The sequence below is a fragment of the Dreissena polymorpha genome, chromosome 13 (genome assembly GCF_020536995.1).
Source record: "Dreissena polymorpha isolate Duluth1 chromosome 13, UMN_Dpol_1.0, whole genome shotgun sequence".
NCBI classification, from domain to species: domain Eukaryota; kingdom Metazoa; phylum Mollusca; class Bivalvia; order Myida; family Dreissenidae; genus Dreissena; species Dreissena polymorpha.
This window is the reverse complement of record NC_068367.1, coordinates 29,968,825-30,040,913: the sequence shown is the minus strand read 5'-3', so window position 1 is coordinate 30,040,913 and position 72,089 is coordinate 29,968,825. Positions and strand designations below refer to the sequence as shown.

General features: G+C 36.1%; 2 protein-coding genes across 3 annotated transcripts; one reads left to right on the top strand and one right to left on the bottom strand.

Annotated features, from left to right (window-relative positions):
- Positions 1-13,703: 13,703 nt before the first annotated feature.
- LOC127855081 (aminoacyl tRNA synthase complex-interacting multifunctional protein 1-like) lies at positions 13,704-24,981 on the bottom strand. Its single transcript, XM_052390437.1, has 7 exons — positions 24,832-24,981; positions 22,963-23,068; positions 22,450-22,563; positions 21,016-21,192; positions 18,292-18,503; positions 14,872-15,040; positions 13,704-14,110 (listed from the first exon to the last, which is right to left on the bottom strand). The coding sequence occupies exons 2-7, from the start codon at positions 23,063-23,065 to the stop codon at positions 13,944-13,946; spliced, it is 942 nt and encodes a 313-aa protein (XP_052246397.1). The 5' UTR covers positions 23,066-23,068; positions 24,832-24,981; the 3' UTR covers positions 13,704-13,943.
- Positions 24,930-63,746, top strand: LOC127855066 (motile sperm domain-containing protein 2-like). 2 transcript variants are annotated; one of them, XM_052390404.1, is made up of 16 exons: positions 24,930-25,002; positions 34,870-34,924; positions 38,217-38,375; positions 39,470-39,556; positions 45,001-45,155; positions 48,638-48,698; positions 51,230-51,268; positions 52,475-52,599; positions 53,700-53,786; positions 55,328-55,408; positions 57,580-57,695; positions 58,238-58,337; positions 60,938-61,034; positions 61,350-61,473; positions 62,082-62,181; positions 63,055-63,746. In XM_052390404.1, exons 1-16 carry the CDS (start codon positions 24,979-24,981, stop codon positions 63,253-63,255), a joined length of 1,611 nt encoding a protein of 536 aa, XP_052246364.1. In that variant the 5' UTR covers positions 24,930-24,978; the 3' UTR covers positions 63,256-63,746. The 2 variants fall into 2 exon arrangements, with proteins under 2 accessions (XP_052246364.1, XP_052246365.1); XM_052390405.1 differs by lacking the exon at positions 55,328-55,408.
- The last annotated feature ends 8,343 nt before the right edge of the window (positions 63,747-72,089 follow it).

Sequence of the window (72,089 nt, the reverse complement as noted above, 5' to 3'; positions counted from 1 at the left end):
CGCGTTGCTTTGACATGAATTGGGAAATTTGTGTTGCTGTTTCTTTATTTAAATATTCTAAGAACAATATGTTTTTCAATATTATATTTACGTTGGTTCGACTTATGGAGCAGGATAGGACAATAAACTAATTTGTAAACTTTATATTAAAAATGTTTTTAATTTCGTTTTTGGCATCTTCATTGGGAATTTGAGTGTGGAATTATTTATACATTTTGGGATTTGGAATTGGGCAATATTTCGGACCCAAATTTGGCAAAGAAAGACACACTGTCTTTATAATATGCACACTTAACACTATCAAATTACAGGTAGTTTAGACGTAAATAGTATAGATATGTCGAAAAAGATGGAGTTATCAAAGATTTTCCCCGCGTCATCTGAATGACATTCCCTAGTTTGTGACAGTCACGCGTGGTTGCACGATTGAGAAATGAATGCAATAGTTTTGAAGGATTCAGTATGTATATATACATTGTGTCTGCCTTATACCTCAGTCACAAATAGACACCGATCACCGTCCGATCAGCGGCCGACGTATTTTTCCGCTCATCGGGCTGGCGACCGGCCGATGATCGCACGGAAACCGGGCAAATTTGTAGCATCGGGCGGCGTCCGGATTAATTGACATGACGCCTTATCAGTGATCGCTCCGCCCACTTAATCACGTGGCTCAGCGGGAAGAAAACCTAGACAAGCTAACACCAAAATGGCTTCTTTGCCTATAGACTGCATATAGATTTACGCGATATTCCGGATGATTTTATGGACTTGTTTAATACCATATTACACTTGTAAAGGGGTTGAAGCCATTTAGTTATTCTGCAAATGCAAAAAATATACCATTAAAGAGAACATCAGCTATTTATAACGGGTAAATCGGTACATTAAACGCGCTCTCAATCGCTTGCGCGCTTACCGAAATCGAACCCGTTATTACGTGTAATGGTGGTATTTGCAATAAATTAACACTTCACCGGTATTTACCCGTGTTATTAACAAAATTATTACCGAAACATTCCCCCCTACCCGTGTATTTGACACGAAATAGCGCTTTATAACTGGGAATTCGGTGAAGTTTTACGCGCTTTCTGACGCCGGGTGGGTACCTCATCCTCGCATGTTATTGCGTTTAAAAGTGATATTAATCATATTAAACATTGCTTATTGGACATTTATCAATCATTATAATTTAAAGCGCAAAAACAACACAGTAAGTTTGGACATTGTCTGATATAAAATTAGCGTAGTACGAAATTGAATACGGTCAGGATATTATAAATTAATAAGGCTACCAATATCAGACTCTCGCGCAGGTACCGACTTCCCCGAAGTTACCGCATTTATTGGTTAACTAATATCTGTAATAATAACTCTTTTACAATAGCATTTATCGATACGTCTTTATTAAAATAATAACAAAATGGTTTTCACTTTTTTCTGACACACACAGAAACGCGATTTTTAACGGGGATTTCGTAAAGTTACACGAATAGGGTACCAAAATTCTCAATTATTTTACATGCACACGTGACATTATACATACTTAATAATGCTTAGTTATTGCTTATATGACATTTCAAGTTTGTGAAATAAATTAATGTTCTATAAAGGGGATCTCGGTAATTCTTGAAGCTTCCACTCGCTCTTGTCAAAACCGCATTGCCGCGTTCGAAATGGTATAAATTTAATTCATCTAACTTATCTTTCTGGATACCAAAGGTCAGAGTTGCATTAACCCTTTTTACACCGTTTTTTCCATATTTCATTTCCGTTTTTTAATCCGAACAAAATAAACGGAACTCGTTTAAAAAATTTGAGATCTAGGCATTCGAGCTCCTAATGTGGATTAAAAGCGTTTATTGGTGACACCACATGAGTGCAAATGTGTAGATACCGTTAATAAGATAATATATCACATCTCACCTTCAAATAACATGTATGATGTCAATTAAGTGCATTACTATCAGAGTAATAAAACACAGCATGAATTAGGCTTCATGCTGGGTTTTATTTCTCTTTAAGTAATGCAGATTAACCTCGCTTCTGACCTAGTAACTGATAAAACTATTTTAAAAAAAAGTGAAATATTTCGTGATAATCAGATTGATAACATAAACTATTTAAATCTGCTAGTATATCCGATAAAAATATATTATAATTGTCTTTGACAGTGTTGACGTTCAGTTGTTCGTGGTGACGACCGCATGTATTTATAAATCTCTTTCACTTCTCAAGATCTCTTTTCGGCTTTGGAAACGATATAAACTAAATGTCACCAACTAATCTTTCAGGATATCGAATGTCCGAGTTACATTATCCCCATTGACACCGATTAACCATTTTTAATCGTTTTTAAAAGAGGAAAACAAAAGAAACTAGTTGGAATAAAAGTGAGCCTAAACATGTAGCTTGTCTAGAAAATGGCGGACAGGTCGTTGCTAACGAGTGCGCCCGATTAATCGATCGCTGATTGGTGGATCAATTCTAGTGGGCGGAGCGATCATAGATTAGGCGTCATGTCAATTTTAAGTCTCACTTAAAAATTTACCCGACGTCGGTCCCGGGAAGGAATCGAGTGTGCGTGCGATCATCGGCCGGCGCCAGCCGATGAGCGAAAAAAAACGTCGGCCGCTGATCGGGCGGTGATCGGTGTCTATTTGTGACTGAGGTTTTATACTTTGTCACTCATCGGACGGCGGACGGCTCCGACGTGTCCAGTCTTCCCGATGCCTTGAGATCGGACACATCGGCCGGCGACCGGATTATTTGTGACTGAGGCATTAGTTGTATTGTGTACTGTAATCATATTAAGATGTTTTTGCCTACCCTAGTTGTATTGCCCACTGTAAACATATTAAGATGCTTTAATTCGTATAATACTAATTACAGAATTTTTTAATAGTCGTCTTAAATCATTGAGCTGGAAGAACGATTGTATTCAAGCTGTTATACCATCCTCCAGCCAGAGGCATATAGTACGTGTCATTCCTTGTGTATATATAATCAGTACGGACATGTTTTTTATGATATTTTATTGTCAGCTTAATCATATAACATTGGTCCAAACATATTTCAATACAAACAAACCATCAAAGAGATCGGGGGCGGGGGCTCATTTGCTTTAGTTAGGAGCGGAAAGGTGGTGAGTCGGGGGTGGAGTCAAAATCTATTTTAATGATACTGCTGCATGTGAATCATCTTCAATCGGCCAACCAAGTTCAACTTTGACTCTAAGAACTCTAGATCCACGCCTTAAATAATTTACCCTATTTTCCGGACGAGTTCGAAATCGGGTCATAAGTAGTCAAATCTAGGTCACCAGGGTAAATTGTAGGAAACTGTAGATGTAGCGTTGATATCAGATATCGGTGCCCTTTCATCCAATCGGGAACCCTCGGACAATTCCGCCATAACGGCGACGGTGTGGTGTAGCCCACTGTCCGAAGCGTTCAGATTGCCCTTTACAGTATAGATCTACAAATATCCTGGATTGCGCAATTGGCATTCTTTGTTTAAAACTAGTTCACTTCAGAAAACGAAAACAAAAATGTGTGTGAGTACTCTAAGCCTATAATAACTATAGGTTGTAGTTTTATACTTTGTCAAAATTAGATTTAAAACATCGATGTACCTTATTTATAACATGTTAAAATCAATTATGATACCTTGACCAAGTTTAGTCATGTCATCTGAGTCGTCTTAACTCTTTCGTATTTAAGAATATGACGAGTGAATTGTTAACGTACACCACAAAATAGCGCGTATGTGCACAGTCTCATCTTATCTTCGCCTGTAGTCCCAGCTGGGACATAGGCCGCCAACCAGCTTCCTCCAGGCGTCTCGGTTCTGGGCGAGTCTCTCAAGCTGCCCCCATGTTTGACCCATCTGCTTAGCATCTGCATCCAGGTCACGGCGCCAGGTGTTTCTAGGCCGCCCTCTCTTCCTTTTCCCTTGGGGGTTCCATGTGAGGGATTGCTTTGTCGTATTGGATGCAGGCTTGCGAAGGGTGTGGCCTATCCATCTCCAACGTCTCTGAAGGATGTCTTCTTCAACTGGCTGCTGGTTTGTTCTTCTCCATAATTCTACGTTGGAGATCTTGTCTGGCCAGCGGATCTTGAGGATCTTCCTGAGGCAGGTGTTGATGAAGACCTGTATTTTCTTTATGGTGGTGACAGTGGTTCTCCAGGTCTCTGCTCTATAGAGGAGTAGCGGCTTCACAATGGTATTTAAAAGCCTAATCTTGGTGGTGATGCCAATTACGCTGGATCCCCAGATGTTCTTCAGCTGATGGAAGGCTGTTCGTGCTTTACCGATGCGGGTTATGACATCTGCATCCGTTCCTCCCTGGTTGTCCAGAATGCTGCCGAGATAGGTGAAGCTGTCGACCTCCTCCAGCGCCTCGCCTTGGACCTTGATGGGTGTGTTGTTTGATGCGTTGGTCCTGAACACCTTGCTCTTCGCTTTGTTGATGGTAAGGCCCAGTCTAGCTGAGTTGTCCGCTACCATGTTTGTCTTTTCATGCATATGTTGTTGGGTGTGGGAGAGAAGAGCCAAATCATCGGCAAAGGTAAGATCTGTTCTCAGAGTGTCCACTGAATTCCATTCCGCTTCTGCTCCGTTGATGTCTTCATTAACCAGTCTATGACCAGCAGGAACAGGAAAGGTGAGAGTAAACAACCTTGCCTCACACCAGTTCTCACTTCAAAGGCATCCGCGAGCTGTCTGGCTGTCTGCCGTGAACAATTCTGCAGGTCATTCCCTCATAAGACTTCCTTATGATGTTGGTGATCTTTTCTGGCACTCCGTAGTGTCTCAGAAGTCTCCAGAGGGACTCCTGGTCAACGCTGTCGAACGCCTTTTCATAGTCAATAAAGTTGACATACAACGGCGAATTCCACTCTAGGGATTGTTCCAGAAGGATGCGCAGGGTTGCGATCTGATCCGTGCACGATCTCTCCTTTCGGAAGCCTGCTTGTTGGTCACGGAGATGCGGGTCTACTGCGTCTTTCATTCGGTTCAGTAGGATGCGATTAAACACCTTTCCTGGGATGGATAACAGCGTGATTCCTCGGTAGTTAGAGCTGAAACTGAGGTCGCCTTTCTTGGGAAGCTTGATGAGGTAACCCTCTTTCCACTCTGTTGGGATTTCTTCTTCTTACCATATCTTGCTGAAGAGCTGGTGTAGAAGGTCCACACTGGTCTCCACGTCAGCCTTAAGCGCTTCTGCCGGTATGCTGTCAGGTCCTGCAGATTTGCCGTTCTTCAATTGTTTGATGGCGCTGCTGATCTCTTCCTTTGTGTGAGTGCAGCATTTGATTGGCAGATCGCTTGTAGCTGGCAGAATCTCCGGTGGGTTCACAGGGGCAGGCCTGTTGAGTAGCTCATGGAAATGCTCAATATACCTGTTCTTCTGCCCTTCATCATCTGGTATTACTCCTCCATTTTTGTCCCTTACTGGCCTCTCTGGCTTGGCAAACTTTCCTGCTAATCTCTTGGTGATGGAGTACAGATCTTTAGTTCTGTTCTGATAGACTTCCTCTTCCGCCTCTGTTGCAAGCGTCTCTAGGTAGTTCCTCTTGTCTTCTCTGATACTTCGCTTGACGCTCCTATTTGCTTCGGTGTACTCTTCTTGTGCTTTCACTTTTGCGGCGCGTGTTCTGCTGTTGTTTACACTTGCCTTTTTTCTCGTCTTTCCTCAACTTTCTGAAGCGTCTCTGCTGTCATCCACTCCTTGTGGGTGTAAGACTTGTGGCCCAGTACTTCTTGGCATGTTGAAGTCACTGCTTCTTTCACGTTCTGCCACTTCTGCTCTATCGTCCCTTCTTCAAGCAACTCCTCTATGACCTGGAACTTGTTGCAGAGAGTGACCTTGAACTCTTCTTGCTTCCAGGTGTCTTTCAGAGTGGCAGTGTTGTACCGTTGGCGTTGGTTGGGCCCCCCTGGCCCTATAAGAAACATTATCCATTCATTTGATATAATGTTCACTAGAGATATATACCAACAGTTTTCTTACATCTTTAACCTGAACATGGGTTGATTAATGTATTAGCGGTATAATAGGCTTAGATTATTGAACTTGTAAACTGCAAATTCTCCTTTTTATGCGGTACATGTCTAAAATATGTTGTTGTTGTTTTCTAAAGGCACAAATCCTTACAATGTTGACTCGATAATAAATCAATGCAAAACAAAAACGCACCCTCTCACTAACTGCATACCGATTTATACATAATTCATTATACACTGTAAACAAATTACTATACTCTTTAACCTTATTCTAGTTCAGCAAATAAATCCATATAATTCCTGGTCGTTAAACCCAGTGTACTGCTTAGTACACTAATAACAGCGCTCGTATATAAATGATGACTGGTGTACAAATCTTAAACCGTATTTTTGCGAAAAGTACCCGCTTTAACTCGTACACCCTTCTTGATTGTCTGTAAACTGAAACTTGATTGACTGTTAACTGAAACTTCTGCACTTAGCTCATTAACACTATAGTACGTGAAACGATAGGCGCCACATACAAAATCATCGTGAATCCCAGTATTGAAATTCAGAATTTCTAACAAAAGGCTGCTTTCAACAGGAAACGTCAGCTGGGCATGTATACGTATACCATTTTCTGTATAATTGGCGCGGATCTCTCTGTCGAGTCAACACACTATTTCGTCATTAAATGATCCTAATTTATTATAATTACATGGACAAAAATCTAAATAAAAAAACAGAAGACTATAGGCCCTAAGACGCTCACTTGAGACCCTATGGAATTAAGCTAGTCGGAAAAGGTCGTGTTAAAAATAATAAAAGTATTTTATGAAAGATTATTATTTAATTTGATTGGCCTCAGTCCGCTCTCCTCCATAATACGTTGGCAAATGTCTTTATGCCAATTGACTTTTATTTTTCTTCGTACGTAGCCTCGGAAAAATATCCCATGATCGTCAAACAGATTCATTACGGAAGTTCGAATGTGTCACTTGGAGTTTTATTATTTGGGCTTTAGCACGATCAATATTTTCCGTCTCGGATTTTATTGTTTAAGTATAACTTTAACAAAATGCTAAACCGCTGAACCTTAGTTCGTTTTAAACGATAATTTATTGTGTGTGTGTGTGTGTGTGTGTTTTTCTTTAAAAAAAAAATCCTTTTACGTCATACACCGCTCGACTTCCTGCATCTTCTATGCACATCTATTGTTAATGTCGCGTCTTCAATCGATGTTGTTAGCGACACGAATATAAATGTGGTGTGTGTATAGTGAGAGAAGCGTGCATTTGCATTGTGTTTATAATTTCCGCAACTTCTATATCCAGGTGCCCGTACGCAGTTTTCATTTCACAAAAATGACAGACGACTGTGCGTACCTGGCCGTATGAATTGTAAAAATAACACCATTTGTTCACTTACCAGTTAGTGGTATTATACAAGACAAAAACCAGCTTTTTGTATTTTAAAATACAAGCATAAGCATATTATATACATTTGTAGTAACATTTAATTTGTACTGTATAAATGAAGTTTCATAGTGTAACAAACGACAAATACCAGAGCATTTTTTTGGAAAAACGGGGCTTCATGCTTGTGCATAAAGTGTTCCTCATAAGCATGTGCTGTCCGCACAGGCTAATCAGGGACGACACTTTCAGTCTAGAGTGGATTTTCGTTTAAATGCTTCCGTTATATAAAAAAAAATGCGGCGTCTCATCTGGGTCTGTGCTGTTTGCTTAAAGGAATTTCTGTAAGAAATATTCTAAATATAGAAATCAGTATTATAGACATCCCTAATTTTGGAAATAAATTTATCCAATTTAGAAGGATGGGAGAGTCCACTAGGCATAAATGGGTTAAGACAGACGTATTCGGAAACTCACAATAGTGATCTTACAATATTATTAAAGTAATCATTTACAAATAAGTCTTTTGATGACCGTCTATGTTACGCAAAGAAAATCTCTATTAGAATATTTTATAATTGCCTACGATTTCCATATTTTGCCAATACGTGTACGATTTTTTTTTTTTGGGGGGGGGGGGGGGAGGGTAAGAGTCTAAAAATAAACTGGATTATTAATAAGAAGCGACTTTCTTTAAACGCATAGTTTCTTAAAAGAGGAAGATTCGTCCCTGATCAGCCTGTGCGGACGACACTTTACACACATGCATTAAACCCCCTTTTCATAGAGCACGGCCCAAATAAATTATGATGAAACTAGCCATCTATATATAAAAATTACTTAAAACTGTTTATTGTCGCCTTCAAGAATTATAGAGCTCCAAATATTTCATATATAAACATAAAAAGGAAATAAATTGGTTGAGAAGTTTGGGCGGAATGTATTACCATGAATAAATTGTTTAATGAATCTTATAACATGTGAATTATTGTTCCTTGTTTTTCTTCATATGACCTGTCCAATCGTGTTTTTTCTCAACAAACTGAAACATTTTATTGCAATATTATCTATTTCCTGTTATCTCAAGACCAAAATGCGCAGATAGCAAATGCAGCATATTGCATAGATATAGAAGGGTATGTTCTTACAAGTTATGAAAGCTGATTCATTTCTTTAGTCCATTTATGCCTAGCGTCTTGAAAAAGTGCCTTGGCAAACAGCATAGACCCAGATGAGACGCTGCATGATGCGGCGTCTCAACAGGGTCTGCGCTGTTTGCTTAAAGGAATTTCTGTAAGAAATATTATAATATATAAATAAATATACTAGACATCCCTAATTTGGGAAATAAATTGATCCAATTTAGAAGAATGGGAGAGTCTACTAGGCATAAATGGGTTAAGAGTCATCTCGCACAAACATGCACATACGTTATATGGAGCACGTGCAAAGCCTTACGTTTTCTACACACAGGAGCAGAGCAGTTGTTAATAGACCGAATCATGGTAATGAATGGTAGCCTGCAATGCAAATAAATAAATCGCGACAATCATGAAAGCATGTCTTCCTACAAACAATCAATAATCATGCTTGCTTGTCCAACGATACGCCCCTTTAAGCCTCCAATTACATCGTCGAACTAAACAACGGCACGTCATTAGCATGTCGTGATAGTGCATGTATGTTGCTATAGTAACAATTCCATGAAAATTACAGTTAGTTAGCGAGTTTTGGAGTATCGTCGCGTGCTATTGATACGGAATGGAGAGTGCAGTGGAAGTACAAGCCGCTGACCAATATTCTCATCATTATGGTTTGTTGCAAATTAGTCCTATCGCACATCACTGTTGTCAATCGCATAATAACAGTCAGATTTACAACCTCCGTATGACGAATCGATACAAGAATTAATGAACTTGCTTTTAGTGTGCTGATGTGATCTTAGTAATTCCTCGTTTTGTGGGAGCAAACCCAGTTCAAATAGCTTTCTTGTTTAATGAAGATAAATTGTCGCCAGTTTATCACAGTGATTTATACTATGACATCAGAAGTATAAGGTCCTGTTTTGAACTGGATTGATAAGCACTTAAGATCACAACTTGAACGAGTGCTGATAAGAACTGCATGAAAGTGAACTGTTTTATCTGACATAAACCACTTAAGGTGGATGAAATGCAATGGCCACGATCATCTAAAGTGGAACATTTATCTTTCAATCTCAGCATTGGCATTTCACTTGCTTATTTATTCTGAAGAGTGTCGAATAATTAAAAACACGTTGATAAATAAGTAATAATACTTTTCACACATCATTTTGAGCAGAGACACGAGGTGCGAACGATTCGGTAGCGAAACACATTGCGTTCCCCGTAGCACGTTTTGGTGGATATTGAACACAGGTGGTTAGCGTGTGGCTATGATATTAATTAGTGAACATATAATTTATAATTTTGAATGATAAATAATCATATTATAACGAAAAATCAACTTTTCTGAAAAAAAATCACTATCAAATATATATATATTGATATTGAACAGGTTATATAGAAAACAAAAGGAAACATAACTATTATTAAACTAATAAAGAGCGTATTAGCTTCATTTATTAAACGAATTAAGAGCTTATTAGCTTACTTGTTATACATACAGTCATGGCTATGTATGGGTATTAACAATATTATAAAACGAATACAGAACTAATAAGCTTAATTTTAATAAATATAACAATGACAAAGAAACTAATATAGTGTACTATACTGGGCGTTAACAAATCGAATATAAGGCACTTTCAGAGGGGAAGTGGTGTTGGGTTATTCGCTTTTTTGTCCACCTTTAACTGGGTAAATCGACGATCGTTCTCTTTAATACTAACATGTATTTAAAAATGCTCATTCTCTCTTTTCCGGTAGATATTTATATCGTTACTATGTTTTATGAATGCAATCATTTTAAAAATATATGTTTACAATGCAAAAAATGTTTTTCTATATTGTGGTTAAAGTGGAATTCAAGCACGCCTTCATAAATCACCAACATCAATCAGAAATTTTCTTTCCTATATACATTGATATTTCGAATGAATAAAGCGGTACTTCATGAACACCGGTACATAACATTCATTTTGAATTTACAACTACTTCTGACTTTCCCGTACCCGCTTAAGTTAAGTGTCTCCGGGTATTTATCAGCATAATAATTTTACTTCGCATTTATACAAAAGCGAAATACATACTGTATGTGTTAAGCTACAACTTGTTTATTTTTAGAAATATTGTTTTTTTAAACGACCGTTTTAAACGAGGCGTATTATAGTAACACCGTGGCGGGCGGGCGGGCTGCCGTCGTCAAGCAGAACGATTTCCGTTTTATAACTACCAATTTAAATGGGACCGTTGTGAAACTTTGTAATATTGTTTATAGGGATATCTGGGAAAAGCTCGATAACCTGACTAGCAGATGGCATTAAGCCCGTCTGAATTATTTCCCCTGAATTATAAAAAAATGGCAACAATTATTGTGTCCGCTCTAGAACCCAAAATAGCTTAAACAAGATCGTCATAGAACTTGTATGGAATGTCTGTTGGCATATAATCTCCACAGCATAAATTCACAAAGAACTTCAGAATTATGGCCCTTAGTTTATACAAATTTTTCCAAATAATTGTGTATGCTCTCGAATAAAAGGTTTTCGGTAAAAAACTTACCTTTGCATCGACCAATCTTGAAAACACTTTAAATATAGGAAGCTTGAATAAGAATATTTGGGCTAGGAGGGTCACGGTCAAAATCACCCTTACTTAAAATTGAAAAACAGTTTCTCAAAAACTAGTTTGTATGGCGGTTCTGCGCACAAATGGTGCGTTTGCAGCTCATTATGGAAACCTAGCTTGGGATTGTACTCGGGCAGGCCAATTTTCCTTGAAATAAAATAACGGTTTCCGCTATATTACGTTAGTTTAGAAGGAAGTATTTCACGACAATCGTGTGTTGAGTTATCTAACATGCATACATAGCTTGGGATTGCATATTTGGCCATTTTAACCCTTTGCATGGTGGGAAATTTGTCGTCTGCTGAATTTCTAAATTTAGCATTTTCTTCGATTTTTTTTCTCCAAAGAATACTATTAGAATAGCAAACAATTTGGATCCTGATGAGACGCCACGTTCTGTGGCGTCTCATCTGGATCCAAACTGTTTGCAAAAGCCTTCAAAATTCGGTTCCAGCACTGAAAGATATAAGACAAATTTCATTAAAACAAGAAGTTTTTGATGATCAACATCAGTTTAGATGTAGTTATTGCACTGAACTATATTGTTTAGATTTCTGTCAAGAAGACCAATCTTGAGACAATATTTCGGGGAAGTGAGATCATGATCAAGGCCAATCTTGCATTTAACTAATAAAACAACAGTTTCTGTTCAATTACTTGAGTTTTGATGGAATTTCAATAGATTAATATGTTTACGTTGAATAGATGGTTCCTTGGAAATGCGATGTTTATTGTTGTATCCATTATTTAATATGCCATCTTTCGTACACGAAATTAATACATGTTTCGCACATCAGTTTAATTAAGAAATTGAAACGGGTTTCTTCTGTGGCACGTTTGCACTCACCATAAAACCATACAAATTTAGAATAATTGAAATATCAAGAGCGGTTGAATCAAAGATGCATTTATTAATATTTATTTATTAAAAAACTGCGCATATTTTGCTTTTCAAATGAGTCACCGAAAAATGTAATTATTTTCACTTATTTGCTAAAATTATTATTCGGTGTTGGGTGTAGATAAACTAGACTGTGTATAGAGCGAAAACAGAGTTTGAATTGCTGAAAGGAATGGATTTATTTGCGAAGCATGCCCCCCCCCCCTCTCCCCATGGTGAGTTGGTGACCCCAAAGCTTATGTACCATTAATTCGCGAAAGAGCAGTTGTCCGCCACCATCAACACTGACGGGTGATCAAATGTTCCGGTTTAGTCATTCACATTATCCTAGAATACTCCCTGCATATAATTAGTAGCCGCGCTCAAGGAAACGGGGCCCCCGGGCTTATGCATGTGCGTAAACTTTCGTCCAAGACTAGCTTGTGAAGTCCAAACAAGCTACTCAGGGGCGTCACTTTTCGCTTTTATCGAATTTGTTTCTTTAAAGAAGTCTCTTTTAAACAAAAACCAGTCTAGACAGAAAGATTCGTCCCTGATAAGCCTCGGCGGACTGCACAGGTATATCTGGGACGACACTTTACGCACATGTATGAAGCCCCGTTTCCCCAGAGCGAGGCTCATATGTTTAACTCCTCTGCTGGCTAACCACTCTTTCGTGCATTACTTTTTTTTCGAATACTTTTACTTTTTACGTCCACACGTCATTCCTGCATACAATTATTTCTGAAATATTAGCTGTTATTCATTTTCCGCATCAAAGCGTTGCTGTTTGCTTTTGTCTGTTCATTCTCCGTTTCTGTAAATGCAGGGGTTGTTACAAGATTACGTCACCAGTAACGCGTTATTAAACAAGGCCGTTTCATATAAAACAATACTTATCTTCAAAATCAAGAAATATTTGACGAATGCAATTTTGTAATGAATTCATTAATTAATTAAAGAAAGAACGAATTGAATAAGAATTACTTTCTTTGATTGCTAGAACGTCCGTTAACTATGCCATCTTATGAATAAAATCGTGTTTATTTTTTAATAAAAACTTCTTAAACTAAAGGGGCCTTTTCACGTTTTTGGTAACTTAACAAAATTAAAAATATAAAATAGTTTGGAGAGTTCTGTTGTTGTCGCTATATTTTGTGATACTACGAGGATTGCTTATATAAAGAATAAAAAATACATCACTATTTGAATGAGCACAGCACGGATAGCCAAGTGGTTTAAGCGATAGACTTACTCCAGGGGTCAGTGGTTCAGCCCCAGTTCAGGGTTGTTATTTTTCTTTCTTAATTTTTTTTCTTGATTTTTACTGGAGCTTTTTAGATCAAATGTAATATAAAGCATTTCATGACAAACTTCAATACATGCCAAAGTCTGTATAAAGGCCCATTTAACTTAAAATTGAGGCGAAAAGTGGCATGACTGTGCCAGAATACAAAATTGTGCAATGTGACATGGGCTGTTTGAGTTAAAGACAGAACAGAGGTAAATTATTAATAGTCAAAGGCATCTATGAAAACTTAGATCAAATGAGAAAACAGAAGCTGTTTAAAAGTTAGAAAGCTCACCCACTCTTTGAGTAATTTAGCTTCAAAGTATGAAGTCATCACGATGAACAAACTTCCAAAATGCACAAGATAGCTTGTTTCCATAAGAATTTTCTATGTTATGAAACTACACACTTGCAATAGAGTTGAGCACATATGTTATCATAATAACTTTTTGTTTCCTTAATAATTCCATTGTCAGCATCATCACAAACTAACATTCCAATAATTGTAATCAACATGTTGTCATAAGTCTTCCAACAGGTTTGAGTAGAAGTTCACTATACATGCATTGCATACTGTTTTCAACACTGCACAAGGGTTATGATATTTGTGTGTTAGCCTTGGTAGGGGCCACAAGGGGTCCCTTGCCCTCGATACGGAGTTGTGCCCCCTTGTAGGCGGCCACCTTGTTAGCGTCCGTCTTCAAGTCAGGCTTGATTGTCTCCCAGATCTTCTTCTTTGGGTTCAACAAGGCATCTGGCTCACCTGTATGAGAAAATGGACTAAATGTTTTTGCATCGGCATGTAAACATTTTAAATTTTTTGTTGTTGTTGAAACCTATTACATGGATTTTATCACGAATGCATTTCAGGCATATTGCTAATTAAGGACTCAAGTCCATATCCTGGGTACAACCAGTACTTGGTGTGTCTGTGGACACTGAGAACACTCCCAGAGTGAGTATAAAGCATGGGACTGCCCAATCACTAGGTGGACATCATAATCTTGGTGCCATTGAAACCTTTTTATATCACCAGGAACAATTATTGCAAATGTGAATATTGTACAGCACTTCTTCTGACAAGATTGTGTCTAGGGACAGACAAACCTTGATTGTGATTCTAGTATACCCCACCCTGTACTTCATGGAGGGGTATCCTCATCATTCCACTTAGCGCCTATCTTGATCCCTACGGCATAGTTGGATACCCCATGGTTGTGACTTTGATTCCTATTTTTAGCCCATACTTTGTTCATGACCTTGTCCTCATATTGGGCCCAAGAGAATGGAAAAAGGGGTCCTAAACATCTATCCTGAACCATTTAACCAACCTTAAAACTTTCTTAATGACCCACACCAATAGCTGAGTCCAGAATGTGGAATAAGCTCCATCTCCTAAATGCTTATCCAGACCCATAACCTTTAACTAGATACATTTATTAAGTGACCCTGTCCCCTATCTAGATCCCAGGCGGTGGGAGAAAGCTCCACCCCTACAAGCCTATCCTGACCCCTACATCATACCTGGATACTCCTTGGTGTTGACCCTGTCCCCTATCTGTGCCCCAGGGGGTGGTACAAGGATCTCCACTTTCTCCGGTGAGCTGGCACACATAATCATGCCGTTGGACATCACCCCCCTCATCTTGGCTGCCTTCAGGTTGCACATGAACACAGCCAGACGGCCTTGCATCTGTGAGAAAAGCAAGGGTACTGTGTAGTAAATTTTTATCTCAACTGTAAAAGCTACCTAGTTTTACATTGGTTGTATGTGCTTTATTTTTAAGTTTACGTTTTTCCCTGTGGCAAGGTTAACGTAATTACTCTAAATTTTCTGACACAATAGGGAATCATTTTATTATAGCCAATATACTATTTTTTGTGTGTCTTATTTTCCACACATCCCAATTTTTCTCAAGACAAAGTCACTCTTACTTTTATGACTATTACATTTTATCAGAATTCTATCAATTTTCATTAATTAGTTGACACATCATACATCATAAAACCTCCAATTTTATAGTTACACTTAAAAGTGTAAAAGACAACAATCAAAGGAGAGACAATGTCATCACAATTAGTACATTTTATTTTTGTTGAAGTAAAATATTTATAATTTATATATTAATACTTCAGTACATCAAATGCTTATCTTTGTACTCTGTGGTCAAAGTACAACCTTAGGATTATCTTTTAGTAAAACAAAATCAAACATCTGAAATGATTTTACTTATAACACAGTATGATTGGAAAATCACTTGAACAGAAGATCCAAGGCCAAGGGTAAACAAGCCAAAGTTATGATGACATAATTTTATATTCGTTTGAAACATCATTTGTTAATTAATACTTCATGGTGTGGTATTGATAACCAAACGCAATCATTTATCTATACCATTTAGCATGTTGACCTATAAACAGAAATATTGTTGCGCTCCTCTTATGTACGGGGGAAACAGACACAGCAACTCAGTTATTTGATTAAATCATTTAATAATTCTAACTCTTGACATAACCACTTTTAGGCAATAAACATATTTTGCTCACCGGATAAAAAACACAAAAGCCACAGTAACACTTGTATCGTCGTATTCCAAGTTACAAAAGCGCGTTTGATTTAAACTCGCGAAATCCGTCAGGTAGGCAGTCGGCATCGAAAACACTTTAAAAGCTATTTAAAGTTTAAAATTATCTCCAAAAAGACAGAATGATGTTACTTAAAGTTAAACTAATCCGTTTACATACGTAGAATAGATAAATCCAACAAGCGTGTATTCCAACTTTTTTTTTAAGCCCCCCCCCCGCTCTGGAACTTCACGGTCTATTTATAGCTCATAGAACGATTGCGTTGGTCAACCGGGTCGATCGAGTTTACACAGCCTATGGTTGACCAAAAATATGCACACAGACGATTATAGCATATGTGTAAACAATGACATTCCGTGTAGAACCCAACCACGGACATTCTCATAAGAGAAATTACATATATTAACTTTATAGGATTAAGATTCAAACCTTAAACCGTGATTAAATCAAAATATATAATAAACGCGAGACAAGTTTTGCTATGGCAAGAAATAAACATGTTTATGATCAAAATCGTTCATGTTAATGCAAAATAAAACTGTAGGTGACATTATTGTCGAAAATAACTGTGATGTTTAATGTAACTAAAAATGTATATACATATAAAGAATACTGGGGCACATCACTATTTGAATGTCAATGCAATTGTTTTATTGTCAGGGTGTCTCTAAATTTTCTGAAACCCGCTTTAGGAAATAATTTTTCAGACACTAAAATGTGTTTTTTTTAAGTGTCCTAAAACTTAACAGTAATAAACGGTATTGATAAGCTGGTTATGAGGGTTATCTGATACCTGTGAACATATGTTTTCAACAGTAATGAAATGATAATATGATCAGGCAATGAAATGAAAAAATATCCTTTATACTCTATGTTACTCTATGAAAAGATCAACAGACCAGCAAAACTCAACTGAATGCAAACGACCATCTTGGTAGCAAAGCTGCCTAAACTATATCTTTGATCAATAATTCCCTAACAAATCATTTAAGCAAAGTACCCTGCAAATATGCCCAGGAGTCTGCACATCGACAAGGTTTAGTAATGAGCAAAACAACCTTAAAACAAGGGACAAAATTGTCACAAAACCAGGTGTTCATTGTGAAAAAAAAATCCAATAAAGGGAGAAAACTCAAACTGAACTTTTGAAATGAACAAACAAAATTAACCCCCTTTGTAAGTTTGTTTAAAAAAAAATAATCTATTTTTAGTCGTGGCGACCTTGACATTGGAGATATTGACGTGATTCTTTCGTGCGACACACCGTACCATGATGGTGAACAAATGTGCCAAATGATTTTAAAATCTCACAATGAATGACATAGTTATGGCCAGGACAAGCTCATTTATGGCCATTTTTGACCTTTGAACTCAAAGTGTGACCTTGACCTTGGAGATATCGACGTAATTATTTCGCGCGACACACCGTCCAATGATGGTGAACAAATGTGCCAAATGATTTTAAAATCTGACAATGAATGACATAGTTATGGCCCGGACAAGCTTGTTCCGCCAGCCTGCCAGCCAGCCAGCCAGCCAGCCAGCCAGCCCGCCCGCATTCGCCAATCTAATAACCAGTTTTTTCCTTCAGAAAACCTGGTTAAAAAGCACACGGCCCATGTTTTAGGAAGCTATGTAAACAGTTTGATCAAATTTGAAGTAAATGCGTTCGAGATTCCATTCATAAACATATTCCTGGACAGACTGACATCTTGTCAAACATGTTTTCACATTTACAAACTCATAAACTAAGGAATTGAGATGGACAGACAAAGTGATGACTTTATAATGCCCTTTTCAGGGAGCATAACAATAATATTGTTTGTTCAAAGTGGACATTATATCTATATAACAAGTAGGAATTCCAATCAACGCCTTAATGTGAATGAGGACATATGAGCCACGTTCTTGGAAAACTGGACTAAAGGCATGTGTATAAAGACTGCATAGGCCAATCTGGGACAACCTGTCTAACTAATTTTTCTATTAATTGTCATCCCTGATTACCCTGATCAGGGATGTCACTTCACACACATGCATTAAGCCCAATTTCCCAGAACCAAGCATGAACCACTTACCTCCTCCAGTGTAACATGCTTTACGAGGCCAGCCACAATGGTGCGGGTCTACTTACCTCCTCCAGTGTAACATGCTTTAAAAGGCCCGACACGATGGTGCGGGTCTACTTACCTCCTCCAGTGTAACATGCTTTACAAGGCCCGACACGATGGTGCGGGTCTACTTACCTCCTCCAGTGTAACATGCTTTACAAGGCCCAACACGATGGTGCGGGTCTACTTACCTCCTCCAGTGTAACATGCTTTACGAGGCCAGCCACAATGGTGCGGGTCTACTTACCTCCTCCAGTGTAACATGCTTTACGAGGCCAGACACAATGGTGCGGGTCTGCCCCTCCCCCAGATCTACTTCCTCCACGTACAGGCTGTCCGCGTCAGGATGTTTCTTGACATCAACAATCTTCCCCACCCGCAGGTCGAGTCTCGAGATGTCAATAGGCCGGTCTGCATCTCCGTCCCCTGTCGGGGCTCCCTTGCCACCTTTGGGCTTTCCTGCATGGATAACTGAGTCTCATTCTGAGGAAACTAGGCTTAATGCATGTGTGTAAAGTGTCGTTCCACATAAGGCTCTGCAGTCAGGGTTGCCACTTTGTGGCTAGACTGGATTTTAGTTTAGGAGAGACTTCCTTTAAACGAAAAAATTCAAGTGTTAAGTGTCATCCCTAATTAGTCTGTGTGGACAGCACAAACTTTACACACATGCATAAGGCAAAGTTTTCCCAGAACAATTCTCAAATCAGGTTTCTCCCACACAAATATTATCACTTAAGTCTTCTTGTCCTTCTTTAGCAAAATTTTTGCGCATTTATCGGAAGAAAGGATCAACACGAAATACTTGATAATTGTTTTGATGGTCTTTGATAAAACCATAACAGTTATGTTTCAGAAGACGCCATACTGGATTTAGCAAAACACTGATAATTGGATTGTAGGAAGAGTAATAGCAAAATCTACCTTGGCCACATGATAAGCAATTCACTGCATACTTTAGCTTGTGGGTGGAGTAAACAGAGTGAATGACCTGATTTATTGTTTGGATTTATTGTTTACCATAAAACAGTGAACATGCACATTATCATATGTCCGATTGACTTCCACCCAGAGCTCCAGATAAGGATTTAGTCTAAAGGGTATTTCACCCCCTGATATTATTGTCAATGCGTATTTTACTCCTTTGTTTCAGCCATAAAGGGTTAGGAATATTTAGGGGTATTTTCCATTTCCATAGAAAACGGAAAAAGTAAAAGGCGTGTTTAATCTAGAAATAGTATTATTATTTGTTATTTATATTTTCAAATGCAAACAGAATATATTTAAAAAGACGATATGAACAGTCTTTCTTTAAAAAATCTTCCCGCAAGTTGCTTAAAACGTCCCTTTTCGATCCACAAACATGATGGGCCGCCATTTTTATTACAAACTTATTTTGATTGACTTACTTTTGATTCAAAGGTTACCTTACACTAAAAACTTAACTGGATTATTGTTAAACCGGTTACGCACTTTAATCGATTTAAAATACGTACCAAGATTTGTAAAGCGTTTTGTTACGTACTGGGCCGATTTTTAATGCGTTTTTTTATTTTTTCAATACGTAAATACGCAGATACGCCTCTTATCTAGAGCTCTGCTTCCACCATTTGTGAAATGATTGAATTTCTGCTGTTGTTTTTTTTTGGCGTAATTAACACCTGGAGGTCCTTTAATGGAAGCGCTGTTAACTGATTTTATCTCCAGATTTTTATTCTTCTTTTAAAATATTGAGTCATATTGAATATTGAATACTGCCTGTGGTGCAAGCCTTGTAAGTATCAATTGATTGGCCCATTTGAATAAGCCTGTGTACAAATTAAGGTTCATGTCACGGCAAAAATGTGGTCAAAAGATTTGAGTGTGCTGAGGGTTGAATGGCACATCAATTTTTTTTCATAAACTATATTGATATCAATCTGAGGTTAATTTGGGTAAATCAATAATTCTGACCTTCTGAATTAACCCTTTCAGTGCGGGAACCGACTTTTAAAGGCCTTTGCAAACAGTTTGGATCCAGATGAGACGCCACAGAACGTGGGGTCTCATCAGGATCCAAACTGTTTGCTATTCTGATAGTATTCTTTGAACAAAAATCAAAGAAAATGCTAATTTTAGAAATTCAGCAGACGACATTTTAGCAGACGACAAATTTCCCAGCATGCAAAGGGTTAAAGTAAGTTCAAGAGAAGGTTAATGTCAAGGTCAAAGTGATGATATAAGATGCAAATGTGTTGACAATGTTCATATACACCATCTTTGCAAGGATTAAAGCTTTGGAGAAGTGCTATTGATGTTAGACAAAACTGGTCTCTTAAGTCTAAAACGTAGTGAAATGACAAGGTCAAAATAAGGTCAAGTAATGTGAATGTGTTGGTAGTGTTCAAAGACATCATCCATGCAGGAGTAAAGAGCTTGGTAGGAAGTATTCTTGTTGTTAAACAAACACATCATTTTGGGTTAAACAATAATTTGTCTTAATAAGTCTAAAATTAAGTAAAATTAAGTAAATGTCAGGATCAAAATGAGGAAAGGCAATATAGGTATGTTTATAGGTTCATAGATTGCATCCATGCAAGCAATAAAGCTTTGTCAAATGAGGAACTGATGTTAGGAGAAACACTTCATCATGGGTTAACTTGGTGCAAATGGATAGAAGAACAAATGGACATGCCGATCGCTATATGCATCTCAGCCTCAGAAGATGACAGGAGCATAAGGATATGACAATTGTAGAAATATAGAAAATCAGGTCTGTTCCGAATGAGTTGATATGCTAAGAAAACAAATACTGAACCACTTACGAAGGTTCTTGATTAAGGTTTTCTAAGCCACAAAAAATTATACCTATTTACATTACCTGGCTATCATGTACAATTATCCCAGCATGACACATGCAATGCAAACTGATAACTCATTAAGTGAGTTTACATCTTACTTATTTATATTTTTTATAAATATGCTTGTATCATACCATCATCAGGAGATTTGTCCTCGGTTGTAGCAGCCTTGGCCTGTTTTTCTTGTTTTGGTTTAGTTTCCTTGGTTACATTTTCAGTCTTCACCTGGACATTAGAGGTTGGTGCCCCTGGTGTTTCAGTCTTAACTGCCTCCATCTTCGGTCTCTTCACAGGAAGTTGTATCTGCTTGACTGCACAATTGAAACAACTATCATCAAATACTAGTATTCCTAGCCACCGCCCACCAGTGGAGCAATGTGACATGACCCAACAAACAACAAGCATATGATGACTTCTAGCAGAAGTATGACCAAAGGTATATATATTTGTGGACAAATAAATGATAAAAATAATGAAGTACTTTGACACAAAAAATATGAATGACTGCATTTTTTATATCATTTAATGGCCAAGTCATACTCCTGCTACAGAAATTAAAATTGTTGGTTTTGATCGACTGCCTTTTGATTCAACATTTTGGTGATCATTCAAATAATAAAAACAAATTTTCTAAGTTTTGTCATTTTTGTGCGGCTGTCTGGTTGGACGCTGGCGCAGTGGTTGGTACTGATGCATCTCACATAAGCAACACTGGTTCAAACAAACCCCATTCCAGAAATTATGTGAGTTTGGTTGGTGGTAACCATACCAGCCAGGTGGGGTTTTCTATCATGGGTACTCTGGCTTTACCCCATAACATAAGACTTAAAAATCTTTCAAAATTGAACATATTTCTGTAAAAAACAAAAAGTTTTGACTGCAGGGGCAAGATTTTACAGACTTAGTGGAAGACCCCTATACTATGTTGAAAATCAAATGCCTCACCAATGCTATCTAGGAGAAGGCCTTGTTAAGATATTAACTAACTATACAACTCTATTAAAATCATGTAACCACTGGGGTATGGCCACTTTTGACATCAGCTGCATAAGATGTTACAAATCACATATCAAACTCCTGACTTTGGCAGTTTTAGAGATTTTTAAAGCTTCGATTTTTTAACCCTGAAGACCTACCTATGCAGCGGACCAACATCGTTTCACAACTTTCAAAAATCCTCGTACAGGATCAATCCTGTAAAGTTTATTCAAGATCTGCGCAATGGTTTAGGATAAGATATTGTTTGTAAAAAAAGTTAAAACTGTCCAGAAAGCACAACAGACAAGAGTTTATCCCAAAAGTTCACCCTGAGTGTGTTGCGCAAAAGAGAGCTGATATTATATTGATGAAACACTATGACAAGGGCTCAGATAAATGGTAAAATCTGAGCTTGATTGTCCTACCCTGAGTTTGAGCCAGTCGTTAGTCTACCTAACGCTTGATGTCAAAACATGAATGAAATGTTTTATATGAAATGTGTGTACCTCACTATATTTTTATTTTCAGACAGGCTAATAGATATACTTTGCAATAATTCTTAAAACTTGAACAAAGAGTGTGATCATTACCTCCATTCTTGATTTCTGTTAACACAAGAGTGAGTTTTAGCCTTTCGATCTTAGCTCTCAGGGTCTCATTTTCAGCACTTACACGTGTTTCTTCTGGTTTACTCACACTTAAAGCTGAAAAACAAAACAAACTACAGAAAACATACTTGAGAGAAATTAGCAGGACCCAAAAACATGAAAAAAACTAATATCATGAATATATTATTTATATTAAATTATAAAATAAACACCAGTATTCATTCTGCCTTAGTAATGCATGGAAAAGTAGAAATACTAGTATAAATCATTTTAACAATTCAGAAAACATTGAATGAAATTAAAAGTGAACCAATATCTGGATACTTCCCTCTAAAAAATCTTGCTTATTAATAGATTTTTTTCTCCAATTTTATTTTCAGAATGACTTTTAAAAGCGGTGTATAATCTTCAATCTGTATCAATAAATTAAGTAATGTTCATTTAACAAACACAGAAATGTGCTTTTGAAGAAAGCAAATTTGTAATCAATGTTACCAGCTGCTTTCTTCACTTGCTCGATGTGCGCTTTTAACTGGGCAATAATATCGTCCGCTTGCTTTGCACGCTGGACAAGTTTTTGTATGGTAGCTGCAGACATGACCTAAAGCAAAAGTAACATATTTTGATAACGATACGAGAATGATTAGTGTCTTTTAATGAAGTTCATGGGAAAAACTGGGCTTTAAGCCTTTATGCATGTATGTAAAATGTGGTCCCAAATTAGTCTGTGCAGTCCACCGAGGCTTATACTGGACAGCACTATCTGCTTTTATATGAATTTTCCATTAAAAGGAACACAATTGTTTGTTATGTGATTTAAACATAACATAAGTATGGAAAAAAACATGTCCAACTTTATTATGTAAATGAAAACCATGACAATGATGATTCCAATAGTCATTATTAAACAGCAAATAATTAAAAACTTATACAAATTGAAATTATTTACTTTCCAGCACTTCTATAGTTTTTTAAGCAAACTTTATTAATTAATGAACAGATGAGGAGAGAAGAGCCAGTACGATGAAAATAAAGCATGTATAAATCATAATTTTACAGACTGTTAAGCAAGAGGGACATGAACCCTAAGTCTCTCACCTGAGACCCTAAGGAACTAAACTATTCTAAACTGGTAGAGATTAAAAAAATTAATGAACTTTAAGCAGCCCATTTTTGTATAACTCTGCTGAGATATCATTAGAACACAAAATTATAACTGAAGTTCATATAGATCAGACATGTTGTGCTCAGTTGAGCTGAACAGGACATACATGTAGGGAACATTTATATTAATATGTTAAGCCTTCTATATTATTCTTTTTACTTAAATAGGTAAATATGATACCACAAAAGAAGTTCTTCTTGAATGCTTTAAGCCTTTATGAGTGCATACAAACAGCTCAACGTTCTTCCTCATGAAGCCAAAAACCATGTAAAATAATTAAATCTTGAGTATGTCTATAAAATTGACTTCAATCACCTAAACACATCGTAGTAAACACAATACCTGTTACCATTAACATAAATTTCGGTATCTTTTGTGGAAAAATGCTCAAAACAAAAACTTGATAAAATACCGTTATCAATCCTTAAGAGCAAGTTTTGAATTGATGATTCAATTTATTTTACTGAGGTTTTGCAGATGGTCGCTTGATTGATTGATTGCAGTATGATAGGTTGATTGGACACAAAATCTTACAGAGGATTCTGGAGATAGGTGATGTACAAATCAGCATTTTTTTGAATTCGGATTACTTAGCATTGTCATTTCAAGAAATTACACATTTTCATGAACATTTCACATGTGTGAAAACTGGATTATTATCATTAATCCGTGAACATACCATATCACATAAGTTGTTTTAATTTGCGCATTAAGAATATATTTATTATCTGTTTGTTCATTTATTCCAGAAATGTTTATGTGGCTCATAAATTTTTTTTTTTAAGTGATGCTTGGATTCCAGGCGGTACAAGATAAAATCTTCATTAGTTGCAATTCCTAGCGACTAACCATATTAGCTGTTGTTTGCCATTTCAATTGCATCCATGATCCATGATAATGACATTGCATCATTTGTTACTAACTTACTTTCATATTGTATTGCTTTTATTTATTTATAAAAATAAGGTGCTTTTTATGGTCTTTACATACAAAGTAAACAAACATTTTACTATTTCCTAACAAACTGACTAATTGGCACTGAATGTCACTTGTGGAAAATAAATTGGTTAGCAAAGTGTTTTGTAGACCTAAGACCTTAGGCTAAGATCGCGAAAATAAGTTGCTTGTCTAATTTTGACCATATAACATATTGAATTCCAACAAAAAGATCATTTAATAAAGTGCCAATTTAACCGTACCGTGATGAAAACTAGTTGGTAGTTTAAAGTATACAAGTAACTGCGTTTGAAACGGTCCCTATTCTAGTCCACTTCGTCCACGTACAGATGCTTTTCTCACGATGATGTATTTTTTTCAGAACACGGAAACAAAGCAGACGACCACAAATGGCGTTGAACGGAAGCAACCAGGTAGTTGATAAAATTAATGTTTTCATTTGCGAATGCACACCCTGTTATAATTACATGCCAATTTGATTATAGGTGCTACCTCATTAACGAGCAAATTTTTAGTACATGGGTCAATGTCAGCGAATTAGAAAATCTATTGAAGAATGAAACTTAAAAAGCTTTACATAAAACTATCAATTAAAATAGCTTGATCATTAATGGACTTTGAACACGTATAAGTCACAATATACCAAAGGTCTCCTACACAAATTCAATGCAAAAGCAATAACTTTAACAAAAAATAAAGTCAAACTTTTTGCGCGTAGACACCACATAACCATACCTTTTCTAATAGTTGCAATAATACAACTCCCGGCTATTGACCCTCCGGGTCGCTGAGATTTACAACTGACAACCCGATTTTTCATAGAAACTCGCCGCCCACAATCCGGGCGGCAGTTTAATCGGAAATATTAGCCATATTAACTATTTTCTGGCATTAATAAACACAAATAGATCGTAAAATATCCATAATGCGCAAATGAAAACAACTTACATGATATGTTATGCTCGCATAATATTGATATTAATCCAAAGTTTCAAACACGTCAACAATTCTTTTAAATGTTTATGTTTTTGCAATGGACACAGTCCAGTATTCCAAATAATTCAGAATTCGAAAATACGCTATAGACTTTCTCCAGAATCCTGGGCGAGATAGATCTCGTGTCTAATCTACCAATCGTGATATACCGACTATCTCCGGAACATCCGTAAGATAGACTGAATCCAAAATTCAAAAGTTTGGCTTTCGGTTAGAGAACGGTTTTTGTATAAAGTTTTTGTTTTGAGTATTACTCCACAATTCGATCGCAAATTGATATCGGTTATAAGGTATTGTGTTTATAACGATGTATTAGGTTGATTGAACTCGATTTTATAGACATAAGTGAGACATAATTTTTTGACATGAAAAAATGGGTTAACAAGAAGAACTCTGAGCTGTACGTATGTACTTATAAAAGCTCAGAGCATTCAAGAAGAACTACCTTTTCTTAAAGAGCATTCCAAGCCGCAATGATTTTAACAATAAAAAAGATAGGTCATCCAGTATGTAAGAAAGAACTCAATGCGAATCAGCGGATAACTTGTTATTTCACACCAATGAAAGTGTGAAATCTTGAAAGCACCTTGTCGATCTGTGCCCATTTATTTACCAACCACTAATGATATATTCTAGCATATACCCATACATGCCAGAATTTTTTAGGTCCAAAGCGGGACATTCCATAAAAAATTGTCGGGACATTTGACCAAAAAGCAGGACACCTAAAATGATCTTATCATTCCACCTTTACTGTAGTCAGTATAGTACTAACAAAAACTCTTGATACTTTTATTCAAGACATAAAACATCTGATATGAAGCGTGAAATCTAAAACATAACAATAACAGTTTTAATAAATAAGACAATTGCAAACAACGAAGATAATATTCATCTTTTTAAAGTACAAAATCTGGGACATTACGACAACAATACTCATTATATGACTTTCAATGGCAAACATTAACGCAGGGTAGGCTATCCAGTACACTGAAAGTACGGGTTACAGTAAACTATCTACCGAACAGTTACATCAGCTTGACACGGAATGCGTGGCCGTACACATTTCCGAGGTAGGCTTTTGGTGTTCATTTTAACTGCCAACAACACCTCAACCGTTCTATGGCCCAGATTTTCCCTTTTCCATGCGCAGTTTGTTACTTGTCGATTGTCGCGGCTTAATTGGAGTAGGGTCAAACTGTCATGCATAGCACCTCATTGTTTTTAGCTTAATTGGAGTAGGGTCAAACTGTCATGCATAGCACCTCGTTGTTTTTATTACAATTACACCCAATTACACTAGACAGGATGGGTATCACTTATTGGACTCTAAAAGACTCATTAATGACGTAGAGTTAATTTTACAAAACAATTGTTTTGTAAACCGTTTCAAACAAAGACAAAAACAAACACATTTTCAACATTTATTTCATTATAATACAACTATCGATAGCAATAAGCGACAACTATCTTGAAGACCACCATGGTGTGAATGCCTGATAAAATCAATAATTAGACGATAAATCGCTGATAAGGTGTCATAAACAACACTGGTACACACGAGAAGTAGAATCGGATTAATAATTGGGGGCAATAAAGGGATTAGCGGTGGTAAGTGTTAGCGAAACAGAGCTTGAATAGCGAATTTTATTGGGAACCTATATACCTTACATCGTTTTTTACGAATGTCGGGACAAATCGTCTCGTATCGGAACGCCGGGACAAAAGGCCCAAAAGCGGGACTGTCCCGCCGAGATCGGGACATCTGGCATGTATGCATATACCGTAGGTTTCCACGTATAGCGCGCAGTGTTTTACCTCCAAAATTCAAATTAAAAAGCTGGTGCGCGCTATACATTGATACAACGCTATCCTGGCTGCTAAATTGGTAAAAAAATATGTTGTGTAATCGTAAATAATCAAAATGGCCGCCATGTTTTTTTCTAGAAATCTACCACCGTATAATGGTACAGATTGAGGGGGCCATTGTCGAAACAACAAGAAGTCGCTACTGGTAGATATGAATGCGGTAGAAGAAGTTTTGGTCAAAAAATAAATTTGTTTGAATAAACTTGCAGACATTTCTTTGTTTGTGTTTTTACACTTCTTTATTGATGAATTCCGATGGGGATTGTTGTCATCTATCCAGAGAGCAGGCAAGGGTAGGTGTAAACGAGGTCTTTTTTGCGGGTAACGGTAGGTGTGAAAGGGAGTCATTTTGCACTTTGTAATTGGCAGATGTTATCGTGTAATATGTGCCACGACTTGTTAAGACGCTAATTGACATTTGAGACACTAATTGACACTTGAAAACGTGAAGATATGCAATTTTTTGCATTTTGTGTGTATAAATATTGAACGTTCAACTATGGTGTACCTCAACAACTGTATCCCTGTCTCCCATGCGACATTCAAATTTACCGGCAATGCCCATGCTTTCCCAGAGGAAAAATCACACGATGTACACTAATTCTTATTTTCTCACGTTTTTCACGAAATGCACGTGGACTGTTAATCTTTTGCTAGAAAATTACAAAATTGTCAGAAAAGTATAGTGCTATGCAACCCATGCTCCTAATCTTAATGACGCTTCCTATTTTGAATGCTTAATTAAGCTTTCCAATGCCCCGGAATATTGGATTGTGCAATAGTAAAATGGTGGCCATTTTCAGTCCAATTTGGTGGTTTTATTGTCTTTAAATATTTTTTTCTCCATTTTTGCATTTAAAAAACAGCCTGCGCGCTATACAGGGGAGCGCCCTATATGTGGAAACCTACGGTTATGTCATGGGTGCTTTTAAACTGCAGCAGATGGTCAATATGCATTGCCAGCTCTCATTTAGAGGTTCAAGAGAATACAAAATTTCATATTTTCAAAATAAGTACTTTAGGCTATTTTTATGGTGGTAATCTGGTCAAAATGGGAGTTCGTAAGGCCAAAAAGAAAAATAGTTGTGTTTCAGGTCACCTCCTGAAAAAAAGTAGGGTCGGTAGGTAGGAAAAACTTATTATTATTTAAAATTCTTTTTATTTTTCATAAAGGTCATTGACTACATTTAAATTGATCCTCGCTGTTCGTCAGAAATAAAATGATTGTTTTTGTTTATCTCTAAATTACGTGTTGCTACAAATTAGTTGACAGGAGCAGGCCAATCACGAAGGAAGGCTCATTGTAAGCTCGACTGTCCAACAGACAAAAAAACTCACCTTTTCTTCAGCAGCAAACCCACGAACTTCCAGTTTTGATCGCTTCGACTGTGCTGGGTGGTATCTGTGCCATACATTCTTTAAAGTCATGGAGTTTGAATAAGAATTCAAAGACTTTGTTCCGGCATGATGAAAACATTTGTTCAAATTGACGGACAAAATGGACGACGCCACGTTTACAATAAAACCGAACGCCGGATATCGTTTTTGCGGGAAAAACAGGCTGGTCCCCCGATTGCACAATGTGTATAATATAAAGCGTTTGCGGCGACGGGATGTTATTTTGCAGGTCACAATACAATAATTCTGGTAATCACCGAATTCGACCGGACGGAGATGGAAAAAAATCGCCGAACTCGGAACTCGACGGGGAAAAATTCACAAAAAAGGCAAATATTGGATAATAAGTTTTTGGGTCAGCCCTAAAAAGATAGGGTCGGTCGGGTGACCGGAAACACAACTATTTTTCTTTTTGGCCTAATCAAGCGAAAGAAAAAAAATGCTCATTTGGGGGGTTTAAGCTGGAAGGAAAAGTTAAAATGAACAAAATAAACATATGTATGCAAGCATTATAAGCTTAGCAATGAGGTTCATGTAGTAACAGGGGTAGAAAGGCAGTTCAGATCAAGGCAGGTGTCCTGAAAGGGGTTTCTAGTACTTCTTTTGGGGACACAGCTTCCTGCAGAATTCTCAACACAACAAATAAGTTGCTGAAAGTGCCAAATTTTGTCGAAAAGATCCCTCTAAGGTAAATGATGAAGGGGACACTTGCTACAACAATCCTATGTTTAAGTATTAGGTGCAACACCCTTTTAAGCCAGAACCATGAATATTAGCATATTGTGAGAAAACAATACCAAAAACAAGCTAATTGTTGGGTTACAAGTAGCAAATCAACTCAGCTGTACTGCATACATGCTCAGGAACAAGGATAAACCTGTTAAGTGCCAACTTCAGCTGCCAACAAAGCACGAGCTTTACTTGTCAGGACGCGGAACTATCAATACAAACAGCACGGAGAATTACACGACGGCAAGGGTTTTAGTGACCACAAACCTGATTATGAGAGTCATTTAAACCTTAAGCATCATAAATATGCTTATTTGCTTGTGAACATGATAATAAAATGATATAATTACCGTTTTTGCCATCAACAACCCTTATCCAGTGGCCCTTGTCTTAGTCGCAGACATTCTTCTACCTGAAAGAGTCAAAATACCCAATAGTAATAGATATAAAATGAAACAAAAACATGCATTTATGTTTTTTAAATGTACTTTTATGAATAATATGAAGTGATAAAGCTTGTTAAATTCATGATTGTACTAAATATGAAGGCTGGCTCAGTTAAGCATCTGCTGCACTGTCCATACTGTAAAAATGCCTGCCATTCCATGTCGGTGAAATGGGGCTCTGTTTGAATGTTCATGCTTTTAGCGCAAGCTATTGTTGCGTTACTCGATCACGGAGTCCCTGGCGTTGAATTCTGACTGCATGTAGCACATTAACGCTACACGGTCAACCAATATGCGGTTGAATTTAAGTTGGAAAGCAATTTAGCCCTTTTTCCGCTATATAAGGGTGGGGGGTGAACTTGAAAAACAACTATTCCAGGTCAAATAATCTGAATTCATGCATTTAATGCACTTATTTTCTTCTCTTTTGCTAAGAAATGACCAAAAATCTGCGTTCCCAGCCATATTTTGCACTTGCAGATGATATTTCATTTGTACCATAAGTTAGTTTAGGTCACAATATACCAAAAGATTTCCTACACAAATTCAATGTAAAAGCAATAACTTTAACAAAAAATAAAGTCAAACTTTTGCGCGTAGACACCCCCATAACCATACCTTTTCTTAAAGAGCATTCCAAGCCACAATGATTTAAACAATAAAAAAGATAGGTCATCCAGTTGTAAGAAAGAACTCAATGCAAATCAGCGGTCGCTGTTTTATGGCCCTCTTTTTACCGGCATCTCTCCAGTTGATAATGGTTTCCCGCCAACTGTCAAAGTCTCATGTAGTCTCCAACCTAAAAGCAAAACAGTGAATTTATAGTATACAAAATATAAAATATAAAAAATGTTTTCCCTACCACATGAACACAGAAATATTCAAAAATAAAGTCATGGCAAGTGCCGGTACAGAGAATTGTGTCTTCAAATAAATGAAGATTTTGTTTTAAGAGGGTATAGCATTGAACACCAAAAGTATTTAGTATATTGTAACCTATACCGCATTCAAATTTATCAGTTATTATTTTATCATATGCTTGAAATAAATTGCTATTTAAAATTTATTTCTGATCATATAGTTTCAGATTGATTTCTCCTCTTGCACATTCTCTCAAATAATATCCTCCAATTACCGTGTATCAAGCAGTTAAGGAAACAAGTAAAAGAATGTCTGAATAATGCCGCTTTAATCAAAATTGTTTATTTACATCATATTTTACCACACAAAAACCAATAGTTCCAAACACACCCGGGTTCACATTTACTTAACGCTTTGTTTATGTGGTATCAATTTGTCACATCCGAAAAGGAGAGTGCAGTCAAGTTACCATTACCGGATCAGTAGTGTAATAAAGTTGTTCTGGTGAAAAGCAATAAATGTTTTGAGACTTCTTTTACACCAGTTCGATTAAATATTACCTTTGCTTACTGTTTCACCGAATAGTCTTATTTTTAAGCGCAGGAAAATTTCAGAATTCATGCATTAACGGATCAGTTTTAGCCATAACGGATCACGGGATCGAACCATTCAGGAGGGCATCTAACACGCTACTGAACTGTTGAAACATGAACTGTGTTGTTTACTATGACCAAGTAACATTGCCAGTTATAAATTATATTTATTTTTTGTCATTAATTGTTTTCTATATGATATCTTGTATCTACACTTTACGCTGCCGCATGACGTTCTTGTGTGAATTATCTGTTGAAAATCCTAAATAGATATGGGCATCTTATAAACCATTTGTTTGAATCATATTTAATCATCAATATTAAACATGGAACATCAATAAAACATTACGATTAATATCGTTTATTGAAAGAATCAACAAGATTTGCATATATTTTAATATAATATCCGTTAATATTGCCATAATTCTTCATTTTATTTAAGGGGTTGCAAAATCTTAAACACGAATCAAAACTGAAATGGACTTTTGCAGGCAGAAAGACTACTAAATGGCCTTTAAATTAATGCGTAAACTTCTTACTTTCCAAAGGAGTTATAGCATGTGGCTGCAAATAATGTTCAACCTCGATTTGGAAACGAGACAGCAGTCAACAAAGATTATACACATGTCAGCAAAACATACCAAAATGTTTGACAAAGAGTAGCTCTGATTACGACTCAATCAATGCTTTTTAAAGAACAGGCCTTGAAGATGATGTGTGCAAACAATCATCTAAAAATGTGAAATATTTATCGCGATACACAGTCTTGAACATCAAAGTGATCCGCTATGGGTAATGATCCGGTATTGGGGGTAATGGTAACTTGACTGTGCACCATTGCAATAGGCATTAGGCAAAAGAAAAAATTGAAAATTCAATTCACGCGTATCACATGGAACTGCATATTTTGAGTGGTGATAGGTCAAGGTCATCCTTCAAGGTCAAGGTCAAAAGTCAAATTTTGCAATATTGAAGATAGCAACTCGATATTTGGCATGCATGCGTATCTCATGGAGCTGCACATTTGAGTGGTAAAAGGTTAAGTTCATCCTTCAAGGTCAAGGGTCTTATTTGCAATATTGAAGATATCAACTCAATATTTGGCATGCATGTGTATCACATGGAGCTGCACATTTTGAGTGGTGAAAGGTCAAAGGTTCAAATTTTGCAATATTGAAGATAGCAACTTGATATTTGGCATGCATGTACAATGTTTATCTCATGGAGCTGCGCATTTTGAGTGGTGAAAGGTCAAGGTCATCCTTCAAGGTCAAATTTTGCAGTATTAAAGATAGCAACTCGATATTTGGCATGAATGCGTATCTCATGGAGCTGCACATTTTGAGTGGTGAAAGGTCAAGGTCAACAATATTGAAAATTGCAACTCCATATTTGGCATGCATGCGTATCTCATGGAGCTGCACATTTTGAGTGGTGAAAGGTCAAGGTCATCCTTCAAGGTCAAAGGTAAAATATATGGCTTCAAAGCGGTGCAGTAGGGGGCATTGTGTTTCACAAACTCTTGTTAATTACATGTATTTTCTTTTTTCTTTTTTTTACCAGTTGACTGATTTCAGGGTGAAAAAGGGTCAGTTAATGTACCCATGATTGTGTTAACACTGACCAAATGATAAACATTGCCCATGTGGTGTTTAGTCGTCATATATTATTCATCATTTCATTATTCCTTGCTCTTTATGCACCTTTTGTCTTTTAATCACCCTCTGTACTAATGCTAAGCTGCGTACAGAATTCACAAAAGAGAACAGGTCATGTACTGGTATTCATTTTTCAGGCCTTTTTTTGTCTATTTTGGAAAAAAGTACCTAGCAAAATTGGGATTTTTCGAGTCGAGAAATTTTCCAAATTGGGAAGAATTTTCATTGACAAAAGCATTATTTGGGAAATTATTTTTCTGATTTTTTTAATTAAAATTCAATGTCATCACACATAGGTATTGCCCAAAAATGCTAAGAAGTATTATAAAACAGTTTTTTTACAATGCAACAGTCCACTGCTAACGAAAGTATGTGTATATCACTATATGATAACAAAAACACAGACTTTGTTATGCTTGAAGTTCAAATAAAATACATAGCTCAATATGTCATTAATGATTATTTATGAATATTCACAGTTGAAGGACCTGCATTCAACATATTTTTTTTCCAAATTTAAGTTGCCAAATGTCTGAAGGCAACCATTTTTTGAAACACAAAAGTAAAGCTGAACATCATAAATATACAGTATTGAAATGTTAAGAAGCCACAAAGGGTAGCACTGACTCTGAATCTGGCAGTGGAAAATGTTCATCACTTGCTTGCTCAGAAACCCCTTCTGGGGAATACAAACTAGCATTCTCACTTGGACTACTGGGAATGTTAATGGGCGTGTCAGATTCTGGGTTAACCGTAGACTGACTGGCGGTAGTTTTTCCCCATTGGCACGCTAAAACACGGCGTCCAATTATTTAAAACACGGTACCTATCGGGAAACACATTTTTCTTCTTTGATTATTTCGGTCAGAAATTGGGATTTTTTTCCATGGACCAAAAAAAATCATTAGGGTCAGGGGGAAAAAAATAGGGTCGGTCGGGTTCCCAGAACCAAGACTATTTTTTGTTTGGCCTTATAAGTCAATCATCTTTTGAGCATCATCGACAGATTAAGTGCTCAAGAATTTAAAAAACACAAACATTTTCCTTTTGTTCAAATATAATTTCAGCATATATGTTACTATTATAAGATTTGATAAAATAAGCATCCGATCTGGACTTGGTATACATTGAACACGTGTATATTGTCATGTCACCTATTTTCGGGATGAGCTCACACAGTTCATATACTAGATTGTTTCATGCAACATTTTCGGAAAATATGGAAAAAGTAAAAGTATTTTCTTTGAATCTTTGAAATCAATCAAATGCATGAAAGTGTTGCGTTTACACTAGCGCAGTTGTTTGCCTCACTGTGCATTTTTTTTGGGAAGTTTAATGAAGAGGATCTAACAAATTGAATGGAATAGGCATACATTTGGATTACTTAAGTTGAAGTAAGATTTGAAATGCAATTATACTTTTTTTCCTCATTTTGGTTGCGTCTGTATTAATTTTCAAGCATAGTTATGTTAGTGAAACAAATACGCATGGGTGTTACATCTCATGAGAGCAGCGTTGTTAAAGTAAACAAAGTGAATCAGGAGATGCTCAATATAAGTGAATCTTATTCAGCAAATTTAAGTTTTAATATGGTATGTGTAGTTACAAAAATTGGGGGAGGGGCATGTTCTAGGTGCAAACTTTGTTGTTCTCCTGTTCCAATAATTTGCCTTGATCACTGTTTTGGACATACTGGGGTGTTAATCTTTTCATTTGTCATTCTATTCCAGGATATCAAAGAAAAAGTACAGCAGCTGAGAAGTCTGTTCTTGTCAAAGCACAGTGGTAAAAGGAATCATTCTTCTATCATAACTCGTTTTTTTACTCCAGATTTCAGGGATTTCAGTAGATTAAAAACAAACAGGAGTTATATTACCCCTTAGTTGAAAGTTCAATGGGTCAAAGTTAAATGTTAAGAAGTTAAAGACAGGATTTTTGCATCTGAAGATATATTTAATTTATTGTAAAGCTATGAAAATGGTAATATGTGTTAATTTTGTTGACATGAACGTTTTGCAATCAACCTTGCTCTTCGAAAATGGGGCTTAATGCTAGTGTGTAAATATTTGTCAAAGATCAGCCGCTTGCAGTCTGATCAGGCTAATGAGGGATTGCACTTTCCACTTTCATGGAATTTTTTGTTGCAAGGAAGTCTCTTCGAAATTGAAATTCAGTCTAGGTGGAAAGTGGTGTCCCTGTTAGCCTGTGTAGACTGCAAAGGCTAATCTTGGATACCATCTTACACACATTTATAAAGCCCGGTTTTGCCAGAGCGTGGCTCAATTTTGATAAAAGTATTATATTCAAATATTTTTGCAAAGGTAAAATAGTTTCATAAAACAATTGCAAGATAAATAATTTGCAAGAGTAAAATTGTGTTATTTAAAATAATGCTATTTTTAAGCCTCAAAATTTTCATCATTTGAATTCATGGATATGTTTGTTTAAATGTGCTTTGTCTTGTATTGAATTGCTGTGGTACTGAAATATACTACTCAAAATTTGCTAAGGATATTTGTTATAGTATGTGTAATTTGAAGTTTTTATGTCCGCCACTATAGTAGTGGGGGACATATTGTTTTTGCCTTGTCTGTTGGTTGGTTGGTTGGTTGGTCTGTCTGTTGGTCTGTTTGCGCCAACTTTAACATTTTGCAATAACTTTTGCTATATTGATGATAGCAACTTCATATTTGGCATGCATGTGTATCTCATGAAGCTGCACATTTTGAGTGGTGAAAGGTCAAGGTCATCCTTCAATGTCAGAGGTCAAATATAGGTGGCCAAAATCGCTCATTTTATGAATACTTTTGCAATATTGAAGATAGCAACTTGATATTTGGCATGCATGTGTATCTCATGGAGCTGCACATTTTGAGTGGTGAAAGGTCAAGGTCATCCTTCAAGGTCAGAGGTCAAATATATGTGGCCCAAATTGCTTATTTTATGAATACTTTTGCAATATTGAAGATAGCAACTTGATATTTGGCATGCATGTGTATCTCATGGAGCTGCACATTTTGAGTGGTGAAAGGTCAAGGTCATCCTTCAAGGTCAGAGGTCAAATATATGTGGCCCAAATCACTTATTTTATGAATACTTTTGCAATATTGAAGATAGCAACTTGATATTTGGCATGCATGTGTATCTCATGGAGCTGCACATTTTGAGTGGTGAAAGGTCAAGGTCATCCTTCAAGGTCAGAGGTCAAATATATGTGGCCCAAATCGCTTATTTTATGAATACTTTTGCAATATTGAAGATAGCAACTTGATATTTGGCATGCATGTGTATCTCATGGAGCTGCACATTTTGAGTGGTGAAAGGTCAAGGTCAAGGTCATCCTTCAATGTCAAGTATATGGGTCAAAATTGCGCATGTAATGTCACTTCTGCAATATTGAAGCTAGCAATTTTATATTTGAAATGCGTGTGTATCTCAAGGAGCTGCACATTTTGATTGTTGAAGGGTCAAGGTCATCCTACAAGGTCAAACATCATATAGGGGGACATTCTGTTTCTCAAACACATCTTGTTATTATTATTTAAAACAAAACAGCTTGTGTTTTCCAATATATGAGTGCGTATTCTACATAACCAATAACCTGTCTTATCGATTTTGTTTACACAGGCTTGCTAATTAGCTCATGAAAAGCAATACCCACGAAAAAGCTATGACATTTGGCCTTGCACTTGACAAACACATTGTAAACATGCTTCAAATCTACACTTGTAGCTCAATCATTCATATTGAAAGTTGTTTAAAATGGCAAACTATCGCGTAAGAAGACGTCTTACCTTAGAAGAAATTAATAGGGGGGTTGGGATGCTGGAAGTAGGAGCGTCACAACGTCACGTGGCACGTCAGCTTTGCGTTGTAGCCAGGATGTGGAGCCGCTACCAAATGCATGGTAATGTTATCCCCAGAAAGAGGGGAGGTCGTCAGAGGGCTACTACGCAGGCACAAGACCGTTTTATTGTGGTACAAGCCCGACGTCATCGCTTCATGAACGCCACGGCCCTTCAAAATGACTTTCAGAATGCATCAGGGGTTCGAGTTTCAACTCAAACCATTCGAAACAGACTGCATAGTGTTGGCATGAGGGCTAGACGACCTGCCATTCGTATTCCATTGATGCGCAACCACATCCAGGCTCGTCTCCAATGGGCACAAGATCACATAACCTGGTCTTTAAATGACTGGACACCAGTACTCTTCACAGACGAGTCTAGATTCTGTGTAGACTTTACAGATAGACGTGCCCGGGTGTGGAGAATAACCAATGAGCAATGAGCACCAGTATACATCGCAAACCATGATCATTATGGTGGGGGCTCAGTATTGGTTTGGGCTGGGATCAGCATCAGGGGAAGACCAATCTGCATATCATTGATAACGGCACTATGACAGCTCAGAGATACGTCAGAGAGGTCTTGGATATATACGTCCGTCCATATGCTGGTGCAACAGGCCCAGATTTCATTTTAATGGACGATAATGCCAGACCTCACAGAGCCATGGTGACCAATGAGTACCTCCAAGCTGAAACAATCGTCAGGATGGAGTGGCCTGCGAGGTCTCCGGACCTCAATCCCATAGAGCATGTCTGGGACATGCTTCAGGTTGCAATATCTGCACGCCCTGTCAAGCCTATCACAATCCAGGACCTACGACAAGCCCTCCTAGAAGAATGGGTTTAAATCCCACAAGACAGCATCCGTGGGCTTATCAGCAGCATGAGAAGGCGATGCCAATCAGTAATCAATGCCAATGGGAACCATACACGATATTGAAAAGATCCTTTCACGGTTTGAAGACTTTTACAATAATTTCTATTCTGACACACATGCACTAAAACCTTCAAAAGTCACCCCTAGCTAGATTCAGCCAGCATCACGCATCAATCATAAATCAATACATAAAAATAAAATCAAAAACACACATTCTAATATCAAAATCTGCAAAATAACAAATTAAAATGAACGTAATCCAAAATTGAAGATTATGCAAAACAAAATAAAAAGTGATCCTTAGCAAATTTTGAGTAGTATAATTTATAAACATTTGTCTGTTTTACCAGCCAATCTTGACAGTGGGACATATGATCAACGAGATGTTGACAAATTCAAAACCAACGACCAGTATGTAGCCACTTTCATTCGTTCCTATGAGACTCCTCAGGACGGTTGTGAACATGTGCATGAGTCCCTCAAGTTTCGCAGGGAGATTGGATTAAACGGTATGTTCACATTACACTAATTTGCTGCTGAAATATGAGACATGAATTGAGGATCATTTAAAGCAATTGATCATGCTATCGCTTATTGATAAGTCTGTTATGTTTTAACCCTTTACCACTTAGATACGTTTTTTGACTGATTTGTAGTCCCTTAGAAGGTTACATTTAATGAAAGGCCTTTCTTACTACATTTAAGTTTTAAAGGTTTCAGTTCCAACCCTTAGATACTGATGAGCAACAAACAGCATAAAACCTGAACAGACTGTGAATTACTCACAGGCTGTTCTGGTTTTATGCTGTTTGCACATAGCCATTTTCACTTTGCTAGTAAGTGGGAAAGGGTTAAATGGTTATCTCATTACTCAAAATCACACATATATGTATTGTACTGTGCATTTTGCTGGCATGCTTCATATCTTTTGGAGTGCAAACAGCAGAAACTTATAAGAACCACGTTTCATGGTGACACAGTGACAGTATTGCCCAAAATCTCTTTTGTTTTCACATGTATTCTCTTCCATTTCTTAAAGGGACTGTCAACCACGACGATGAAGAAAAATTGTAAAATACTGTATTTTTTTACAATTATTAGTTTATATTGATTAAAATATCACGCCTGGTATATTACATTAATTGAGAAAAGTTAATATTTTCAGTATATTCGGTAATAAAATATTGCGATGTGATATGGAAAGTACATCGCGAAAATAGGTGACATAATGATATACACACTATAAATAACGCAAGTAGATTGATCATTTTATATATAAAATATATACAATTCACTACCCATGCACAATTTGCATTCCTGGGTTCACCACGTGATGATGATGATCAATCTACTGGCGTTATTTATAGTTAACTGGTAGCTACCTGGTAGACATACTCAGTAAAATTTATTACCGAATATACTTAAAATATGAACACTTGACAACTTTTTTTTTAAGTAATGTTATATACCAGTCGTGATATTTTAATCAATATAAACTAATAATTGTAAACAAATACAGTATTTTACAACTTTTCTTTTCTTCGTCGTTGTGGCTGACAGTCCCTTTAAATGTCTTATTTTGTATTGTATTGAATTTTTACAGATTTGACACCTCAGAGTTTTTCAACAGAATTATGGGAGTTAGGGGAAGCATTTTTCCACAATCACGACAAAGATGGCAATGCTATTTGTAAGTTTCAATATTTGAAATATTTTTGATTTTTAGCGAGGCTGTTTTCGGAGAAAACCCGAGCTATCGTCATAGCCAGCTCGTCGTCCGCCGTGCTAAAACCTTAACATTAGCTCTAAAATCAAAGTGCTTCCACCTACAACTTTGAAACTTCATATGTAGATGCACCTTGATGAGTTCTACACGCCACACCAATTTTGGGTCACTAGGTCAAAGGTCAAGGTCACTGACCTCTAAAAAAAAATTCTGACAAGCTTTCGCAGCCGATCGTGGCACCCGTTATGCAGTGCTCTTGTTTATTTTTATCAGGGGCAGTTTTTTTTTTGCCAAATCTTGAAAGTACCTATACCAGACCTATTTGGAAAAATTAGCGCGAAAAAGCCTGAATTCGGGAAAATTCGCGTTATGAAGTCTTCAGATTGGGAAATTGGTGTATTTGATAAGTTGCTCTTAAATACTTTAAAATTGATAACTGAGTGTTTTCAAGTTGTCAATATTAAATTTACTTAGTTTCAAGCCTTAGAGCTGCATAGGGAAATAATATTAATGTTGCTATTTTTATTATTATTATTTTTTTAGAAACCTTAAATTGGGATTGTTTTGGAACAGCAATTGGGAAAATTTGAGTTTTTTCCCGATTGGAAAACTACCGTTTTCTGGTAAAGAAGGAAAAATATCACTGTAGGGGTGGCATCGAATATTAAAATTGTTAATTGAATATTTGCTTATTCTTTCACTAGAATATTTGATTTTTTGGTATTTACTACTTCACTGTTCTATCCAAGGTCACACTCTTTATTTGAGTTTACAACCTCTGTTCTATAAATACAAATAATCATGTCTGACATATGACAGGGGTGCAAAGCAAAATTGAATTCACTGTGTTTGGGACTGTCTTGTGAAAAACTTTCTTGTTGAGTTTGAAAATAACATTCTTCAAATAGGAATATTATGCTATTTTAAAACAATACAAAATTTAAGTGTATTTGAAGGGCATTCAACTAGTCTAAACATTTATGATAATAGACTCAATCAAATATTCAAATAGTGTAGCCATCCCTTATTATATTGATGTTAGTATTACTAGTACTTTAAAGGGACCTTTTCACAGATTTTGGCATGTATTAAGTTTGTCATTAAATATTTATATTGATAAATGAACCCCTGGAGTAAAAAACTAACGCTAAGCAGTGATTTTTTTTGCTAAAATTTTCGGCTGCTTCCCAATCGCAAAAATACATGTTTTTTCCCAAAATTCTGACCAAAATTTCCCAAAAAAAGCCCAACTTCCAAAAAAAAAAAAAAAATGTTTTTTTTTTTTTTTTTTTTTTTTTTAAAGAAGTCTCATAACTTAATTATGATTTCATAAATCTAGGTCTCAACTTTATTTTTTTAACATCTTACAAAATATATAACTTGAATTTAGTCATTTTTGTCCATAAATCATTCCCAAACTTGCCACTTTTATTGATTAAAAAAAATCCCAATTTGACCAGACTCCTTTTCTAGAAAACTCCCTGAACATGCACTTAAAAACAATATCACTTCTGTTACTTATAATCCTATTTATAATGCTTAATTTTTCCCAATTTCATTGTTTATCGCGCTATTTTTCCCAATTTCATGGTTTATCGCGCTAATTTTCCCAATTCAAAAGGCACAGGCTGTAACAAATTAAAGCAAAAAAAATCACTGCTAAGACCACTCGACAATCCGTGCTCATACAATGAGTGATGTATATTATACTTTATATAAGCAATCCTCGTAGTGTCACAAAATATTATGACAACAACAGAACTCTCCAAATTATTCAATCGTTTTGCGTTGCAATGCTTTATAATTTTCAGGTTTTTGAATCATCAAAAGATGCATATACAAAACATTAATAATGGTTATTTTAGAGCATGGTAAATGTTCAGTATTACTACTTCCTCACAAATATCATAACTAGAACGAAAATTTGCAAATCTGAAATTATTCTTTTTTATTTAGTCAATTTACCAAAACGTGACACGGCCCCTTTAAAAAGTATATAGTAAATGTTTAGATGAATAGAGAATGTAAGACTCAAATGATACTTTGCTGTACAGCAAATATCTTATGTATACTGATACATTTATCAATATTTCCCGTGGCTCTATATGTCAAGTTGATTGTTGTTTCATTCAATGACATTCTTTGTTCTTATTGTTTCATTGTCTCATTCAAAACCAAATGAAGTGACTTCATGAATGAAGGAAATGCACTTATTGTGTTGACTAAAAATGTATAAGTTGATTTTACACTTGAGTATTCACCAAATATTAAGAACTTATACTACAGTACTAATACTCACCCAAATTTTGGCATCTGCCTCTGTGTAATGCTCTGGTTAATATGCAACATCACAATATCACTGTTTCTACTAAAAAAAGGCTGCATATGTGCCCGGGTTGATGTCTAAAGTCCATAACAATGATCTGCAATTTAGCATAATAAGGCCCTTTTGTTATCCCCCGCCATAGGTGGAGGGATATTGTTTTGGCGTTGTCCGTCCATCCTTCCGTCTCTCTTTTATTCTGTCCGTCCGGCACTTTTGTGTCCAGAGCCATATCTTGGAAGTGCTATGGCGGATTTCATTGAAACTTTGTATGAGTATATATATGGATAAGAGGATGATGCACGCCAAATGGCATTGTACAACATTTGTTAATAACAGAGTTATGGCCCATTGTATCTTGAAAAAATGCTTTTTTGAGTGTCGAATATAACATTTTTGTGTCCAGATGCATAATGGCGGGAGATATCAATTCAACGAATTTGCTTGTTGTACTTAAGTTACTTAACAAAAAAAGGTTATTGGTAATGTGCAATATATCCAAACAGTGATACCCCGCCATAGGCGGTCACGGAGGAATATTGTTTTGGCGTTGTCTGTCCATCCATCCCTCCGTCCGGCACTTTTGTGTCCGGAGCCATATCTTGGAAGTGCTTTGGTGGATTTCATTGAAACTTGGTATGAGAATATATATATATGGATAAGAGGATGATGCACGCCAAATGGCATTGTACACCATTTGTTAATAATGTTAATAACGGAGTTATGGCCCTTTGTATCTTGAAAAAATGCTTTTTTGAGTGTCAAATATAACACTTTTGTGTCCAGAAGCATATTGGTGGGGGATATCAATTCAACGAAATTGCTTGTTGTACTAAAGTTACTTAACAAAAAAAGGGTACAGTAAATGTGCAATATATCCAAACAGTGAGAGACTTTTGGGGAAAAACAATGCTCTATTCATTCCAGAATTGTGATACTTGTCATGAAACCAGTATAAGGTATATCAAACATTTTACTAGCCAGAGTTTAAGGACAGATAAAGGGTAGCCTTAAAATTTCAAGATAGCCACCAAGATGGTAGTTTGATTTGTTAATTGCGTATATAACTTATTTTAGCATTTGTTTCAGATATTAAATAAAAATACAGCAAATAATATTTAAGGAAGTAGAATTGACAAAAAAACTCTAAAAAAGGTCGATTGCAGTAGCAATGTCAAATCATCTTTATGGTCAAATATACTTTATACATGTAACGATGAAATAAATGTTGGTCTCTTGAACAAACGGTTAATTTTAAAATGTTAAAGAACATGGTTACACTTTAAGGAACAATGCATGTGGATGTGCATAGCTGCAAGTTGATTTCTTATTTTATGATTGAGAAAGCTGATTCTGTTTAATTGTTTTTTGTAAATAAATGCATATCTTTTAGATTACATATACTATATATCTACTACTCATATTCAACTTCAAACAAGACTTTGTGGTCCTTATATTAGGTGACTGACCAGGGCCCTCAATCTATCAAAACTGCGGCCGAATTTTGAGTCCCCCACCTAAAAGTAAACTTCTTTTCCCTTTTGGGTGGAAAAATTCCCCCTGAAATAAAAAAAAAAAGTAATTTTTTTTTTTTTTTTTAATAAGATCGTCTCATGATTATTATATCTCAATTATATATTTCAATTTAATCTTGTCAAACATACTAAATTAAAATTACAAATGTAATAATGAGAGAGTAAGAATAAAAATCCCCCCAAAAGTGAAACGCCTAAAATGGATTGAGGGCCCTGCTGACATAAAACCTACATTACTATTCAAAGCTGAAGAATAGTCCAGCCTGCTTGCTGTCTTGGGACACCTGTTGTCAATAATAAAATAGTTGTCAATATTGTTTTGTTTGCGTGTAAGTTTTAACAATATAAACTAGAAGTTATAGGTCAAATTGAGATAGTCCATTATTATTTTTTTTTGTTTTTAGTTATTTGTAGATGGTAACAAAATGATGCAATAAAATAAAAACAAGGGACAAAATTGTCACAAAACCAGGTTTTCATTGTGAAAAAAAATCTGATAAAGGGAGACAACTCAAACTGAACTTTTGAAATGAACAAACAAAATTAACCCCCTTTGTAAGTTTGTTTTAAAATAAATCTATTTTTAGTCATGGCGACCTTGACATTGGAGATATTGACGTGATTCTTTCGTGCGACACACCGTCCCATGATGGTGAATAAATGTGCCAAATGATTTAAAAATCTCATAATGAATGACATAGTTATAGCCCAGACAAGCTCATTTATGACTATTTTTAACCAGGTTTTCCGAAGGAAAAAACTGGTTATTAGATTGGCGAATGCGGGCGGGCTGGCGGGCTGGCTGGCTGGCTGGCGGCTGGCGGAACAAGCTTGTCCGGGCCATAACTATGTCGTTCATTGTCAGATTTTTAAATCATTTGGCACATTTGTTCACCATCATTGGACGGTATGTCGCGCGAAATAATTACGTCGATATCTCCAAGGTCAAGGTCACACTTTGAGTTCAAAGGTCAAAAATTGCCATAAATTAGCTTGTCCTGGCCATAACTATGTCATTCATTGTGAGATTTTAAAATCATTTGGCACATTTGTTCACCATCATGGGACGGTGTGTCGCACGAAAGAATCACGTCAATATCTCCAATGTCAAGGTCGCCACGACTAAAAATAGATTTAAAAAAAAAAAAAAACTTACAAAGGGGGTTAATTTTTTTTGTTCATTTCAAAAGTTCAGTTTGAGTTTTCTCCCTTTATCAGATTTTTTTTTCACAACGAAAACCTGGTTTTGTGACAATTTTGTCCCTTGTTTACCTTTGAACTCAAAGTGTGACCTTGACCTTGGAGATATTGACGTAATTTTTTCGCGCGACACACCGTCTAATGATGGTTAACAAATGTGCCAAATGACTTTAAAATCTCACAATGAACGACAAAGTTATGGCCCGGACAAGCTTGTTCCGCCCGCCCGCCAGCCAGCCAGCCCGCCCGCATTCGCCAATCTAATAACCAGTTTTTTCCTTCGGAAAACCTGGTTAATAATCTTTGAAAGACTGACTGTATATTTCACTTGATTTGATCTGCATTTCTAGTGTATATTGACGTGAAGAAACACAGGAGGGATGCAAAGCTGCTGCCCACATTAAAGAAATGTTTTGCCTTCATGCTAGAGACCCACACCAAGCAGTTTCCTGGGGTGAAACTGTGTGTGTTGTTGGACCTTGCAGGCTCTGGCGTCTCTAATCTGGTGAGAATGATCGGGGAATTTAATACAGCTTTTGAACAATCTTACTCTTATTTGCAGTAATAACACATTGATGAATAACAAACTAGAATGAAAGCTCAGAAGAAATGTATCATCAATGAAATTGTATTGAACATATGTTGAAAATTTTTGTTTGTACAATCAAAAACTGGTTCATGTAAAAAAACATATCGATGGTCCCAATTCAAAACGCCGAACCTACAAAAACGCAACTTTTCAGGAGGGCATTTCTTTTCATCTTCAAGAGCAAAATGTTACATAAAAGTTACTTTGTAGTTTATTTAAGAATGTCTAGGCATGATACACGTTTGTATAATGCGAATTTTATTTCAGGTTAGTTTGTTTGCAGAAAAATGTAGCTTCGCCATTTAGTCTTTCATTTATGTGTAGGTTTGACATTATAGACAGTTAAGAGGTAATTGTGTTTTGTATAGAAAGATACATTTGTTCTTGTATATTGCGTAAAATAAAGATATGAACTAATATGTGTTATATGTTTTATATCTGACATTAGATGGCAGGACACTTTGCGACGGATTAGCGCCTGTGTAGGTTAATTATGTAAGTAAAGGGGTTACGAAGATGTATTAAAATAAAGAAAACTTGCGGCGGAAAAGACACAACAACAATGAGAAAGATAAAACTTGTTTATCTATTGAACAAATTAAACAGGAACAATTTAAAATGAACAAGAAAATTCGTTAGTTATATCTAACATGGTCATAAGTTGGTCATTTTATTTCTATAACTATGGAAACTCTTGATCATAAAAAGAAAAGCTAGAAAGAAATCCTTTTCAACATTTTGATACTCCAAGTACGTTGTCCCCACAACTTATTAAATTGAGGCCTCAGCTTTGTAACGTGTGTCTACAACTTCATAACTTGTTCCCAAAACTATTTAAGTTTTGGCCTAAACTTAGTAATTTGTTCATTTAAGTTATTACTTCAACTTAATTACTTGCGGGAACACCTTATTAAGTTGAGGCCTCAGCTTGTGGCGACAACTTCATAACTTGCTTCAACTAAATAACTTGTGGGACCAACTAACTAAGTTAAGGTCATTACTTTAAGTTTAACCAATCAGATTGGCCGTTTCATCTTTACCGTTTTATCACAATTAGTACCCCTTATACTACTAGGTGCTCGGGTTCGAGCGCCGGTCTGAGCACTATCTCTGTCAGCTATAGATCCGCCGTTCGAACCCTGTTTGAGCACTTGCCATGTAAGCCATGGATTCCAGATTTGAGCCCCTATCTGAGAAATCGCCAAGTTAGCGACTGGGTTCAGGTTTCGAACCCTGGTGTGAAAATTAGCCACATAAGCGACGGATTCCGGTCTCGAATCCAGGCCTGATAGCTCTTTTTTTAAACGATGGTTCTTTGGGTTTAAGCCCCAGTCTAAGGACTTGCCCTGTAAGCGACTGGGACCCCAGTCTGAGCATTCGCATCCTACGTAACGGGTCCCGATTTGGAGGCCCTGCCTGAGCACTCACCATGTATGCTATGGGCCCCGGGCTCAAATCCCGGTTTAAGTACTTACCATTTAAGCAAACTGACCCTGATCCAAGTCCTAGTCTTAGCGCCGGACCCGAAAAATGCGGGATTTATAGCTTACATGGCTAGTGCTCAGACCGGCGCTCGAACCCGAACACCCATAGCTTGAGAGGCGAGCTCTCATTCCGGGACTCGAAACCAGGAAATGTTGCTTACGGAGCTAGTGCTTATTTAGGCAACCGGTCGCTTAGAAGGCGATTGCTCAGTATGGTATGTTAGCGACGGCTGTTTGGTTCGAGTCCCTGTGTGAACCCGTAGCTTTCGGTGCGAACGCTCAGACTGAGGGTCGCAACCGGGATCCTTCCCTTACTGGGCAAGTGGTAAGACACAGGCTTGAACCCGGGTTCCATAGCTTTCTTGGCTAGTACTCAGACTGGGGCTCGATTCCGGGACCTGTCACTGTTGGTACAAATTCGCACATCGGAATACAAGCCTTCGCTTATAGGGTAAGTCCTCAAAACCAAGGCTCGATCTAGAGACCCAAAGCTTCTTTCATGGCTAGTGATCGTACAGTAATTCGGACCCCGGGACCGTCGAAAACTCCAAATTAGCTTTTAGGACTAGTGCTCTGACCGTGATTCGAACCCAGGGACCGTCGAAAACTTAGGCATCTAACACTCACCTCGAAAGCGATGGTACCCGGGATCAAGCCCCGGTCAGAGCAATCGCCCTTTACAAGAAGGGTCCCGGGTTAGAATCCAAAAACCATGGACCACTCTCTTATGAAGCGAGTGCTTCGGGACTCGAAACCGGAATCCGACGCTTACGTTGCTAGTGCTCAGACCGGGGATGAAACCCTGAACCCAGTCGCTAACAAGGCAAGTGCTCAGACAGGGGCTCAATCCCGGGATCCATAGCTTACAGGGATAGTGCTCAAACCGGCTCTTGAAACTGAACACACAATAGTTCGAATATAAGGGTACTAACAGTAATAAAACGGTAAAGATGAAACGACTTATCTAATTGGTTAAACTATGTTGTGGTCCAAACTTAGTAAGTTGTTTCCACAACTAATTAAGTTGTGGCCTCAGCTTAGTAACTTGCGGCCAGAAGTTATTAAGTTAAAGGAACAACTTATTATGTTGAGACCTCAACTAAATAAGTTGTAGGAACATGCTATGAGTTGTGGCTCAACATTTTATATTATTTTAATCTCTTTTTGCGTTCATCAATGCTATAAAATGTACATCATTGAATTATTCTATCAGCAAAAGTTTACGTTTCGTCAATTTACCTTAAAAAATACATGGCTATATTGATGCTTCAATGTATTAATTAGCGCGCAAAATGCCGAAGTTACATTTTTTTGCAGCTTCGTCATTTTGACTTCAACCAATTGCGGTTCGTCATTACATCACATGACTTTTTGAGCTGTTGTGATTGGTTAACTAATTCGTTATTTTGGGGGTAAATGCGCATCGATTTTCCGCTTTGCACAGTATCAAAATCGCGAAATGTTAAAAAATGTAGGTTCGGCATTTTGAATTGGGACCATCGATATATGCATTTTTGTGCAAACTTGTTCATAGAACACAAAGGCACCTTTTTTAGTCTGCAGCATATTAGCCTAGGGTAAACATGTCATTTCAATGTTGCAGTAAGCTAGCAGAACATTTTAAACCTATTTCACATAAAAATAAGCAATATTATTTAAAGTATAAAGAAATTTGTGTCGTATGATTAGGGATGTTTATTTAAGTTTATAAAAAAAATGGATGTTAAAAACATTAAAATTTTCCATTTCAAGTATGATTTTGACTGTACGATATGATTGAAAAGACTCTCACACCTTATGTGTCATTTATTGATATCATTTTTTGTTGTGTACAAGTTTTTCACTGTCAAATAGCTGATGTAGAGGTTTAATGTAGTCTAGTTAGTATGAAAATGTTTATATTGTATATTTCAGGATATGGATTTCATAAGGTTTATCATCAATTCTTTCAAGTCCTACTTTCCTAGCTTACTAGGTAAGGCCAGAAATAAATTATGGTACCTTTTTGCTTGCATTCCTTGACCCATACAAAATAAACCTAGGTTGTTTGGCAGCGAAAATATTGTTATTATTTTTATTTTGTTCATTCAACATGCAATTTACTTACATTCTGAAAGTGATTATCTAGTGTTTTAATCTTTGTTTGCACATTTGATTCCAGTCTTAAGTGTTCAGTGTGTAATAAGTGTCTCTGAGCTTTGTGCAGAATATTGAACAATTTTCACATCAGATATTTTTATGTCCCCCAGTCTATTCTGGGGGACATATTGTTTTTGCCCTGTCTGTTTGCTGGTTTGTTTGTTTGCGTAAAACTTTAACATTTGCCATAACTTTTGCAATATCGATGATAGCAACTTGATATCTGGCAGGCATGTGTATCTCATGGAGCTGCAGATTTTGAGTAATGAAAGGTCAAGGTCATCCCCCAAGGGGGAGGGGGGGGGGGGGGGGGCAAAGTGTTCCACAAACACATCTTGTTTGTATTTTAATTTTAATTGTTTTTCTTCAGAAATATTTTTGGTGTCTGTGATTGTTTGGTAGGTCATGGGAGGCAAAACAAAATATATTTTAAACCTTGCCCAACTGTAGAGATTAGCTAATTCAGTATTTGTCATAACTATATGAACAACACAAAAACATGTAGAAAATATGACAGGTGGTGAGCATATGAGACATGCCGCTGCAGTTTTAGCGGGAAATAATATGACTTTTGTCGTTTGATGTGTTAATAATGACGTCATGAGCACGCGCGCTTAAGATTTAACAAAAATGTTTTTTGCTGTTTGTGTTGCATTTTTTGTTTAAAATATATTACATCTTGGTATCAAATTGTATTTTTTGTTCAATCGGATTGATTTTACTAAAAATTATTATAAAATTTGACCCATGTTTTCAAGGTCAAAAATGGTTAAGCTCCTGATTATATGGGAGAGTCGTTTATCCCCCAGGATTCTGTCCATTCATATAAGACAAGGTCATGTAGTAGGGGTGCTTTTGCAATTCCAAAGGTCAAAGGTTTTGGTTCCAAGTCCTTCTGCTCTCTTGGTTGCTCCTTGTGGAACAGCCTACCTGCTGACATATCCAGTATAAGAAGATTACCTTCATTCAAAATAGCAGTTAAGAAATACCTGATGGACAGTTTATAATTTTACCATGTTTATATCATTATTATCTATGTATCGTTTTTGTTTCGGTATAGGAATAATTTAATCAGGTCATCTTGATCTAGTCATTTAATATTATTTTGATTGCTGAAGATGTGATATTGTTTTTTATCAGCTTTCCTTTAATTGATATTCAATTCTTTTTATTAGGTTTTAAGGACATTGCGTTATGTGAAAGTTTGTGTATTAATTTTTAAGTATTTTTTTTTATAGCTTTTTTGTAATCCATCAATATATTTCTTTATATTCCTTTATAGTCTATTCCCTACTGTGAATACAAAATGCCAAATATAGATTTGTACTGTGATAATATAATTTGGCCAATTATCTGTGATATCATTCCATTTAACAATGTGTACTCATATGAACTTTATTTTAAGGTCAATGTTTAATAACTGCTTTTTGTTAGTTAAAAGCTCTCTATGTCATGCCACCAGCACAAAGGTCCACAATGGAAATAAGAGTCGCTCTTTTTTTGTGTTATCCTTGATGTTTGGTGTGCATGTCATGGTTTATTTATTCTCATGTGTTCTACTATTCTGTATTATACATGTTGTTTTAAATGTCCATGTATGTGTATTCCATACCGAAATCAATCAATCAATCAATCAATCATAACATGACCTACGCTCCAGGAGTGAAATAGTTTATTACATGGGTGTTATTACACTAGTTGTATAACTGTGAAATAACGTCATTTTTTTGTTGATGAAATGACGTCATTATTCCAGCAAATTTCTTCAGTTAAACTCTTACAATTTGAATAAACGAGAGCATAAAATAAAAAGAAAATTTGTTGGTCATGTTATAAATAGAATCTAAGATTCGTGGTCATTTTGTATTGAATTTATTAAACTCGTCATCTAAATAAAGATAAAACTTGGCAAGCGTCGTTTTTATCTTCATTTAGATGACTTGTTTTATAAATTCAATACAAAACGACCACTCATGCAAGATCCTATATTTACTTTATAGTTGATTCCGAGTTATGACCATCCTTCACTCATTACTGATAAAAGAACTTCCTGTTGACCATGATATCAAAAATATCATGCAACGTTAAATCAGGCAGATATCAATGCGGTGGTATGATAAAATGACATATAACTTCAATTATAAATGAATATGTGATCAATTTAATTTAAAAAAACAACACTTTAATAAACAATCAACATATTATTGTGAAATGTGGCTCGGAAAAGAATTAAGAATGCTAAATATGAAATATCTGATAATGTAAGAAAGATTGAAATCACTAAAAATGTGGATTAAAGTAATACTTTTGAATAAAGAGTTGAAAATAATAATAATGTCTAATTACTGTGTATTTGTTTTACTGCAGAATACTTGCTGTTGTATGAGATGCAATGGTTCTTTAATGGTAAGTTTAATTACATTCATGTCTAGCGTCCTGAAAAAAGGACATTGCAAACAGCGTAGACCCAGATGAGACGCCGCATAATGCGGCGTCTCATCCGGGTCTGCGCTGTTTGCTTAAATGAATTTCTTTATGAAATATTCTAAATATAGACATAAATATACTTGACACCCCTAATTTTGGAAATAAATTGATCCAATTTAGAAGGATGGGAGAGTCCACTAGGCATAAATGGGTTAATTACATTCAAGCTGCTGCATTCATTAATGTTTGGATTTTGTGTCTGATTATTTTAATGGCAGGGTATATCTACATGATCCAGTAGCACTTTAACGTATGATTTGCCCACGTCTATAAAATAATAGGGGAGAATTGTTTTTCCAATGTCTATTTGTTGTTCAATAGGTCAGTCCAAAGACCACTTTAGTTTCCGGTCTCTTAGTTCCAACAGTTTTCTTTCACTGCACAGGCTCATATAGGACAACACTTAACCCTCCTGCATTACGCCCAGTTTTCCCAGAATGACACTTAAATGTTTTCATCAATACTTCATATGAGTCGCGTTGTGAGAAAACTGGGCATGATGCATGTGCGTAAAGTGTCGTCCCAGATTAGCTTGTGCAGTCTGCACAAACTTATCAGGGACGACACTTTTGGCCTAAATAGGATTTTTGCTAACAAAGCTTCATTTTTACGAAAAATGTCATAAAAGCGGAAAGTGTCGTCCTTGATATGCATGTGCAGATTTCACAGGCTAATCTGGGATGACACTTTACGCACATTCATTATGTCCAGTTTTCTTAGAAAACAACTCATATAGGCAAGATCATCGACAACCAACATCTCTTGAAACCTAAGATTTATCTTGCATTTGCCTTTGTATAAGATGACAGGGTATGTTCCCACTGTATTGATCTGATGAAGCTCTAGCTATGTACTTTCAAGATTGTGTTGAACCTAAAGGGGTTATAACAGTTTTACATTTTAGGTCAAAATAGTGTGTTTTTTCTTGTGTGAAATGTAAATAGTGAGCAGTATATAGAAGCATAGAAAACAACAGAAAACACGCATGTATGAATTGAATTTCAGTTTGGTATGCCAGACTGTGGTACAATAACTCAAGATATTGATTTCCATTATCCTGGGAAAACTCTGTCTGTGTATTATCATGTATTTCTGTGTTCTTTGGAACTACCGGTCTGTTTGTAGCTGCCTGGAAGATCGTAAAACAAATGTTGAATGCTGAGTATGTGAAGAGGATCAAGTTTGTGACCAAGGCTGACATTCAGGGATACATAGACAAGGATCAGCTCTGGGAACACATGGGAGGAACTGTAAGTTTTAATTCCTTCTTACTACATGCAATGTTTATTTGTTGATTTGTTAAGTTTTAATCTACTTGCATTTAAAACTGTGACTCTTGTTATTCTAATTTTGATATGCCTCTTAGATACATTTGTAAATTTTAACAGGGTAAAGACATTTATTTTAAATTTAGTTTCTTTGCTTTTTCATAATCTACCCACAATTGCTTCCTCAATATTGCATAGTTAAACGTAGAAAGCTGTTGGTACATCTTGAATGGAGTGTTTGGGATCAGATATGAGATTCAGGAAGTGTGGAGTAATGTTATGATAGTATGAATGTACACAGAGGTAACAGGTGATTTAACATAACTGATTATCTGTTAAGAATTTAAAATATGAGCGATAGATTTTATGCAAAAACTATTTTCAAAATAAATGGCAAACAAACTGACTTGATTGGAAATATTAGTTTTTACAAGAAGTATGGTCAGTGATATTGATCTACATGCGTACTTTTATTTACTGAAATGTACAATTTGAATGTTAATTGTTTGTTGTTGTTGTCTCCATATTAGTGTAGGCAAACATGCAACATCTACATATTGTTTCTTAATCATTTTTTTTTACACTTCGCAAATGTCTTTAAGGTCATTGTGTGAAGTCACTTAACAATTCAGACCATAACTCTGACCTGAACTTTAGCAGATTTATGCCCTTAATTATGAATAGAAACTTGGTTAACTTGAGTATGCAACTAATCACGGGCTTTTGAACTTGAGTTGTAATACCAAATAAATCTTCAATTTTTGAACAGGGGTAAATTGGAGTCACACTTGCCGCCAGTCAGTCAGTTGTGGGTCTGTCTTATACATATTATACATGTTATAAGTTTGTGGATTGAAGTACTTCTACTTCCACATTTCTGAAGCAATGGAATTGAAACTTGAAATATATACACACAACAATCTGAAGATGTGAAAGAAACAATGTCATGTGCTGTGTTTGTCTATTTGTTTCTGAGTTATGGGCTTTGTGGGAAAGAGATGTGGGGGTATATTTTGTGACAAATCTTTAGTTAACATTGAGTGTTAACGCCAATTGGTAGAGGGTGTCATTTCTCTCTGCAGGACAAGTACGTGTATTCGTATGAGCCAGAGATGTTTGAAGCTGGAAGTGGTGGAGACCCGGATCAACCAGATGCAGAGAGAAAACGGGTGAGAAAAACCTATACTTAGAAATGATTCTGAAATTGTTGTGAACAACCCTGCTAAATACCTTATTTCTATGCCCCACAGAGTGAGTATTTCACCTGTCTTTTCCTTAAGCTTATATTTTACTCCTTGTCAACAACTGGGCGGATCTTGCTTTTCACAATTGACTGACTTCAATGTGAACGTTTTCATGAAGAAAAGAAGTTTGGCTGTGCTGAGGTTTTTCAGAATTATGACCCTTTGCCTTTGTTCCAGTAGAGAATATATAGTTCTCAAATTAAATATGTTCAACACCTCTGGGGGATTTTGATAAAAGAAGCAACGCTAAATGCATAGGTATTGTCATAGCCAGCTTGTCGTCTGACGTCAGCTGTCTGCCTTCCGCGTCGTGCTAAAACCTTAACATTGGCTCAAAAATCAAAGCAAAGTGCTTCCACCTACAAGTTTGAAACTTCATATGTAGATGCACCTTGATGAGTTCTACACGCCACACCCATTTTGGGGTCACTAGGTCAAAGGTTAAGGTCACTGTGACCTCTAAAAAAAAAAAAATTCTGACAAGCTTTCATTTATTCAAAACTGCACCCGTAGCTAAGCGTGGCACCCGTTATGCGTTGCTCTTGTTAACTTGAAGAACTTTTGACTGTGACCTGTTTTGGCACTTAATCTGTCATGCTTTGTCTGTGATAAAACATGCAATGTGGGTGCATATGTCTGTGAAAAGTATTTAGTTGTACTTAAATTGTGTACGGAGCATATCTCGAAAACTGCACAATAATTATAACCCTTGCATCCATAGTTTTTGAGTTATTGCTGTTTGTTACTTGTAAATTTAATTATTTGACTTGGCATTTTTCTGAAAAAATATCAGTGGAATCATCTTTATAGGTAGTTTAACAGACTTCATTGATGAGATGTCCAATTTACACAAACCATAACTGTTGATTTAATATTTTGTGAATTATTGAAGTCAGTAAATGTTTTACATTTTAATTTTGAAAGGGGCAATCTCGCAAAATATACAAGATATTAGATTGACATTTCATAGATTGACATTTCATAGATTGATAGATCTAAATGATGAAAGTGCATTGCACAAGAGCCAAGGCTCTTGATTACATATTTTAACTCTTATTGCTCTTGTTAATTTTCATGCTGACATTTTATACAGGTCAATATGATATATCTAGATAATAATTTGATATACATGTATCATGGCAAAACTTCACTGGTATGAATAAGCTTTAATTTTAAGGCAACCATTTCATAAAACTGACCTGTTTTATGGTTGTTGTGTAATTAAATGTGGGTATACAACTGATGTTACACATGTACATATTTAAATTGTATACCTCTCAAAACATGAACATGATGGACAAATCCATCTACTAAAAATCTGGCTAAAATCTGTATGTGTTGCTGTGCTTTTAAACTCAGCTCTCCCTCTCTAAAGGGCAGCACTTTGCTTATTTGAACCTTGCACTGGGAATACTGGGCTTAATGTTCCCAAAACTAGGTTCATATGTTCCTTTGTGTGTTTCCAGGTGACATTTGCTAATTCCAATGACAGTTCAGTATATAGGAGCACTAGCATGGACAGTATCAAAGATTCAGCTTCCAAAATGGTCTGTGTAGAATTCTTGCTTTCTATGTGATTACTTTCCATGGCCAATCTTCTTATAAACAATTCTTTTAATGCATTTATTATATTATTATCTATACAATTGCAAATATATACTTACTGGTAATGAGGCTTTTATGCTGGTTTTGATATGAGCATATATTATTTATGCTACAACTTACATGTATTAATATTTTGTTATCACCTACTTGAAAATTGCAAAAGTTATGCCCCTTATTAGCTTAACATTTCTATAATGTAATTATTAAAAGTGACTGCTCAATGCTACATGTTATGTCATGTTTGTTGTCATTTATACGACATTTGAGTATATTCTTCTTTCTGGTATAAGATTTTCTGTGAATACAGGCCCAATGACATGAGTGGTGTTCTGAGAAAACTGGGCATAATGCATGTGCGGAAAGTTTTGTCCCTGATTAGCCTGTGCGGACTGAACAGGCTAATCTGGGACGACACTTTACGCACATGCATTAACCTCTGTTTTTAGCTCACCTGAGCGATAGCTCGGGGTGAGCTATTGTGATCACTCACCGTCCGGCGTCCGTCCGTCTGTCTGTCTGTCTGTAAACAATTTGTAAACATCTTCCTCACTAAACCATTGAGCCAATTTCAACTAAATTTCATGTGGAGCATCCCTAGGTCATGGGACAAAAGAATTGATAAAAAAAATTTGATCACATAACCAAGATGGCCGCCATGACCATATATGGTAAAAACCTTAAAAAATCTTCTTGTCAGAAACCGCTCATCAGATTTTCAAAAAATTTCACAGGGATGACCTTTGAAGGCTCCCCTGAAAAAGTTGTTCAAAGAAATTTGATTCGTCAAAAAACATGGCCGCAGGAGCTCGTTGAACTTTGCATGTTTATTCGTTTTTGCCTATTTTGTGAAAACTTTCAAAAATCTTCCACATTTTTTTGTCCGATCCTTTCCAAATTTGCACAGTGTCTTTATATCAATGAGGACACGAACCCTACAAAAAATGAGCATTATTGGTCCATGAAGTACAGAATTACTTCCCCTTGAATTGAGAAAATGGAGTTTATGCAATAAAGTCCAAATTTTTCATCCAATTCTTTCCAAACTTGCACAGTGTCTTCATATCAATGAAAACTCGAGCCCTGTCGAAAATGAGCAACATCGGACCATTAAGTCCAGAATTATCTCCTTGAGATGGCAGATTTAGAAATAATTATAGTGTACTCTTTTTTTCCAATTAATAGTGCTATTAGAGTAAAGGATTTGCTGGCTACAGGCCAGGTTTCTCTGACACGATTCTCTTCTGATGGCTTTGCTGCAGGCCACATAAACCCTTAACCCAGAACAGTTAATTCTTTCTGCAAATGTTTGTGACTGTGGAAATCATTGAAATAAAAGGAGAAATTGCTGAAATTAGCATTTTCTCCTTTCATCACAATGCTTCCTACCCTATTAAATCAGTTTCTTCTTATTCCATTATAATTTAATTTGTCGTCTGCAACCTCTTTCAATTTGGAAAAGGGTTAACTACCAGAAATCAATTAATGCTGTAGTTTTGTTGATGAGAAATTATTTTTCCTTTAAAATGGGAGGTGATTATTGCTTAGGAAATTGCTCTGGTAGGGTTGAATCATCTTGGGAAATTGAGAAATTGTTCAGTCCAAAATATGTTGATTGGTAAAAGGATTTATCCTTATGCAAACATGGGTTGCCTGTTTAGTCGATGATATCTTGTCAATTTTGAGAAAAAGGAGGAATCTCTTCAAAACAAGCAAAAATTCCTTTTATCTCGATGTTTAAGTTTTTAGCGTACCTGAGCAGATCATATTCTCCTAAACCATTGAGCCAATTTCAACCAAATTTCATGTGGAGCATTCCTACGTCACGAAAAAAAAATATTGTTAAAAAAAATTTTAGTCACATAACCAAGCTGGCCGCCATGCCCATATATGGTCAATACCTTAAAAAATCTTCTTGTCAGAAAGGGCTCGTCGGATTTTCAATTTTTTTTACAAGGATGATCCTTAAAGGCTCCCCTAAAAATTTGTTCAAGAAAATTTGTTTCTTGTCAATTACCATTGGGCCTATGGCTATTAAATTTGTTCAGGTGAGCGATTCAGGGCCAATGTGGCCCTTGTTCCAGAAAATGGTCGATATTGCGTTACTGTTTTCCAGAATGTTAACAACAGTGGTGCAGGTATAATGAAGAGCCCCCGTGGTCCCCCCAGTAGGACCCCAAGTAGAGTGAGCAGGGAAGACAACTCTTACCGGGGAAAGCTGCTTACTATCTGGTATAATTGGGTCTGGGCTTCATTTTCTTCCATACCTCCATAACTTTCATGTGTAAAGATAGGGTTTTTATGCCCCCGAAGGAGGGCATATAGTGATCGGACTTTCCATCCGTCCGTCTGTCCGTCACACTTTTTGTTTAGGTTTCGAAAAATGCTCATAACTTCTATGTTGCTTCAGATAGCAATTTCATATTTGGCATGCATGTGTCTATGGACAAGGCCTTCTATACGCACACAAATTTTGACCCCTGTGACCTTGACCTTAGGGTCAGCGTTTAGGTTTCGAAATCTGCATTTAGGTTTCGAAAAAACTTCATAACTTCTATCAAGCGTTTCTAGGGGGCATAAGTCATCCTATGGTGACAGCTCTTGTTTCTCACTACCTTTATACTGAAATTTTTAATTTGGGAAAAATCAGCATTGTTGTCAATCAAATGTGGAGTTTTATCCCTGTCAGCTGGAGTATTAGCAACATCTTTGTTTTTGATTCCTGTACACGTATTTGTTATTGCAGGAGAGTTGAAATGAGCACTGTGTTTCAGTCCTGCAGAAGAGGTAGAGTTTGCTGTGGAGGAGGAGGGTGGAGAGGCCTGTGATAACATCATTTTAAAAAACACACACACACATGATGTGGCTTTCAAGGTACAAATATCTTAGCCTTAATCGGGGAAACGGGGTTTAATGCATGTGCGTATAGTGTCATTCCAGATTATCATGTGCAGTTTGCATAGGCCAATCAGGGACAACACTTTCTGCAGGAACTGGATTTTCTCAAAGAAAAGAATTCCTTTAAATAAAAAATATGAAAGAAGATATTGGTCAACACTTTATGCAAATGCATTAAATTCTGTTTGCGGTCAATGTGGCATAGTGGATGTGGTGTCCCCCTAGCGATCGGGAGGTCACAAGTTTGAACCCAACTGGGTGGTTTCCTGCGATCTCTCCTTAAAACACCAAATACTGGTTATAGTCCCAAGAAACGGACCTTAAAGAATTTCAATAAGCCTAAGGCTTCTTATGCAATCAAGCTTTAATTAATAGGTTTGAACTATACTCTGTTTTCACAGAGCCTCATCTAAAGTTATGTGATAAATGCAGCGCTATCTCAGTCAATGTCAGAGCTCAGACAAAGCCAGTAACTCTGTCACAAAGATCCAAGAAATGGCTAGAACCCTTGCTCACACAGCTTGTTACAGCATTCTCAATCCTTGCGCTGTTAAAATGTTAAAATATTATTTCTTGGATTGGTAACATTGTTTTGTTTAAATCTATAAATGTTAATCTTTTGGTTTACATAAACTTTATATCTGCAATACATTTTCAACTTCAAATATGTCTTTTTATGCCCCCTGGATCGGTATATTGTTTTTGGCCTGTCTGTCTGTCATTGTATGTGTCTGTCATTGTATGTGTGCAGGGTTGTCATTATTAACCGATTGCCGATCGAATTCATCGGTTAAAATCGCCAGAAAATCGATTGTTTTCCCGAATCTTTAAAATTGCGATCGGAAGTTTTGATCACGCAAACTGACAATAATTGACGAGGAATAACCGTAGTATAGAAGAGCGACGCCCGGTCATTCAGTCAGTCCATTAACTCCGCCTAAGAGCTACTGTTTTCAATGAATTTCTCATCGAGTGGCCAATATTGATTTTTCCACCTGTCAATCAAATTCTTCTTGGTAAGCACGTCAACCAATTAGCACTCAGGCAGCCGAATACACGCCCGAATACACGCCGACCCCACATGAAAGTGTATCAAATAGCTGTACATTTCACAGATTATTACTGACCGTAGCTCAACGAATGTAGCATTGTAGAGCGTAATTAACTAGTTTTTTTAGTGAGGAAAAAGGTTTCAACATAATAAAACATGCTCTTCGATTTTCTACCAAAATAAAAGATATTAGCGACCTCTGCCCTACAAAGTTGTTATTCAGCATCTAAATATTAAAGTCCACGCTTTCCCCGAGGAAGGATGACGTGACGCTATACATGAAGTCTAATTTTGGCATGATTTTCATATGTACATGAAAAACACGAGAAATGTGTCTCTGTTGTTAGAATTTTCTAAATTTCCGTGAATAATGAAATCTGAAAATGATTTCGGATAACACATTTAAGTATATGGATTTGAAAATACTTCAATTAAATAATGCATTTTGATATACAAATGGTCATAACGCATAATGTAATAAGTAGGTAAATAACGTGTTTTTAGATTGCCAAACTATGCATACATATAGGTCTACATGCATGAATGACCTGAAAAGTTATATCACGATCCGGAATGAAAAGTACTCGGTAAAATTTAAAGAAAGACACGTTTTTATTCTCAGAAATTCACTTTCACTTTCTCAAACTTTTCTGAAAGGAGATATATGTAACAGTTTAGATTGAGTCGTTGATTTGTCGTAATTACTAAATATAAACGGTTCTCAATGCTCTCAAATCGCGTCACTTGATTCACGCATGTTCAATGGGAGTTCCCCAATCCCACAATTCAATTTATATATGCACTTGCGTTAAATGGCGGACGACATTCATCGTCAATATTGGCCATAATTTGGTTTTGAAAAAAAGAAATCGTAATAATACTGGATTATCGGGTAATGGATAGAATTGGAACGTGCAATGATCTATCAATATAACATTTTTTACATTGTACAGTATACTAAAAATGTGAAAATCTTAAAATTGTCTATTCTTTCTATACCTCATTTTTACTTTTTATGCTCTGAGAATAGCAGTATTTTGTCCCTAAAATGTCTAGAATTCGTTTGCCGTCGGGGGGCTTCGCCCCCTGACCCCCCTACCAGTGCCTTGCCCTGGACCTTGACCCCCGGCTGAATCGGTTACTATTCCAAAATAATCTTTTGTTTACAATCATAATGACAACTCTGTGTGTGTGTTTGTCCCAAAACTTTAACCGTGTCATCACTTTTGCAATATCGATGATAGCAACTTGATATTTTGCATGCATGTGTATCTCATGGAGCTGCACATTTTGAGTGGTGAAAGGTCAAGGTCATCCTTCAAGGTCAAAGGTCAAATATATGGCTTCAAAGCGGCGCAGTAGGGGGCATTGTGTTTCACAAACACAGCTCTTTTTGGTTATTATATAAGGTGATTAACAGAAAACTTACATTACAAAATAAAAGTTGAAGAATAGTTTAGCACTCTGTTTTGGGACAGCTCTTGTTTCTTTTAAATTTGGTAAAGTGAACACCATGGTGTTTTAGGTGAAAACTACATCACCAGAGAAATATCGTGTGCGTCCTAGCTCAGGCTACATCAAGCCTGGAAGTGAAACCGAGGTGTCCGTACATCTGCAGCAGGGTAATAGTGTGCAACGCTAACGTTTTTGTTTTTTTCTGTTGAAAAACATATGTTGATAATTTTGATATAAATTACATTTAAGGTGATGTGAAAATGGAGGCAAATGTATTTCTACTCTGGGCTTGCTAATTTTTGCAAACTTTTTATCTAATCTTCTTCACTTGCGTTTTCAAGATGAAATTTTGCTTAAAACTATTGCACCTTTCAATATCTGAATTATTAAATACATGTAGATTCTTTAAGCACAATATTTGGTGTGCACTTAAACTATTGTAATTGTTAATGGTGTTGCATTCATTACACATTACTTTCTAGGATACCAGAATACTGTGCACAAAGACAAATTCCTAGTCATGGCCTTAGAAGTACAGACTGAATCCAGCAAAACTTTTGCAGACCTGTGGAAAGCAACACCCAAGGACAGTATAATGGAACATAGGTACACAGATATTTTTATTGCTTTACTGGTGATTTCTGTACCATAGCTGTAATTAAAAAAACATTACGCAAATACAATTGAATTAATTCATAATATATTGAAATTCTTGCTGATGTCAGAAATAGAATTTCAAAATAAGTTGCATTTTTTAAATTTAAAGTTTAACAAAATGCTATTTAAGTTCAGCTTAATTTGTCTACCTTCTTTCCAAATTGATTGGTGTATTATTTCTGTTATGGGTCTTCTTTATGTTGCTATGTCGCAATAAAAAAAATCATTACATTGATGTCACCATAAATATTGATAATACATATTTTGTAATGGAACAGTTCTATTAATTTATTTATGATTCTTTAATTTGATTGAATATGGAAATATTAAATTGCCAAAGAAGCTGCATGTGCGTTAAGCGCCGTCCCTAATTAGCCTGTGCAGTCCGGACTGAATTTTCTATTAGAAGAGACTTTCTTTGATTAAACATTCCATATTAGCGGGAAGTATCGTCCCTGATTAGCCTGCTCAGACTGCACAGGCTAATATGGGAAGACACTTTTTTGCACATGCATAAAGCCCAGTTTTCTCATGTTCAAGGCTATGTTTTGTTTCAGGCTGCGATGTGTGTTGGTTCAAGGCAAGGACTCCTCTACTCAGGCTACAGGTGTTACTGCAGGACAGAAGGCACCCCTACTTAGTGAGCTGGCAGTAAAGGTACACAGGCGATGTTCCACGGAAATCTGTCTTGTAAAGTCTACTCATTTGATGAATATGTTTTTTTTATGTGTTATCTTGACTTTTCTCTTATATTGGTGTAAATAAATTATTCTAGTTAATCATAAACTAGAAACCACAGGGAAAAAGGCTAGTAATTTGAATTTTTTATATGTATATAGCCAATGTTTTGCATATTCCAATCTAATACTGCCCTTTGTTCATCTTAAGCTAATAGACTTGTTTGGCATTTCATGTTGAGGGACTTAAGAAAAAAAACAGCTTATATCCCTGTTCTGTGCTCTACTACATTGATATGCAGTGAAAACTGGTTGTAAATTATACCTTGTTGTTTATAGGACAAAATTGATATAACTTAATAATAAACTCGAGACCTTTGTCCTTAAAAAAATTCAATACATTGGGGCTAGCAAGACTATAAAGTGGAACAACTGGTATGGCTACCTTACCATTTTATCTTACCTGCTTTTGTGATGGCAGTGTACAGTGTTTGTCTTGCCTAAAGTGTCGCCATTATTTACGTTGTAAACACTCTAGAGGCCAGATTTAATGTCCAACATTCAGGAAACTTGTCAGAACATTTTTGCCAATGATATCTCTGCTCAGTTTGAAAGTTTGTCGCAAAAGGTCAAAAACTATTAAATATTAAGACTGGAGTTGCAGCACAGTTTTCTTTACATAGCTATTGTAAAACCTTATTAAGTCTAGAAGTTAAATTAATAGTGCAATTTTTATGAAACTTTATCTTAATATTTGTTCTAATGATATCTCAGCAGAATTCGAAATGTAAAGCCCGGCTTCCCCTGAGCGAGGCTCAATTGTGTAACACTCATGCATTGTGGTTGTTTTCAGGTTGACACTTTACTTCTGACCACGGAAAGACTTCAACGGAATGTTCAATACCTTGTTGTGAGTCAGTTGTTCCTGATACTCCTTCTTGTGGCCTTGTTTGTATACTGGAAGATGTACACAGAGCAGGAATCTGGGGTCAATAGGGAGGACTCTCAGACACAACAATGTTCAAAGATGGTGCCTCAATGCCAAAATAGCTGAAGAAGGATTCACAGTTTTATACCTGTAAACTGAAATTTGAGTAGTTTTAGAATATGAAATAAATATAATGTTGTAATCAAAAGGTTGACCAAAGGGGTATCATTGACAGATATATATTTTTGTAAGATTCTTACTAAGATAATTATTGTGACATTTATACTTCAATTTGTTATGCTCCCCCAAAATTTTTGGGGGGGAGCATATAGTCGCCACTTCGTCTGTCCGTGCACAATTTTTGTCCGGGCTATTTCTCAGCAATTAAAGACCGGAATTCAATTAAACTTTATGGGAAGCTTCACTACTAAGAGGAGATGTGCATATTATCAGCCGGTTCTGGTCGGATGATTTTTCACAGAGTTATGGCCCTTTGAAATTTTCTATAAACTGTACATAAAGTGCAATTCTTGTCCCCCCAACTACTGACTGGAATTCAATGAAGCTTTATGGGAAGCTTAACTGCTTTGAGGAGATGCGCATGTTATTTGTGGGTTCTGGATAGATTATTTATTTAGAGTTATGGCCCTTTGAAATTTTTAAGTTGCTAAACCATCCATCGTATTTTTTTGTCCTAAGTTTTGCCCCTCATTTCCTTTTATCTGAATATATAGTGCAATATTGTGACAAAAAAAACTTTGGGGAGCATCACCCGTTTCCGACGGTTTCTTGTTTTTTATGCTGTTGTTTTTCTATGAGAAATGGAGTAACCCTATTGAAACATTCTAATCAAAACATGCTGTAAAAACACCAGTAATGAAAGTATTATAAAATGTGCAATATCTTGATTATGGTTGTATATATAAAAAATATTGTTGATTTTTTTTCTCTGAATCATACTGCAGTGAAAAAAACAAACTTTAAAAAATGACAACAGTGAACAACAAACTAACATTTTAATTGATATCAATATTACTGTTAATGTGCCATATATCATGAACATAACATATGAAATAATTAAAATGCAATTGTAAAAATAATTTTAATTGAATGTGAGCATCTGTCTGGGAAAACGGGTCTAAAGCATATGGGAAAAGTGCCGTCCCAGATCAGGCTAATCAGGGATCACACTTTGCGTTTTAATGGTATTTTTTATTTAAAGGAAATCTCTTCTGGGACAACACTTTATGCACATGCATTAAGCCCCGTTTTCCCAGAGTAAGGTTCATTTATATTAGAAGTTGCTTAAGATATTTCATCACACCCCTTGAATATAAGTTGGGCTCTTTTCAAGCACTACTTGGCCCCACTTCTCACCAGATATATTCTGATAATCAAAATATAAGCAGCTGTAAGGGACTATTAAGTGAGTAACTTCTACTTATATTTTTCAAGTTCTGTTATTAACTTTGAAGTTGTATGTTTGCTTTGTGCAAAGTCCATTGTGAACTTGAAAAAATCACAAACCAAAAAGTGAATATTGTTGGTTACAATACAGCAAATAGAGGTAATAACGCCAAACAGAGGTTATAACACACCTAATTGAGATTATTAAACACCAAAAAGAGGTCTTCATTGTCATTCTTTAAAAGAATTTCAGCATGGAATGCTGCAAGTTTTGTTCACACTATACATTAGATGGTTTATTGTTAAAATGCAAAATGTGTGGATGAATTGCATATTTAAATTAGTACAGATTACCCGGTATGTACTTATGATGCTTAACAGCAAATAGTGTTTAATGCATACATAAGTTTCTTGAAGTAATACGGTGCAAATATTTTGAGTTAAAGTAACGATCTCAATGCTCTCTGCGCTTAAAGTCTTCAATGACTGAATGTTTAACTTTAAAGTCTTCAATGAAAACTGCCATTCTAACCGAGCAGATGATATGACGATGTGAAGTTGCTTTTTGCACGCTTTTCTAGCAGATAATCATTACCAACATAGGGAATTTAATTAAAAAAATGTTTGTTGTGGCCTTATTGAAAATTTTCAATTTTCATTTTGTGATTTTCAATAACATTCCATAATGGATTGTATGTCTTAAAGGCCCTATAAAGGGGACGATCCGTAATTATTTACCGATTTTTTTCCATATTTTATTTATAAAGGTTATCAAAAAACAATATATATATGCTATTGGACATTACCATAAAAAATGAGCTATACAACTTGTTCTGAGCTCAAAATACAGTGACCTCCAAGTAAATTGTGTTTACAAACAATCAGTTTATTTACATCCCTGTTTACTCGGGAAAGTGAAAGTGACTTCGGTAACCAAAAATATATCGTTGATTTTCAACGTTTTCCGGTATCACTCACAAAGTAGGTCTCTTCTAAATGGTTAAAACGTTTTAAGTGATCTAATATGTTAATTTCTGCTCATAAAAAGTTGTTTAAAATAGAATTAAAATTGAATTTTATTTCGGCTGTTTTTAGCATATATCACCGCTTTGAGGCTACACACCACGTTAGTTGCAAAGTTGTAAATATTTCTTCCAATTATGAAAAGGGTATATCTTCCATAATTCTTGACAACGTTGCACCTAAGCTGTGTTATTAGCATTTTATATGCAAGAGTAACTGAAATCCGGTAAAAATTAGACCAGTTTATATGCATTATAATTAGATTTGTCACCTTTATAGGGCTTTTAAACTTAAAGTTTAAATTGTACATGCTGATTAAACACTATATTGTACACTTGTTCATTTTATAATGTTCATATGAATGACTGTGTGCCATGTGAAATGTAAATTCGGTTAATATTCGCTGTGGTCATCATTTGCACAATGGCTGATGTTTGAAAAGCAAATAAATTAGATCTCCACAAAAACTTGATCCCACAGTACTCAATAAATGAGGAGCATACATGTATATCAATGTAAAAGATACTCATATGTTTAACATTTAAGACTCCTGTCACAGTTACATATTTATATCGTAGATTCTGTCAGGAACTAAATGTTACAAGTAAAATTTTAGGCCGATTATTTGAAGCCTCATCAAAATCAAGAGATTAGATTCGTGATTTTTAGCTCGGCTGTTTTTGGAGAAAACCCGAGGTATTGTCATAGCCAGCTTTTCGTGTAGTGTCGTCCAGGTCGTGCTAAAACCTTTACATTGCTCCAGCAGCTGGAGTTTCACTTCTTTATTTTGAACATTGGCTCTTAAATCAAAGTGCTTCAACCTACAACTTTGAAACTTGGTATGTACCTGCACCTTGATTAGTTCTACATGCCACACCCATATTTGGGTCACTAGGTCAAAGGTCAAGGTCACTGTAACCTCTAAAAAAATAATAATCTGACAAGCTTTTTAATTTATTCACAACTGCACCCGCAGCCGAGCGTGGCACCCGTTATGTGGTGCTCTTGTTTTTATAAATTGATTCATCCAGCCCATTGTTTTATGCAAGTAAAATTAAAAAGTACAAACATAAATACTACTAATGTTTGTATACAAAGTATTTAAAATTGTTTTAAGACTTGTCTAACAGATTTTGTTACGTCAGTATTTGTAAAACAATTATTGTGAAACATATGAATCATTGTTTGCTTGTCTTCGTTGACTATTAAAATGATTTTATAATTGTTGATTTAACATTAAATCAATCTGATAAGCTTGTATGTGTCTTGTTTACTTCCAGCTCTCAACAAAATGACCCTACCTGGCCTTGATGTTGTTGATGTATATTATTTATTTCCATTTAAAAGCCAATGTCAATATTTAAACTCTCAAGTCCATTAAAGTATATGCCCAGAGAATAATTATACTGATTGTGTATATGTTATTAGCTCACAATAAGCTTATGGTAAGCTATTGTTGTGGGTGGCGCCGGTATTGTACGTCGTCAACAAATTGCTTCAGATAATCATATCTCTTATAGCCCTGTTTTGATTTCATGAAACTTTATTGGAATGATCCTTGTGTGACTCTTTAAAAGTTGTTTATAATGTTCCTGTCGGTGGAATGTTTGGGTCTTCAGAGCTATTTATAGGTTTTATAAGAAGAAACTTTATAACAAAACTTTCGGTAATTGCAAGGGTTTTTGGTTTAAAGTTTAGTGTGTACCTTTGTGGTAACCTTGATGGTTTTCTACAAAGTGTGTTCAAATTAATACCATGTCTGTCTGTCGTATATGCATATTATCTCATGTACTACGATTGTTAATGATTTATACCAGTGAACCGGTTGGTAAGAGTATAAAAACAACTTCTGCTTAAAATCACTAAATAAAGAATGCCGAAAGTTTTTTCTGTAAGCAGATTGAGTTTTTTCATTGAAAGTCCTTCCGACAAAGTGCGCATTATAAAAATTGGTCACACACTATCAAAGACCACAACAAGGTTAGAATTACGTTCTTTCACAGTTTCTTTGTCCAGAATTTAATTCAGAGTTTCAAAAAAAAAGTATGGTGTGCCATTTGTAGAAGAGACCATCTAAAGATGATCGTCCCTTCTTGTTCACAGTTATTGTGTGATATGACGATACAAGCAGTAACATTGTGAAACAGTGGTCAGTGTTTGCAACAGTTACATAGGGTACTGATACACTTTTATGTAATGATCATATGTTTTCATACACTGTGTTTTATACAACGATAGAAGAATAGCGGTATATATCAGTTTATCGATTTATGGTCAGGTTCCGCTATCGAAGTTTTCGTTTTATTTTCAAATATTTCTACTGTTATGATTGTGTTCTACATCGGATATATTATTTTTTCTCATATCTAGTTTCTCAGGTGTGTTGCTTTATTCTAGCTTAAATATATATTCTGCAAAATGGTATTGTCAAAATGAATAATTATTGGGAACGGAAGAACCCCGTGTAGACAAACCAAACTGCAGACAAAACAGGGCGGTCAAAAAATGCAGTTGTTCACCAAAACTCATAAAATTGATTTAAGTGTAACATGTGTTAATATTGATCATCATATAATGTTATTGTATAGTAACAATGCACTGCTTTACCCCAGGAAACCCGATGCCTGGTGAGCAGCGTAAGACCAATGGAGCAGCGCGGTGTATTTTTGAATGAACTTACATACGGTAAGTAAATTGGAAAAATTTAAATATTTAAAGTCCAATTTGAAACAACTGTGAATTTACATTGATAACAAAGGTATTGGCCTACATGAAGAAAAAATCCTGACAAATTTTCTTAAAAAATGAGCGAAATGTGGCTCCTTGAAGTAGAAGATCGGGCAAAATGGGCCATGTTCGGGCATTTAAGGGAGAAAAACTGCTTTAATTTGCAAGCCCTTACAATAATTTAAAGATTTATACAAACTTACACATGTCTGCCATAACCTCTCAGAAAGGTTTCTCCAGAAAACTATTTATTGTGGAGAAATTTGCGTTTTTAATGACCATGTTGGGAAAACATGGATACCAACTGGAGAAGACCAGGCAACCTTATGTGAGCAGCGACTTTATAATTCTTTTTCGTGACAAAAAACCTAATTTCCAGCCATTTTGTTGCAATTTCTTTGCTTTGTAGAGACCTATAGTAAGTGTATGTGGTCACATATGCATACAATAATATATATTTTTAAACAACTGGTAGCAAGATGAGTTGCAGATAATTGGTCAGTTACCACATTTTAACTATTTTGACCTGTTAATTCTTTTCAGCTCAAATCAACAGTGAAAAATGCCCATAATATCACTTTAAGGAATCATAAATATTACAGAGTTAGTAACATGACAATGATTAAAACTTTGTGGTTAACATGTTAACCATTTTAAAATAAATAAATGCATGCACTTATTGTAAGTCACTATTGTGGAATGAAATATAAATTATTAAAATTGCATACTAAAGTGAGTATAGGTAAAATGTTTTCTACATTCAAACATATTATATCAACATGAGTGCTATAGTTACTCTAAAATCTATTATTGTCATTGCACAATATCAAAGACTGCTCGTGTATGTTAATTTTTTACAGCAACTAGCTGTAAAATGAGCTTTTACTAGTCCCATATTGGTTGGCAACTTTGCTTGTTACATCTGCAAGTGGAATAGACAGGAATAGTTGCTTTTGCGCAGTGTTCTATTTCATCGTCGTAATATATCACAGGCATTGAGCAGAGATGCTTAGTGTTTGCTGGTGGTGTGGTTTTAAAAGCTTATCAAACTTCTTCTCAAGAAGGTCATGTATTCCTAGACATCTTCATGATCTTCTGCACAGAGACCCGGTCTGGCTTTTAATCTCCCAGCTGGCTCGTCTGATGTTATTTTGTGCTTGAACAAAAATAAGATGTAATCAATAGGCATGAAGTTCAGCAAATTTAATTCATTATACTTTATCTATTGGCAACATAAAATATCACATTTCACTAACGGCGGCACAAATTACCCAAATCTACCCAAATCTACTCAAATCTACTCAAATGTACTCAAATCTACCCAAATCTACATGAAAATAATTATTTTACATCATGTTTGTGTGATGGGCACTATTGTTTTGTTTAATGCTTCATTCTTCTCGTGACAATATGTAATTTCCCAATAAAATAATTAAAATCAAAAATAGGTTACACACCACTTACTAATTAATCTTCCCAAATCTCCAAATATACACCAATTAAAACTAATCAAAGCTACTTGTGTAATAAATTTGGAGACAAATATATATTGCTTCCTGTGGTTGCTATAGAATTGTGTCGAAAATACCAACTAATGTCTAAAAAGAAGTAAGATAGAGATATCAAGGTACGTAACGAACACAGAAAAGCCAATAACCGCGTACCGAAAGCGCAGTGCCATTATCAAAAGCGAACTGTAAAATGTAAGTACTGAAAAAAATCAGATGACCAGTAAAATTTCAATAAAAGAATAACATGAAACGTTTTTTAGGAATTAATTGTTCAAGGACTTTATCTTACAGCTTCGATCTTAAACGCGCAATATAATGTAAATTAACGATGTCGGCCAATAAAACAACATGCCATAATGGTGCCGGGAATCAATTGCCTGACAATTAAAACATTAACAACGAACGAGCACAATTGCTGTTACAAACAGGGGTTAAGTTTCGATAATTGGTAACATTCGTATGGTGAAGTCGTACAAATTGAAATTTAACTTGAGATCGGGCGGGTAGGGGCGTTTAGCGTAGACCGAAATGGCACATTTATTAAAACAGAAAAGTGTGACGGATTGATGCACAGAGAGCAAACCATAACCCCCCCCCCCCCCCCCCCCCCCCCCCCCCCCTATGCAAACTATGTTTGAAATAAACTCAATCATAACGGTGGGCATTTAGCAATCATACTTCTTTTTTTTCGGTATTGATTTGTCATAAGAGGTATACTTACATGAGCGCGCGTTGCTTTATAAGATCTCAGTGCTTGATAGTTTTAACTTAAGTATATGAATAAATACTAAGTACCCAATACAATTTTCATATTTACATCCGTGGGATAACTTTATATATCATGAAGGTCTCCGTTTTCGGCACAGACGATCTGAACATATGTCATTGACAACCTTACCAAGTATTATAATTATCTGAAGGGATAGAATCAGCCCTCGATATAGGTACGTTTTCGGTTTACTAAACACATTAACTGTTAACTACAAAATTACATGTGATTGCGGTGCACGAAATTTGTCATTTGAAGGTCTCATTTAACCGACAGCTTTAGTCACATTAATCGAAAAATCAAACTTATTCTACTCGATCCCCACTATTTGAAGAAAATCATATTTAGCGGTAATAAGAAAATGTTATTTGAATAAGATGTAGAAAAAATTTTTATGCGGAATGTTCCACTGGCGTAACTTATGAAAAATCGAACACTCGCATGTTTGCGTTTGTAGCTATTGGAAAAATACACTTTAAATATGGTTTATGTTATGTGCATTTATTCCACATGAATACTTGAACTATTTCCGAAAAAGACATGTTTCATTTAAACAAGACGATTTACAAATTTTCTTGCAATACAGTCTTTTTATGATGAAATACTGTAACCCTTAAAGTATCAGCAGTAGCTTTGTATTGCTCGTTATAAATGTACATGTACATGGGTCAAGTCCATAATCGACTATTATATAAAGCCATCAAAGAAGTAAAGTATTTAAATATAATAAATTTTACTTCGTATTTGATATGACAAATACAAGATGATGTCTGTAATGTAACTCGTATGGCACTGTGACAAGTGGTATTTAAACAAGGATACCAGGTAATGTATACGACAATTTGTGAATATTGTACCCATGTGAATGCTTCGGGGGCATTATGGCCTTCTTTTATGTACTGAACACTCAAACGGAAAAATAAAATAAATGATATGAAACAGGTTTTAAACGACCATCATTATCTGGTTTATATTGGCAGCCGATTTATGATAACGAATATCTATACTAGGTGATTGGATAAGCTTCTTCGGAAATCGGGTTAATCACAAGTCGCCATTTTGAAGGTGATATGTTAATTGTAACTTATAGTTATACTTATATAAGGTATACCTTCAGTTTCTATGCTGGAATATTAATAACCTAGCAGGCCGTTAAAGTGTATGAGCTTCACATCTCTTAACAAATGTTGAAATGCCGGAGGTAACCGTTGTGAGGGGTTTGCTTAATGAGGTTTTGAACACGGGTAGACTAGTACAGCTCTAGGGTCATTATGTATCATGTTCAAATGGTTCACATTCACGCGATACAATCCTTCTATAAAAGTTTAAATCAGAACTCCAGATAAGAGCCGTACAGCCGTAAATACGGCTTTTTAATGAAGGTTTACGCATTTATTTTTATAAAATGGACGTACAATTACGACTTTAATATCCTTTTAACGCATTTACGAAATAAATCTGACCGTACGGATACGTTCGCGTCAGCGCGGCGTGATGTGCTGGTCTCTAACCTAACGGCGCTT

Excerpts from the sequence above, each read along its gene's own strand:
- LOC127855066 (XM_052390404.1), top strand. The coding sequence starts at position 24,979 with ATGGCGTTGAACGGAAGCAACCAG. Across the intron at positions 48,699-51,229 it reads CTACTTTCCTAGCTTACTAG|AATACTTGCTGTTGTATGAG; the intron begins GTAAGGCCAGAA and ends GTTTTACTGCAG. Across the intron at positions 61,035-61,349 it reads GTCCGTACATCTGCAGCAGG|GATACCAGAATACTGTGCAC; the intron begins GTAATAGTGTGC and ends ATTACTTTCTAG.
- LOC127855081 (XM_052390437.1), bottom strand. The coding sequence starts at position 23,065 with ATGTCTGCAGCTACCATACAAAAACTTGTCCAGCGTGCAAAGCAAGCG. Across the intron at positions 21,193-22,449 it reads AACAGAAATCAAGAATGGAG|TCAAGCAGATACAACTTCCT; the intron begins GTAATGATCACA and ends TCAATTGTGCAG. Across the intron at positions 18,504-21,015 it reads GGACAAATCTCCTGATGATG|GAAAGCCCAAAGGTGGCAAG; the intron begins GTATGATACAAG and ends TTATCCATGCAG.